Source organism: Camellia sinensis, chromosome 5 (genome assembly GCF_055761805.1).
Source record: "Camellia sinensis isolate YWXY chromosome 5, ASM5576180v1, whole genome shotgun sequence".
Taxonomy (NCBI): domain Eukaryota; kingdom Viridiplantae; phylum Streptophyta; class Magnoliopsida; order Ericales; family Theaceae; genus Camellia; species Camellia sinensis.
Window position 1 is genome coordinate 193374297 of NC_138965.1, and position 72089 is coordinate 193446385.

The 72089-nt window shown below is 38.0% G+C and overlaps 4 protein-coding genes across 4 annotated transcripts; 1 reads left to right on the forward strand and 3 right to left on the reverse strand.

Moving 5' to 3' along the window:
* The first annotated feature begins 2188 nt into the window (after positions 1-2188).
* LOC114302708 (clavaminate synthase-like protein At3g21360) lies at positions 2189-5746 on the forward strand. The gene is made up of 3 exons (XM_028247777.2): positions 2189-2583; positions 3840-4093; positions 5064-5746. Exons 1-3 carry the CDS (start codon positions 2218-2220, stop codon positions 5407-5409), a joined length of 966 nt encoding a protein of 321 aa, XP_028103578.2. The 5' UTR covers positions 2189-2217; the 3' UTR covers positions 5410-5746.
* A 5239-nt stretch (positions 5747-10985) lies between these two features.
* Positions 10986-40280, reverse strand: LOC114302709 (protein decapping 5). Its single transcript, XM_028247778.2, has 8 exons — positions 39864-40280; positions 38662-38762; positions 37383-37454; positions 36300-37271; positions 35073-35138; positions 11778-11969; positions 11528-11638; positions 10986-11440 (listed from the first exon to the last, which is right to left on the reverse strand). The coding sequence occupies exons 1-8, from the start codon at positions 40006-40008 to the stop codon at positions 11270-11272; spliced, it is 1830 nt and encodes a 609-aa protein (XP_028103579.2). The 5' UTR covers positions 40009-40280; the 3' UTR covers positions 10986-11269.
* Positions 40281-49318: 9038 nt separating this feature from the next.
* On the reverse strand, positions 49319-50026 carry LOC145791976 (uncharacterized). Its single transcript, XM_082872441.1, has 2 exons — positions 49823-50026; positions 49319-49669 (listed from the first exon to the last, which is right to left on the reverse strand). The coding sequence occupies exons 1-2, from the start codon at positions 50024-50026 to the stop codon at positions 49319-49321; spliced, it is 555 nt and encodes a 184-aa protein (XP_082728567.1).
* A 3723-nt stretch (positions 50027-53749) lies between these two features.
* Positions 53750-55504, reverse strand: LOC145791978 (uncharacterized). Its single transcript, XM_082872442.1, has 2 exons — positions 54472-55504; positions 53750-54390 (listed from the first exon to the last, which is right to left on the reverse strand). The coding sequence occupies exons 1-2, from the start codon at positions 55502-55504 to the stop codon at positions 53750-53752; spliced, it is 1674 nt and encodes a 557-aa protein (XP_082728568.1).
* Positions 55505-72089: the final 16585 nt, after the last annotated feature.

Sequence of the window (72089 nt, forward strand, 5' to 3'; positions counted from 1 at the left end):
TTTTATTAGGACTTAAAGCATCCTCAGTAGACCCCTAAATCATTCTCTTACCTACTTTAGAGGGTTAGAGCTTCCTTGTACCACCCCCATCAACTCTCTTATAAGCCATTCCAAACTGTAGCTCACTTTTTTTTTTTGCTTTGCTTTGCTTTGTTTACGGATTACAGTGCACATTTATGGTTTTTATTTTTTTAAAATTCATAATTAAAAATTATATTTTAATAAAATAAAAAAATAGAATTTGTTAATAGAATAGAGAAAAAATAGAAAATTTGTTGGGAGAAATAGATGAAAAAGTAATTCTTAAAATAGATAATAAATTTTTAATAATATTTTAAGGTAAAATATAAATAAACTGGTAAAGATGCTCTTATTTTTAATAAGATTTGATGGAAATCTAATTATTAGAACCTATTGGCTAAGTGATCATTATTTTTTATTAAGATTTAAGATTTTAAATTCAAATCCGAACCACCTAAAGAGATTATTAAAAATTTATCCAACTGTTAATTTCAAAACTTTAAGGGCATGTTTGATTGGGTGGATTAGAGTATGGGATTAGGATTATTAATCCGTGAGCCCAATTATCCTATGTTTATTTTAATATTTTAGTTTAGGATTTTTAGTTTAGGATTATTAATCTAATGGATAACTAATCCAATAAATATGTAGAATTATTAGTAATGGGATAAGGGTGAAATTATTAATCCAATTGGATAGTGAATACTACATTAATTTAATAAAATTATTAATATTTCACTATTAATCTTATTAATCAAACATGACCTAAGATTCATCGGGATATTCAGTTATAAAAAATAATAAGAAAGACGATGAGATGTAAATAGTAAAACCCGTCAAAGAGTAGGCGGCTTCAAACAAAACAATTTTAAGCCATGCAGTTGGACAAAAACCCAACAATATTTTACGACTTACCACAAAAGCTCTTCACAAAAGGACATTTTTCAGAATCTTTCACAATTTCACACTTTGCCGATTACAGCTGACCACTGTACAAGTACGATGTTCCAAATTATTATGTTTTCAACGCCTAATCTATCATTGTAAAAATTATTACGAGACAATCTTATTCCTTGTAAAACACCGATAAAAATAAGAATAAATTATAGTAAATTTTGATGTTTGTTTTTTAAAATAATCATTGTTATTCATCAATAAAATTTCTCTTTCTTTTATTAAAAAAAAAACATTTACCGTAAACATTTTCAAATTATGGCTATTTGTATTTTTTTTTTCTCCTCTAACTTCAAAACATATAATAATTAATCACCTCAAATTATTACCTTATTACACTTAATAACTTCTGTTAGGATTTGTCCCGAGATTTGGAATTAAGCTATGCATAAAGCACATGATATACTTATTGATTTTTTAATGATAATAATACATTTATCTAATGATTTCATTTGCATTTTGTCTCCCTTATCTTAATGACAAAGTGTAAACAAGATCACTAAATAAAAATATTATAGCCTTAAAATTTAATAAGTGTATCATGTGCTTTATATATAATCTGATTTTATATAAATCCTTCCGATAATCCTAACACAAGAGATTAATTGTAATCAGAAAATAATTTAAGGAGAAGGATTCCCTCCAATTCAGATTTTGGACTGGAGGGCATTGTTTGGGCCCATGAGGTTTATCACGGGTTCCATTTCGATGATCTAAATCGTTTATTTTGTCAGGCACTTCGTGTATTTCTCCCACAAAAAAAAAATTAAATCTATCCGATAACTGAAACTTGTTCAATTTATTGAGTTTGTTACTAAAAAAATGTATGATTTATTTTAAAAAACATAATTATTGTGTGTTTTTTTAGTGAAAAATTGAACAAGTTATAATTATCGAATCGATCTAATTTTTTTCATGGATGAAATACACGAAATGTCCAATAAAATAAATGATTCAGATCATCAAAATGAGACTCATAGTGAGCCTCACGAGCCTAAACATCGTCTTCCAATTCAAAATTTGGACCGAAAAGAATCCTTTTTCATAATTTAATGTGATTTATTGTTAAATTTTGAAATTTATTGAATAAAATATAAATAAGTCATAATTTTAAAAAATTTACTCTAATTTGACAATCCCCAGAACACACCCCCGATCCCCCCCCCCCCCCCGACCCTATAAATACCCTCCAATCCAAGCCAAAGTCCCAACAACCACCAACCAAACAAGAGAGAGAGAGAGATGGAATTCTCTTGCAAGGATTTCAAGGTAGGAAAGTGTGAAGGTGAGAAATTGGTGGATGGTGAGACCATGCCACTAGTGCTACTACCACCACAACCCAACAAGAGTGGCTTGGAATCGCTGGTCTCGGCTGTGAAGAATAACAAGGAGTGGTTCGAGGAGATGATCGTCAAGAATAGTGCCGTCCTGCTTCGAGGCTTTGACGTAGAGAAGGCCGAGGACTTCAATGATATCGTCGAAACCTTCGGGTGGGACGACATCCGGTACGTGGGGCCTGCGCCCCGGACTCATATTTACAAGAGAGTTTGGACTGCCAATGAGGGTCCACTGTCTGAGTTTATATACTACCACCATGAAATGGTTTTGGTAAGTTCTAACTTCTCAGGTTTCATATTCATATTCATATTCATATTAATACATGGTTCTATTCAGAAAGTGTTTGATAACACTATGGTTTTTGTGTAGAATGGTTTTGTTTTTTTGTGAACTAAGCACAGATTGTGATTCATCCAGGAAAGTGTATATTGATTCTATTAAAAGTTGTGCACTCCACTGCTTTAGATCAATTACAAATTGTGTTTTGTTTAGTATATGAACAAAATCAGACATGGCTCTTGTGCTAACAAGAATTCTCTCTTCAACCAAAATTCAACTTTATTTGGTGGGGAAAATTTCAACTTTATTTCCTTCATGGAAAACTCTGCTTATCATGGAAAGTTATCAAGAAAATCACTGTGAAAGGAGAAGTATGGTTGAGATTTAATTGGTGTATTGTAAAATTCATATATAAATAAATCTGAACTGCACGTTGATATTTTCAAATAAAATTCTGAATAAAAATTTTAAATATGTAGTACTACTATTCCTTCATTTGATCAAGATGAAAGTTGAAGGTCTGATGTGTTGGTCCATGTTCACCTTCTTTCTGGTTTGTAGTCATAGGTTATTATAGCATGGCTAAGATCCTATAAACTGTTCAACATGCATACAAATGAGGGAGTATGGGACCAAGCAATTCAACTCTCATGCCGAGACTTGAAATGGGCTCCAACAGTTCAAGCGATACTAAACCAAATGACCAAGAATATGAAATCTAAAGCTAATAATGATTCATAGGTTGGCTTGGCCCCATAAAAAGAAGATCAAATCTTTACATTAGATGTGAAATTTTGGATAACAATTTGGAAAATTTTTTGAACGAATAGACTTTTCTTTTCTTTTCTTTTCTTTTCTTTTTCCCTCTCTTTCAAACTCTTCTTAGTGACTGCCAAACCATTTTTAACAAGTATAATATATATATATATATATATTTTTAACAAGTCAAGCACAAATTTAATTGTGAGGTATTTGACAACTTTTCTTGACCTCAGCATCAACCACTTTGATTTGACATGTTTGGTTAACAAACTGGCATATATTAAACCCATGATTAATCCTTGTGGAAAAACATATATCAATAGAATGATGGTGAATGCTGTACCAATAGGAAACCAAGTGGTTGTAGTTATTACCTACTCTAAACGTCATAAAGCATGAATTGGCTTTAATTAATCACCTTTTTTTCTTTTTCTTTTTCTTTTTCTTTTTTGGTGTGATTTGTGATGAGATGGCCAATTAATCAGATCAAGGAATTTCCGAAGAAAGTAATACTTTTCTGTGAAATACCGCCACCGGAAGGTGGGGAGACACCGTTCGTGCCTAGCTTCAGGGTAACGGAGAGGATGGTGGAGGAGTTCCCAGAGGTGGTGGAGGAACTGGAGAAGAAAGGCCTCAAATACACGTTCACGGCGCTCAGCAACGACAATACATCGTCAATGAGAGGCCGAGGTTGGGAGGATGCTTTCGGTACCTCAGACCGCGCTGAAGCCGAAAGAAGGTATGTGTGTATGTACACTTATGAGTGGGTAATTCTCTCCGGTATATGTATATTAGACCCTAATGCCTTACAAACTAAGAAAGCATCATTGAGTTTACATTATGGAATCTTTCATGATTTGTTTCTAACATTGCTTAAATTTATAAGTATTAGGCTTTTCCCCTGTCAAGAAATTAGATTAGATTCCCAGTCATGTCAGATCCATTACGAGCCCTACCTTGATAATCTGATATATTCATTTTATAAATCTCTTATTAGTGTCTAGATTATTTACGGAGAAAAAATCAATTGATACAATAACTATAGCTATATATAATTTTTATCACGTTTGTTTTCAAGCAAATAGAAGGTCTATTTCTAATATCATAATTGTAATTTATTTTTTAAAGATAAATGTAATCAAATAATATAGTTATTATTATCGGATCAATCTTAATTTTTTTATTTTTTATTTATTTATGTATAATCTTCATTTTGGGATGTACAAAATGAACTTCTCTGCAACTTCTTAACTGCATACCAGCAAGTTCTTTATTCTAATACTTGATTTGGTTCATGTTTTTTTAACTTGACCAAAAAACTAGCTTACTTTCATTTATATATGAACTTTTTTTAAATTTAGCCAAGTTTTTTATTTTTTTTTATTTTTAGAGAAGTTGAATTTTTCCCAAACTACAAAACCCTGAACTGAACTGAACCAAACCCAAGTGTTTGACAATAACTTCAAAAATGGTTATGTAGAAATTCTCTTGCAAGTGAAATATGCTTTCTGAATCTTTTTTAAAAAATAAAAAATAATTTGACAAAAATATATATCAAAAAGATTTTTTTTTTATCCCCTAAATTTGGTCTCAAAAAAAGAGAAAATCACATGAAAATGATGTAGTTTTTTTCATTTGTTCATCATTTTTCTTATATAGAAATTTTTTCAAAAAACAGATTTTATTAACGAAACAATCTTGTTTTGCAGGGCGAAGGCTCTGGGAATGGACATGGAGTGGCTACCAAACGGAGGGGTGAAGACCATCTTGGTGCCGCGAAATCTAACAAGGGTGTTTGAGGGAAGAAAGGGGAGAAAGATGTGGTTCAACACCATCGTGGGGATGCATGGGAAGGAGATCAGCTCGGCCACAATGGCGGACGGAACGGAGATACCGGAAAAAGTGGTGAAGAGATGTGAAGAGATCATTGAAGAAGAGAGCATCCAATTCAAGTGGGAGAAGGGTGATGTGCTCTTCCTTGATAATTTGGCTACCCTCCATGGAAGAAGACCCTCCCTTCCTCCTAGGAAAGTCCTTGTTGCTACTTGCAAGTAGGGCTTCAATTTGTGATCCACTTAATTCAAGAAATGGTCTTGAACACAGGAACCAACTACAAAATTAGACAAAATCTTTTCACATGAAATAAGTCTCGCACCAATATAAGAGGGTTTATGTCTCATTTTGTGATTGGTTTTTGTGTAGAAATAATATGATCAAGTCTGAGTCTTTGTTCCTTTAGAAGGCATATATATGCTTTTAATATTTAACTTTTAATGAAGTAATCAGTATTCAATAAAACATGGTTTCCACACAATAAGGATAGCGAACAATAATTAATACATCATGTACTAGAAATGCAAGGAAATGCAATAAAATTTTATTCAATTCTCCATATTATGAAGATCTATATATTGTCCTTTAACTTTGTGCAAAGTTCTAGCTCAAAGGACTCCAATTTTCTCCACAGATCAATATGCCCGTGTTCCAATTTTAATTTTTTTTCTCTCTCTTTCCTTTTGGATCGGCAAAAGAATAAATTTTATTGATTTAAAATCAAGGTGAAACCTTACATCTTAAATCAATAAAGAGGACTAAAATAATAACAACAAAGGCAACTTGAAAAATGCTATAAGTGTGATAACCTTGTTCCGTATGATGCTAATTGGTCCTTAGTATGAATATGATTATGTGTTTGATATGATTTTGTGTGTCATTATGTGAAAATATGTAGTTTGAATTTCTATCTGTTCAACGTAAGAAAATCTATTTGATTATCTGCTTTGAAATTTAAATTGAAGGCTCTAACGGCCACCAAACGCGAAATTGATTACGCCATTGTGATTAGCGTAATTTTTAGAGCCTATGGTGAAATTTAATTAAAAATTAATTCGGATCAAATTAATTAGATTAAATTAATGATATAGTGCTCAATTATTCAATATTGTAAATATAATTAAGGAAACTCATATAAGTGGAGCATTATACACCCAACCCCTCTCTTTTTGTTCATTTGGCTGAAACCAACTCAAAGAAAGGAGAGAGAGGGCCGGCTAGAGAGGGAGAGAGGGAAACAATTGAAGTTTTGATTTTGAAGCTTGAGTAATTTGAAAACCAACTCAAGATTTGACTATAAATTGGGAAGATTGGGCTTTTAGGTAAGCAATTGGCTATGAATTCATGAGTTTAATATTGTAATTTGTGAATTCAAAGTTGAAGGGTGATCAAGAACAAGAATTGTGTTGTATTTGATGAATTTGAAGTCATGGAATGCATGCATGTGTATAATTGCCATGAATTTGTAGAGTTGAGCATGAAAGGTATGATCCATGTAGGATTTTGGTTAGAGTTCATGCTTGAGATCACCATTTGCACCGTTTGAGTTGGTAATGAAAGTTATATCTCACATGCATGTACAATTCCTAAGAGTATGAGCTTTGAATGCATGAAATTGTTATGTTGAAAATAAGTTTGGTGTGAATTGAGACATGCATGTGATTAATTTGTGAAATTGAGCCTCATAATGTAATGAATTTGGTGTTGGATCATGTTAGTACATGTATATGTGAAGTTTGAGCGAAAATCATGTGTTTAGAGCCTTTGAATATCAAATTCGAACTCAAGAACAAGTTCTGGAAAACCCAGAATTTATGACGTCTGCTCGAGCGACGATTCCGCTGCTCGAGCGAGAAATGCAAGTTCCCAGAACTTTTTGCAAACATGATGTCCGCTCGAGCGGGGAGCTATGTAGGATGACATTCCGCTCAAGCGTCTGAGTTCGCGCTCGAGCGTAGAAAAGATGTAACCAGTACTTTTGCAGACCTTATGGGTCCACTCGAGCGGGGACGTCCACGCTCGAGCGGGGACCCCTGTTTCTGAAATTTTGAAAATGCGTTCTGTGTTTCATTTTCCGTTCCCTTTCACTTCTAAGTACTCTTAGGCATGCATTAAGCATTGTAATGAGTTAAAGGATAAGAATGAAGCCTAAAGAAGAATATGTGAATTAAGAACAGATTGAATTGTTTGTGACCCTTTGTGTTCATGGAATGTGTAGGGTCAAGCTCTAGGGCAAATCATCCAGCCGATCACCGTGAGTAATATCTTAACAAAGATATCTGAAATATGCTATTTGTCCAGTTGCTCATCTTCCTATAAGTCTGTCAATTTGAATTGTGGACAAATATTTGCTATGTCGAAAGAATGAAAGTCTGAATAGGCCAAAGGCCAGTTTGACATGAAAGTATGAATGGGCCAGAGGCCAGTTTGACATGAAAGTCTGAATGGGCCAAAGGCCAGTTTGACAAGAAAGAATGGTTGGGCCAAAGGCCAGTTTGACATAAATAGATTGGGCCTGAGGCCGTCCGATGTGTTTGGAACCGTAGTTACTTGACCTATATATGTATGTATTAGATAGAAATATGGATTGGGCTCAAGGTCGTCTGATGTATATTGTTCCAATGTATTTCTTTATTTGATATTATTCACTGGGCTTTCGCTCACGCTCATTCATGTGTCTGTAGGTAAGCCAAGGGAGCTCCAAACCCAGCCTCAGTGAAATTTGTGTGGAACAACCAAGGTTTGAGGAGTCAGCCCATACGTCTCACGCACGAGACTCGTCTTCGCCCTTTTACTATCTTGTTTTATTTTGTCATGTTGGCGAGGACTTTGGATACGTTGTAAGTAGTTTTGATTGGCTGACCTAGACTTGAATAATCTTGTCTGTACAGAACTTTATGTTACTGTATTTACTAATGTGAATTATTAATATGAATATGTATGGTTTGTTATAATGTGCCATGTAAGCACAGCTCTATGGACAAAGTCTTAAATTTGCTTCCGTTTGACCCCTTTACTCTGATGAGTTATGTCTGGTTTGGTTTGAGGTCGTAGGTAATCCCTTGATTACTGGCCGGTTATGTCCTTAACCCATAGGGGCAGGTCTGGGTCATGACAATAAACATCAAAGCAAAGGCTAATAACCCAACTAGATTGGCATGATAACCTCACCCAAATCATTTGCAGCATAATCCAACCAACTAGTTGATGAGTAGTACAACCAATTGAACAGCAGTCACAAAAACAAAAACAAAGACAAAAGCAAAAAGGGCCACCACCACTAGAACACAGCTAAACCAAATACACCTCAGCAGCCCTTTATACAATCCAACCTGAAGACAATATCATCAACAGAAAAAGGCAAACCTTACTGTTGTACTTCACCCAAAGAGCTATATGGACTTTGATAGAATCCAATATATTCACCCAATGAATACTCTTCCCCTCAAACTTGAATGCATTCCTAGCTTTCCAAACACTCCAAATTACTGCAGCAGGAGCAGCCTCCCAAACCTGTTTCCCCTCTGAATTTAACCCCATTCCACCAGGTCAATAGATTGCTGATATAAGTTAACATCCCAATGGCAAAAATAAACTCAGTATTAATTGCCTGAAATTACATAAAGAAGGTTTTTATGACAAGGAATCCTTCCAAGAGAGGACCATCTTGCAGAGTAAATTTTGAATATCACTTGTTGCTAGTGATAATTGAAAGATCGGTTGAAAAAACTCAATACTTGTTGAATGTTGAGCTGCTTGTCTCTCCAAGTACACTTTGCACGTGAGGGGGAGTGTTAACTTGATATAATATTGTTAGAATCTCTCCTAATAGGTTAAGTTTTTGAAACAGTTGGTGATTTAACAAAACCAAAGACTTAAGCTGGTGAATGAGGACAGATGAGGTCACACATGGAGGGTAGTATTAACTTAATATATTGTTAGGATCTTTCCTAATAGCTTAAATTTTTTAAATAATTGGTGACTTAATAAAACCAAAAAGTTAGGTCGGTGGATGTGGAGAGACAGGGTCGTACGTGAGGAGAAGTGTTAATATATATTGTCACACATTGTTGGGATTATTTCTTGACAACTTACACTTTTGAAATAATTAGTGATTTAACAAAACCAAAGAGCTGAGGTGCTCATTCAACGGGTGTAATTTCTAATAAAGTCTCACTGCTATACGATACAGCTTTTCTATCAAATAAATTATCAAGCAGACAACAACACATTTTTGTGAAGCCGCCAAGCTTCGGAGGTTTTGTAGTCAAATGTGTTGCCGGCATGGCATACGTAGGACAACCCTCTGTTGTAGTTTTACAATTGGCATTTGCCGTTCTCACACTATCCTTAAAATGGTTTGCGAGAGCAGTACAGAAAGGTCATGTTTGATTCACAATACTAATAGTGAGGTATTAATAATCCTATCAAATTAGTGTGGTATTAACTGTCCCACCCCTGCCCCGTTACTAATAATCCTACAAATTTGTTAGATTAATTATTCATTGGATTAATAGTCCTAAACCAAAATGTCAAAACAAACATATGATGATTGGGCCCACGGATTAATAATCCTAATCCCATGATTTAATCCTTCCAATCAAACATGTCCAAAGAGTTTTGACTTTGTGTCTGTCTATGAGGGTCTAACTAAAGCCAATTAAAAGTATTCAACTTCATGCTATTCCAACAACTAAGGACATGCCTAGTACTAATTAATCAATCAACATAATAATAAATTTTCAATTTAACAAAATCTCTAAAAACTTAAACCAATGACATGATTGTTAGCTCAAGACATATATAGTAATTACAAAATTTTTGAAAACAAATTAGTAACTATTACCCAAATAGAATCAAAGAGTCAAGACTTAAGTGGAGGAATAATTTTAAGGATATTAAACACTGTTAGCTGGCGACAAATAGTGCCTGCAAAATTTTTAAAACAAAATATCAACTGTTACCCTTAGGCTATATTTGGTTAATGAATTTAGAGAGAAATTTGAAAAGATAGAAGATGTGTAAAATATCAATAAAATGTAATTATAATTCATTCACATTTCACCTACATTTTTTTTTCTCTTTGCAAATCTCTCTCCAAATTTATGAACCAAACACACCATTTTCTTTCCCTTTGCAAATCTCAAGTAAGACCAATAAAGATAGAATTAAAAACAAATATGTTCATTTTTTTTCAGGTTTGAGAAAGAAAACAAAAAATACAACAGTGAGCCAGCAAACTACTGCTATGCTCAGATCGTTAGAATAGCACCAAGATAAGAGAGACCAAATAAGATATAATTTGATCATGTAAAACAAAATCCGAAAGATATAATGGTAAGAATATATATATATATATATTGTAAGAAAAAGTCAAATTTATTTAAATAGACCGAACATATAGGCGTTGATAAAATGAAATAACAAAATAAGCATCTATATTAGTCAACGCCAATTGATTGGCACACAATGCTTGGAACCATCTAAACTGTACCGAAAATGCATAGGACCATCAAAATTGTTCTATTAAGCCATTCAAAATCCTCCGACTTGGGAGTGAGGGGCACTCTCCTAGGTTGTGCTTAGGTTGCCACTGATTTCCCTCCCACTTTTTCACAGTTCAAAACAAAATTTAAAAATAATAATAAAACAAACAATAAAAATATGAAACAAACAAAGCCAATCAAAATCTTGTTCCAACTATTTTGTCAACTATATTGCAAAGCCAACGCCAGGGTATATCTCAACCTGTTCACCTCTCAGTTTTTTGTTGTATAACAGTAAAATTTCAATTCAAATTTCTGCTAATCACATGAACCAACCTTACCTTGTTGGGATACTATTATTACATCAATTCTTCTCTACAACAAGCTGCATATCCAGAAAGAAGAAAAAAGGCAAACAAACAAACAAAAATTAATGTTGATTAAGAGCAAAGAGATTTTAAGACATGTAAAAAAATACCACAAATCCTAATTTTATTTTTCGGCCAATGAAGAGTAAGAGGCACAAACATTACAAGCACAGTCCTAAATCAAGCTTTAATTTCTACCCAAACATTTGGAAACTACCACATACTATCTTAGGAATCACGAGTTGACATGCCCCCCCTGCCACGACCCCTCCCAACATAGCCGTAGCCGTAGCCGTAGCCGTAGCCCCCCCTTCCATAATACGAGCCTCGAAAACGACCACCACGCCCAGGCCCACGACCACCTCGGCCACCCCGGTACCTTGAAAAATCACCAAATGTCTGTACACAAGAAACAGGTAAGCATGTGTGTGTATGAGAGAGTAAAAACTAAAACCAAAACTGCAAAATGGTAATTTCAATTTTCACCTCTGTGTCTATCTTCATTTGCTCAGAGAACCTAGTCCTTCCATTATTTGAATCATGATCAAGAGCATTGCAAGAGAGGTAATCAAAAAAGTCATCCTTATTGTAATTGGGCTACAAAACAACAAAACAAAACAAAATGTGATGTAAGAAGACATGGAAAATGGATAACAAGATATCTTCATTCACATTGGTTGAATCTAGCTTTAAAAGAGGTCAAATAAATAAATAAATAAGACGATGGCTATCTTACTTTCATCTCAAATTTCACTAATTCGGCATTGTCTTCATCTTGATAATCATCTTCGTCAGTGCCATTCCCATCCCCTTCTTTGTGAGATTTGTTACTTTTGCCAAGATGGCCCCATACTTCATCCTTCTTGAATTTCTCATTCATTGCCATAAAATCAAAATCCTCGGTAAATTTGGTCACTGGGCGAGAACTCTGCAAACCAATGTTCAAGATTCCATGTTATCGAACCACCATTTAAATTAGATTACCGTAAATCATAGTGTCAGTACATAACAGAAAAAATACAAACTGCTTTGTAATCCTATTAGATCTCACAACACCACTCCAATTTCTAGTAGTTACATAAATCAACGCATTCTTTAACGCAAGCAACATCTCAAATCAGGAAACAATTGGAGCTACACACAATGCTCTACTAGTGAAGTGCCACTGACACAAAGAAGAAAGAACCTTTAAGTAAACAAAAATTAATACTTCGAAGTTAAAATGAACTCACTGTGCAGCAAATGAACTCACACCCTAAGTATAAGCAAAGATGCAAAAGAATAAGATCACACACAAAGTATTAAGCATTCCACATTATGTCAAGTGGCCCCCCGGTACATACACACATGCGCGCGCACACACACCCAAAAAAAAAAAAAAAAAAAAAAAAATCGCTATGGAACAACTAATGAGATAGCTCATAACTACAAGCAAGGCTGGAAAATACACAGTACACCTCATCAGGATTCTTGTTACCAGAATAAACCATTGACTATCAAACGATAAAGAAAATAACAAGGCTCGACGTAAACATATTTCTGTTTACATTCTTCAATGCTTGAGAAACACCTAGCTTTTAACTAAAAACAAAAATTAACAGGCTTGTTTGGTTTGTATCTCAAGATACAATTTTTGAGAAATTTTTAAAATGTTATTTGGTTCAAATTTTTTGAAAATTTTTTTCAAAATCACTCTCCTACACATTAATCAATTACTTTTTCTCTCTTCTCTCCTCAATCACTTTTTCTCTCACACACATTTACTAAACTACAACAAAATATCAAATCATCCCAAATTCCAAAATTATTTTCAAAATATACAACCAAACAAACAAAAAATTCTAAACTCCCTCCCAAATTTTTTTTTTGAAAATTTATCTCAAAACACAAACCAAACACATCCAACATCTTTCAATAAATGGATTTAGTAAGGATGGGTTTAGATATTGGGATAAACTACCAATATGTCCTAATAATTAAACTCAATTTCCATCAAGTCCTATTGAAAATAAGTCCTAGCAAAATCGTCACTTCAAATAATTTTTTGTGACGATTTTTTGCATGTCGCTAAAAATTGACAATTAGTGACTTTTTTTATCACGATTTTTATAAATTGTCTCTAAAACTTACAATTATTGACATTTTTCTATGACGAATTTTTCAAATTGTCACTGAAAGTTGAAACTTTGCGACTTAATTTTTGTGACAATTTTCAAATTGTAACTGAAAATTAACAATTAGTGACATTTTTTAATAATATTTAATGAAAAATGCCATTAATTATCATAAGACCGATTGGACAATAAGTACATCTATTAGAACTTACATGTAAGTCTCCCTAGATGTTGCCCCATGACCCATATTCTATGGTTTGGTCGAGTTCTCCAAGCACAGATTGGTATTTCCAACAAAATCCATAGATGGTTTTGAGACTCGTAAATCTTTGGATCCAAGACAATAAGACAAAGATGTAATTTATAACCCATCAAGCAAAGCATATGAAATATCCTATGACAAATGGTTCTTCTATCCCCTTCTATCTTGCTATGTGGTTAGCTATGAAACACGGGTACTCCGAAAATGTTGTTGTACTCGTACCGGATACTGGTACGTGTACCGATAGGGCTGCACGCGTATCGAGTACTTGAAATACATACCGGGTACGTTTTTTTACTTTAATTACAAATCATTTATTTGATGTGCCGGAGATGAAAAATATATTATTCAATAATGAAGTTTATGGGAGTGAAAATTGAATTTTCAAATTTCTAAATTTTACTTAGCTTGCTTTTGAAATGAAACTTTACTTTATAATTTCTCCTATTTAATGGCATTAAAATAGTTTATGGACTTTGCTTTGGTATTGATAGAGTTGAACTACGATATCTCTTTGATTTTGTAATTTCTCCTTTTAGTTTGGTATTGAACTTTGATTTGTAAGTTGAATCTCAAACTATAAATTATAAAAAATAAAAAAATTATTGATGTACTCCAATCAAACTTGAATCCTATTTATTCTCGGTCTTTCCGTATTGGCGTATTCGTACCAATATCCATACCAGCACCCGTGCTTCATAGGTGGTTAGTCAGATAAGGAGTTAACAGGACACCACATGCTATGTGGAAGCCCAGTTAACAGTCCAGATACCTAATCTGACAGATTTAAATATCAACTTGATTTCGAATAACTAGATTCTAGCAACCATAAAATATCTGAAATAAAAACTGCTCCTCTTCAATGAGGATACCCTCTCCCAACCAAAACCCCATTTGCCACCTCAAAAAAGTGCTAAAGAGAGATAGAGGCACCATCAAATTGCCAGTTTGCAAACTCCCCACCACATCACTGGTAAGTCCATACAACTGCTGCATCTCCATTTTCTAGATCCACTCTCTTTATAAACTCTTATTGCTGACAGATGTAAGGTTTGCATCAGCTACACACCCTTCCTCAACAGCCAAAGGCAGTGGCTGCTGAGCAAATCCTTTTTAAGCTTGACAAGTATTCTTTTCCTCTCAAGAAAACCAAAAAAGTGTTTTTTTTTTTTCCCCTTACAAATATTCTTTCCCTTGCTGGTTCCTTTATTTACGTCTGTCTATATAGGTCTCGAGTGTATTCTCCTTCCCCCAACGTTCTTCCCCCCTATTCTTCTTCTACTCCTGCCTCATTCCCTCATCTCCTCCATTACCAAGGTTCATCTATTTCCCTCACTTTCTTTTCCATCTCTGCTCTTTCTTGTTTCCCTTCTCTGCAGGAGTGCAGGTCTTTCACTGTGCTACATCTCTCTCCCTCACAGAGACTGGCATTCCGGGTGGGTTTCACCTTCAGCCTTCAGCTTTGCTCAAAAAAGTTGGTTTCACTTTCACCTACTTGATTATTAGGGGAGAAAAAGACTTTTTTGTAATCTTTGGTAGTTCAGATGGCTGCTTCCATGTGACCATAACTCACAATTCAATGATGTGATCTGTGCATTATGTAGTTTATATTATTTAGTAGGAATTAATCCCTACTAAATACTTTCATAAGACAACCCAATCCCTTATAAGTGCAAGTGGTAATTCTTTATACATCCAGTATAAACTTCCAGAAGTATTAATTTGTAATCAAAGATTATGTCTTCCTACTTCTTTTGTTCTTATTAAAAACATGTCTCAGGCCATAATCCTATAAACACCTTTTCTGTGTTTGCTTATGCCAATTTCTAAAATTGATTCTATTGGCATACACACAACCTTTAATAATCAACCGATTATTTTTGAGTTCATTACAGAACCTTATACAAAAGAATTAGATCGGATTAAGGATCTAGTTAATTTCAAAGAAAAACAAATTAATTTCCTCCAAAAGGAAATTAGCTTTTTAACTACGAACGACTTCAATAGTCTTCTTTCCAGCAAAAAATCACTTGAACAAGAATTTCAACATGAAATCTGCAGTGATATTCCAAATGCCTTTTGGAATAGGAAGACACACATAGTTTCTCTTCCTTATGAAGCAGGTTATGATGAGGGGAAAATCCCTACTCGCGCTCGACCAAGTCAAATGAAAAAAGAGTATTTAGAACTCTGTAAATCAGAAATTAATACTTTTCTCCAGAAAAAGCTTATTCGATCCAGTAGATCTCCTTAGAGTTGTACAGCCTTTCATGTTAATAAAAATGCAAAAATTGAAAGAGATGTGCCAAGATTGGTAATTAACTATAAACCTCTTAATAAAGCCTTACAATGGATAAGATATCCAGTTCCAAATAAAAAAGATCTTTTAGATCGTCTCCAGGATGCAATCATATTTTCTAAATTTAACATGAAATCAGGATATTGGCAAGTCCAAATCGCTGAACAAAACAGATACAAAACTGCTTTTACAATACCTTTTGGGCATTTTGAATGGAATGCTATGCCATTTGGATTAAAAAATGCACCTTCTGAATTCCAGCAAATTATGAATGATATATTCAATCTTTATACAGAATTTTCCATTTGCTATATTGATGTTGTTTTAATATTTTCTTCATCAATTGACCAGCACATGAAACATCTTAACATTTTTAAGCATGTTATTATTAAAAATGGCTTAGTTGTTTCTGCATCAAAAATGCAACTTTCTCAGACTACAATCAAATTTTTGGGTCAAAATATTCACAATGGTACTATTATTCCCATAAATAGAAGCATGGAATTTGCATCTAAATTTCCAGATGAAATTAAAGATAAAACTCAATTGCAGAGATTTTTAGGCAGTTTAAATTATATTCATGATTACTATCCTAACCTTGTTACAGATGCAGCTATTTTATATTCCAGACTCCGGAAAAATCCTCCTCCTTGGGGACCAGAACATACAGACGTTGTTCAGAAGATTAAGACTAGAGTTAAAACTCTACCTTGTCTTTCTTTACCAAATCTAGAATGGAAAAAAATTGTAGAAACTGATACTTCGAACTTAGGTTATGGTGGCATACTTAAACAATTTAATCCTAACAGTAACAAAGAAGAACTTTTAAGATTTACTTCTGATATTTGACATCAAGCTGCTAAAAATTATCCGACAATTAAACAAGAATGTTTAGCTATTGTTAAATGTGTCTTAAAATTCCAGGATGATTTATTAAATCAACATTTTTTAATAAGAGTTGATTGTTCTGCAGCAAAACAGATTTTTAAGAAGGATGTTAACAATCTGGCTTAAAAACAAATTTTTGCCACATGACAGGGCCAACTTTCAGTATTTGATTTTGATATTGAACATATCAAAGGAGAACATAATTCTCTTCCTGACTTCCTAACCCGCGAATATTTGCAGGGTCCAAATAATGTCCAGTAGAGGCCAAGGCCCGGGCAGACGGGGCCGTGGGCGGGGATCCAATCCCTATCATAAAGAATTTCCAGGCTTACATGCCTTTTCCAGTAAAAAAGGAGAATCTAGCCAATCGGCTAAAGATGTCCTCTTTACTCCTCCACTTTCATATGTTCAGAATTTTATCATTGAGGAAACTGTCCTCTATATTGAAAATTCCGATATTCAATGGATGAAAGATCCATGGGAAATTAAAAGGAGGTATTTTACTACTCAACATTTATTACCTCACTTTGATCAGTACAAATACATCTATGAGCAGATCCTTGTTGATACTGCCTCTGTTGACTTCAAACATACTCTTGCTGAGCCCAATCGCACAGCTAGTCCCATTAATTACAGCAAAGCTACTATCCAGCAGATCTTGCCGATGCCGGCCTGGGGCATGCATCCTCATGTTACCCGTACCCTTGAGATCCGTAATAAGAATCTCGTTACAGCTATTGGGATTATATTAATGCTTTTTTTCAAGTATTTTATTATATGAATCCCCCCGGAACCATTCTTGGTTCTTTTGTGTCCTTCCCGACCTTTTACAAAACGATCTCCCAAACTGGTTTCTCGTTTGGTGGGATAAATTTGGTATTCAGATTGATGCATTTCCAGTCAATGTTCGCAATACATTCAAAGAATGGCAGATTGCATACAACCACCTTCCAGGATACAAGGACATATCTATGTCCAAATATAGAGTCCATTTTGTTATCCGCTTTGGTATCCCCTGGATTTGGAAATGGGATTTCCTATGTGATCTCCAGAATAAAATTCCCCGTTTAAAACGAGTTTTTTTTTATAAGTGGTGGAATAAAATGGATGATCCCAAACCTCCTCAAGAACTTCTCCAGAAAATCAAAGGTCATACATAGGCCTGCTAGGATGCTACTCCCAAGCTTATCCCAGCTGCACCTACAGTCCAGAATCCATTTGTCCAAATTCAAAATGAATTACGACAAAAATATCCAGCACTTTCAAAACAAGAATTAGTCATCAAAAGTATGGACTACATGAAAGAACAATTTCTTCAGTCATTTAACCGTGATGATACTAGCATGAAATCTGGTACCCGTCACGACGATCCAAATGAAGGTCATACTAATCCTTATGAGGATGAAAATGAATTTTCAGCACTGGCAGGCGAATCACAAGAGCCAGCAAATGCCGATCCAAATTTTAGAGATTTTTGGGACTCACTCACGGGATTGATTGCCGACAAAATGAGCCAAGAAAAGGACAAGAAAGGAAAAGGAAAAGAGGAGTAATGTGCCACTTTGTCCTCCATTAATCCAGCATCACTTTCTAGCTCCATGTCAAAACAAGCCTACTTTCGGCTAAAGTAGATTCTTTGATAGTTGGCCATCCAACTGTCCATCTACCGACACTAAGTGATAAGGGAATTTCGAGGAGATAAGACGATCGACTCAAAGCCAACCAGGACACGCCACTTGTCTTGCTCATCCTTATCCATTATCTTTTATTTTATTATATAAGGGATGCCTCACCCTTGTTGAAGGCACGCTTTGAATGTTTTAAGCTTTTCAGTTTATAAGTCTGTACTCTCTCCTTCTCTCTCAGGGTGTAATTTTCTTTCAACCATTTGAAGTATAATAAATAGTTGCAGTACTGATTGTAAGTATTTCTTACTCTTCTTTTGATGTATGTCTGTTTATACTCTTGTTATATTAAATGATATATTAGCTTTTCATATTGAAAGACTGGGTAACTACTGATGGAAATATTATTACATTAGTACATCCTCCTGCAAAATCTTTAGAATTACTTCCCAGTGATTCTACTACCAGTCAACCCTTAGTTATTACTGCTTTTGTAGAACCTCCTACAAAAAGCACTAATGCGGTGACAGTTAAGGAAATTATTCCTATTCTAAAACAAAATAATTATACTAATCTTTTCTGTCAAACTATGGGGAAACAGTTAACCAGAATTGAAGAAACAGTTGTTCATATTAAGGACACCTGTCATCTTCAACCTAAGACTCCAGATATACAACTTGTAGCTTTTAAGCCTACTACTACACAACCTTAAATAATCAACCGATTATTTTTGAGTTCATTACAGAACCTTATACAAAAGAATTAGATCAGATTAAGGATCTAGTTAATTTCAAATAAAAACAAATTAATTTCTTCCAAAAGAAAATTAGCTTTTTAACTACGAAACAACGACTTCAACAGTCTTCTTTCCAGCAAAAAATCAAATCACTTGAACAAGAATTTCAACATGAAATCTGCAGTGATATTCCAAATGCCTTTTGGAATAGGAAGAAACACATAGTTTCTCTTCCTTATGAACCAGGTTATGATGAGGGGAAAATCCCTACTCGTGCTCGACCAAATCAAATGAAAAAAGAGTATTTAGAACTCTGTAAATTAGAAATTAATACTCTTCTTCAGAAAAAGCTTATTCGATCCAGTAGATCTCCTTGGAGTTGTGCAGCCTTTTATGTTAATAAAAATGCGGAAATTGAAAGAGGTGTGCCAAGATTGGTAATTAACTATAAACCTCTTAATGAAGCATTACAATGGATAAGGTATCTAGTTCTAAACAAAAAAGATCTTTTAGATCGTCTCCAGGATGCAGTCATATTTTCTAAATTTGACATGAAATCAGGATATTGGCAAGTCCAAATCGCTAAACAAGACAGATACAAAACTGCTTTTACAGTACCTTTTGCGCATTTTGAATGGAATGTTATGCCATTTGGATTAAAAAATGCACCTTCTGAATTCCAGCATATTATGAATGATATATTCAATCCTTATACAGAATTTTTCATTTGCTATATTGATGTTTTAATATTTTCTTCATCAATTGACCAGCACATGAAACATCTTAACATTTTTAAGCATGTTATTATTAAAAATGGCTTAGTTTGGGAGATCGTTTTGTAAAAGGTCGGGAAGGACACGAAAGAACCAAAAATGGTTACGGGGGGATTCATATAATAAAATGCTTGAGAAAAAGCATTAGCATAATGCCAATAGCTGTAACGAGATTTTTTATTACGGATCTCAAGGGTACGGGTAACATGAGGATGCATGCCCCAGGCCGGCATCGGCAAGATCTGCTGGATAGTAGCTTTGCTGTAATTAATTGGACTAGCTGTGCGATTGGGCTCAGCAAGAGTATGTTTGAAGTCAACAGAGGCAGTATCAACAAGGATCTGCTCATAGATGTATCTGTACTGATCAAAGTGAGGTAATAAATGTTGAGTAGTAAAATACCTCCTTTTAATTTCCCATGGATCTTTCATCCATTGAATATCGGAATTTTCAATATAGAGGACAGTTTCCTCAATGATAAAATTCTGAACATATGGAAGTGGAGGAGTAAAGAGGACATCTTTAGCCGATTGGCTAGATTCTCCTTTTTTACTGGAAAAGGCATGTAAGCCTGGAAATTCTGTATGATAGGGATTGGATCCCCGCCCACGGCCCCGTCTGCCCGGGCCTTGGCCTCTATTGGACATTATTTGGACCCTGCAAATATTCGCGGGTTAGGAAGTCAGGAAGAGAATTATGTTCTCCTTTGATATGTTCAATATCAAAATCAAATACTGAAAGTTGGCCCTGTCATGTGGCAAAAATTTGTTTTTAAGCCAGATTTTTAACATCCTTCTTAAAAATCTGTTTTGCTGCAGAACAATCAACTCTTATTAAAAAATGTTGATTTCATAAATCATCCTGGAATTTTAAGGCACATTTAACAATAGCTAAACATTCTTGTTTAATTGTCGGATAATTTTTAGCAACTTGATGCCAAATACCAGAAGTAAATCTTAAAAGTTCTTTGTTACTGTTAGGATTAAATTGTTTAAGTATGCCACCATAACCTAAGTTCGAAGTATCAGTTTCTACAATTTTTTTCCATTCTAGATTTGGTAAAGAAAGACAAGGTAGAGTTTTAACTCTAGTCTTAATCTTCTGAACAGCGTCTGTATGTTCTGGTCCCCAAGGAGAAGGATTTTTCCGGAGTCTGAAATATAAAATAGCTGTATCTGTAGCAAGGTTAGGATAGTAATCATGAATATAATTTAAACTGCCTAAAGATCTCTGCAATTGAGTTTTGTCTTTAATTTCATCTGGAAATTTAGATGCAAATTCCATGCTTCTATTTATGGGAATAATAGTACCATTGTGAATATTATGACCCAAAAATCTGATTGTAGTCTGAGAAAGTTGCATTTTTTATGCAGAAACAACTAAGTCATTTTTAATAATAACATGCTTAAAAATGTTAAGATGTTTCATGTGCTGGTCAATTGATGAAGAAAATATTAAAACATCATCAATATAGCAAATGGAAAATTCTATATAAAGATTGAATATATCATTCATAATATGCTGGAATTCAGAAGGTGCATTTTTTAATCCAAATGGCATAGCATTCCATTCAAAATGCCCAAAAGGTATTGTAAAAGCAGTTTTGTATCTGTCTTGTTCAGCGATTTGGACTTGCCAATATCCTGATTTCATGTCAAATTTAGAAAATATGACTGCATCCTGGAGACGATCTAAAAGATCTTTTTTATTTGGAACTGGATACCTTATCCATTGTAACACTTCATTAAGAGGTTTATAGTTAATTACCAATCTTGGCACACCTCTTTCAATTTCTGCATTTTTATTAACATAAAAGGCTGTACAACTCCAAGGAGATCTACTAGATCGAATAAGCTTTTTCTGGAAGAGTATTAATTTCTGATTTACAGAGTTCTAAATACTCTTTTTTCATTTGACTTGGTCGAGCGCGAGTAGGGATTTTCCGCTCATCATAACCTGGTTCATAAGGAAGAGAAACTATGTGTTTCTTCCTATTCCAAAAGGCATTTGGAATATCACTGCAGATTTTATGTTGAAATTCTTGTTCAAGTGATTTGATTTTTTGCTGGAAAGAAGACTGTTGAAGTCGTCGTTCCGTAGTTAAAAAGCTAATTTCCTTTTGGAGGAAATTATTTTGTTTTTCTTTGAAATTAACTAGATCCTTAATCTGATCTAATTCTTTTGTATAAGGTTTTGTAATGAACTCAAAAATAATCGGTTGATTATTTAAGGTTGTGTGTATGCCAATAGAATCAATTTTAGAAATTGGCATAAGCAAACACAGAAAAAGTGTTCCTAGGATTATGGCTTGAGACATGTTTTTAAAACAAAAGAAGTAGGAAGACATAATCTTTGATTACAAATTAATACTTCTGGAAGTTTATACTGGATGTATAAAGAATTACCACTTGCACTTGTAAGTGATTGGGTTGTCTTATGAAAGTATTTAGTAATTAATCCTTCCTGAATACAGTTCATATCAGCTCCACTATCTAAAAGGGCAATTGCATCTTTTATAATAAAATCGGGTTTTATCATAAAAGTGATTCTGATATACCATTTCTAAAAAGTAACTGTACTCATGAGCATGAGGTAATCAGGCTCTTTTGTTTCTGAAACTGGAATAGATTCGGAAGTAGATTCATTAATTATGATCCCTTTTTCCTTATTCTGAATCTTACTATTAATCTTTTTAATTTCAGAATTAATGGTAATATTAGAAGTTTGCAAATGTTTGATTTCAACTTTTAAAGCATTGACTTCCATTTTTAAATCCTGGATAGTTAAAGGCTTTTCTTCGGTAAAAGGTTGAAGTCTTTGAAAAACTTCTTTCATATTGTAATGTTGAGGAGGAAGAATTTTTTCCTTCTTCTGATGCTGTAAACATAATTCTAAAAATTTTAATTTCATTTCTGGATTAGAAATCTGATCAGCAAAAGTAATCATATTTTGTTATTCTTCTGTAAGAACATTGATACTGGATCCCCCAATATTAAGTACGTTCATTTCAACTATGGTTTTCCAATAATTGACTTCATCAGATATCTGATTTATGTGAGTTTTACACTCACAAATTTCTGGAGAGTCATCAGACTCATTTTCAGTTCCTGAGGAATACAAAGCTATAATTTCGTCCTCTTCATTGGAAGAAGTATCCGATTCATCAGAAAGTATTCTAAGAATCTGTTGTTGAATACCATTATCTATAGATAGTTCATTAAACTTCTGTTGTAATTTTGATTTACAACGATTAGCATAATGACCTATCTGTCCACATTTATAGCATTTAATTGTGGATATAGATTTCTTCCTGGAATATTTTTGTTTACCTTTTGAAAGTATTTGTGGCTGGATTGGATTTTTAGCATAATTTCGTTTTCTGGATTTTTTGGAATAATACTTTGAAGATTTTCCAATTTTATGTCTTTTCTGTTTGTGAGGATACTGTAATTTTGTATCATAGGCAAATTATTCACAAAATTCGCCTAATTCTTTTCTTCCTGTAAGATGTTGATGTTTCATTTGTTGCTGTAATTTAAGATCATTGCATAAAGCAAGTCCTTCATCAGTGATAATACCTACGAGTTGGCTATAAGTATACCTACTGTATGGGATAGCCAATTGATTATGACGATCTCTTAACTTCTTTCTGACTCTTTCGGCAAAAAGAGTAGGAAGACCATCAATAAATTTGGCTTTCCAATGATCTGAACTAGCATCAGCTCTACGATGTACTTTCAGCAGGAAAACATCCTTATACCATCTAAAATGGGATAAAGATGGACATTTTAATTTTTGTAATAGTTCTCTACTTCGATCTTCAATGCCGGTTACGGCACCAATGAAATGGAGGACTATAGTGTTTACCAAAGTGTAAACAGCATCTTGCTCAGTAGTTTCAGCTCTGGTGTCTGGATCAGTTTTTATACGAGTAGAACCTAAAATTTCATTATTTTGTGTTGTAGTGAGAATATTATCCCACCATCCTTTGAGTAACCCGGTAAAGCCATTGACTATAAATCGGGCAACTTGATGGTCAGTATTCTCATTTTGTTTGCATACGGTGGCAAACATAAACATATGCTGAAGGACTTCGAATATTTGATATTCTATAAGACCATCAATATTCCATTCATAAATGATTCTACTGTGGTAAGATTTCTGACTATGGAGGAAATCTTCTTCATAAAGAAGATCCATAGGGCTAGGCCTGGAATAATAATATCTGCTTGGTGCAGTATGAGCAGTTCTATCTATATTTGTTCCATAATGAACTTTATTAACAGAAGAGGGCTCATTTTGAAAAATTAGCCTGGATTTCAAATATTTGGTGGGGTTCCAAATTCTGATAATTTTCATCTATCTCCTGGAAATGATTTCTGGATAACATATTAACTTGTGAGGATTCTCCTATATAAAGATTTTTAATCTTGTTTAGTAGAGTATCCATAAATTCTGTATTACTTTTTTTAGGTTTTAAATTAAAATTTGTTACTATAGGAGTAGGCTTAAAAGCTACAGGTTGTATATCTGGAGTCTTAGGTTGAAGATGACAGGTGTCATTAATATGAACAACTGTTTCTTTAATTCTGGTTAACTGTTTCCCCATAGTTTGACAGAAAAGATTAGTATAATTATTTTGTTTTAGAATAGGAATAATTTCCTTAACTGTCACCGCATTAGTACTTTTTGCAGGAGGTTCTACAAAAGCAGTAATGAATCTGACACTTGGTATCAGAGCCAAGTTTAATGTTGGTTATAGTTAGTTTTATTTCATTTTAATTATACATATATGGTCATCATACAACTCTATATCTACCACTCATGAAGAAGATGTTAATACAGTAGCCAACACAGTGGCCAATATAGTTGCTTCTACATCAGAAGCCAGATAATTAGTTGCTTATCAAGATGTCAAGGAGGCACTTGATAAGTGGACCATACCAAAAGTAAAACCAGATACCATCTATAAGATAGGTATGCTTGATTTCTCCAGTCGAAGAATCATCAAGACCTTTGAGCATGCAGCCTCAGTCCAGAATAATGATGAATTAATGTATTTAATACAACTCCAGGATCTTTATCCTTTCTTACAGAAATACAAATATGTCCACATAGGACTTGTTCAGGTTGCTTTTAAACCTCTGATTCTTTTAGGTCAAAATACCAGTATCCAGTGTACACTACGAGATGGTAGGTGTACCAATTGGAAAGCTTCGCTTATGGGAGCCATAGAAACCAGCCTAGCTCATGGACCAGTATATTTTGACATATATCCCAACCTGAGTGTAGCCCTATCAGACCAAAACCTATCTAAGGTTTTAGAACTGAGAATCTTATCTCATGGCTATGAGTATCTTCCAGGATCACCACCTTTTACAGTAATATCCAGGATTTATTTAAAGGTTTTATCAACTTTAAATCCTTATATTAGAAAGCAGAGTGATCAAGGTCACACAGTGCTTATTGACACCAATCTTTACAGTAGTCAAGTTGCTGTTCCTAAAATGATTGAATGGGAAAAAATTACTTTTCCAAAAAAATGGCAAATAACTAATGTTGTTCCTCCTAGGCCAATTGTCCGACACAATTTGGATGATGTTATACAGACAGAAGGAGGTAATGTTTACCTTCGTTTTCGAAGACCTCAAAGGCAACTATCCAGAAGTATGTCAACCACCAGTGTCAGATCTACTCCCTCTTTTAGAGAAGCATATAGGGTAGACTTTCCTGAGTCATCCAGACACTCTAGTGCTGAACCTGTAGAATCTGTTATGCAAGGCATGCCATCCAGACCACCAATCAATCCAGACCACGTTGACCCTATGGATCCAGTTGTCCAAGGATTATAGTTTTCAACCAATAAAATTCCACATGGTATTTATGAACCTAGGGAATCCAGTAGCAAAGGACCTTATAGTCCTTCTGCCAGTGACATGAATTTTGAAGTTTAATGGATTTTAGTCCAGGTAGTGAAAACAGGAAAATCCTAAATCAGGATTGCTACCAAGAAAAATATGCAAAATTCAGAGAATGGTATTTTGCAAATCACACTCCAGAACAATTAACCGGAATTAAAATCCAGTACTATACATGGAAGAAAACCAAAAATTTCAACCTTTTCCATTATGGTATATGGAAAGTGGTAATATATCAAATTCACAAATAAATGTCTTAGAAAAGTCCATCTTTATCCCATTTTAGATAGTATAAGGATGTATTCCTGATGAAAGTACATCGTAGAGCTGATGCTAATTCAGATCATTGGAAAGCCAAATTTATTGATGGTCTTCCTACTCTTTTTGCCGAAAGAGTCAGAAAGAAGTTAAGAGATCGTCATAATCAATTGGCTATCCCATACAGTAGGTATACCTATGGCCAACTCGTAGGTATTATCATTGATAAAGGACTTGCTTTATGCAATGATCTTAAATTATAGCAACAAATGAAACATCAGCCTCTTACAGGAAGAAAAGAATTAGGCGAATTTTGTGAACAATTTGCCTATGATACAAAATTACAGTATCCTCACAAACAGAAAAGACATAAAATTGGAAAATCTTCAAAGTATTATTCCAAAAAATCCAGAAAACGAAATTATGCTAAAAATCCAATCCAGCCACAAATACCTTCAAAAGGTAAACAAAAATATTCCAGGAAGAAATCTATATCCACAATTAAATGCTATAAATGTGGACAGATAGGTCATTATGCTAATCGTTGTAAATCAAAACTACAACAGAAGCTTAATGAACTATCTATAGATAATGATATTCAACAACAGATTCTTAGAATACTTTCTGATGAATCGGATACTTCTTCCAATGAAGAGGACGAAATTGCAGCTTTGTATTCCTCAGGAACTGAAAATGAGTCTGATGACTCTCCAGAACACTCACATAAATCAAATATCTGATGAAGTCAACTACTGGAAAGCCATAGTTGAAGTGAACGGACTTGATATTGGAGGACCCAGTATCAATGTTCTACTAGTGAAGTGGTACTGACACAAAGAAGAAAGAACCTTTAAGTAAACAAAAATTAATACTTCGACATTAAAATGAACTCACTGTGCAGCAAATGAACTCACACCCTAAGTATAAGCAAAGATGCAAAAGAATAAGATCACACACAAAGCATTAAGCATTCCACATTATGTCAAGTGGCCCCCTTGTACATACACACAAGCGCACGCACACACCCAAAAAAAAAAAAAAAAATCGCTATGGAACAACTAATGAGATAGCTCATAACTACAAGTAAGGCTGGAAAATACACAGTACACCTCATCAGGATTCTTGTTACCAGAATAAACCATTGACTATCAAACGATAAAGAAAATAACAAGGCTCGACATAAACATACTTCTGTTTACATTCTTCAATGCTCGAGAAAAACCTAGCTTTTAACTGAAAACAAAAATTAACAGGCTTGTTTGGTTTGTATCTGAAGATACAATTTTTGAGAAATTTTTAAAATGTTATTTGGTTCAAATTTTTTTCAAAATCACTCTCCTACACATTAATCAATTACTTTTTCTCTCTTCTCTCCTCAATCACTTTTTCTCTCACACACATTTACTAAACTACAACAAAATATCAAATCATCCCAAATTCCAAAATTATTTTCAAAATATACAACCAAACAAACAAACAAAAAATTCTAAACTCCCTCCCAAATTTTTTTTTTGAAAATTTATCTCAAAACACAAACCAAACACATCCAACATCTTTCAATAAATGGATTTAGTAAGGATGGGTTTAGATATTGGGATAAACTACCAATATGTCCTAATAATTAAACTCAATTTCCATCAAGTCCTATTGAAAATAAGTCCTAGCAAAATCGTCACTACAAATAATTTTTTGTGAAGATTTTTTGCATGTCAGTAAAAATTGACAATTAGTGACTTTTTTTATCACGATTTTTATAAATTGTCTCTAAAACTTACAATTATTGACATTTTTCTATGATGAATTTTTCAAATTGTCACTGAAAGTTGAAACTTTGCGACTTAATTTTTGTGACAATTTTCAAATTGTAACTAAAAATTAACAATTAGTGACATTTTTTAATAATATTTAATGAAAAACGCCATTAATTATCATAAGACCTATTGGACAATAAGTACATCTATTAGAACTTACATGTAAGTCTTCCTAGATGTTGCCCCATGACCCATATTCTATGGTTTGGTCGAGTTCTCCAAGCACAGATTGGTATTTCCAACAAAATCCATAGATGGTTTTGAGACTCGTAAATCTTTGGATCCAAGACAATAAGACAAAGATGTAATTTATAATCCATCAAGCAAAGCATATGAAATATCCTATGACAAATGGTTCTTCTATCCCCTTCTATCTCGCTATGTGGTTAGCTATGAAACACGGGTACTCCGAAAATGTTGTTGTACTCGTACCAAATACTGGTACGAGTACCGATAGGGCTGCACGCGTATCGAGTACTTGAAATACATACCGGGTACGTTTTTTTAATTTAATTACAAATCATTTATTTGATGTGCCAGAGATGAAAAATATATTATTCAATAATGAAGTTTATGGGAGTGAAAACTGAATTTTCAAATTTTCAAATTTTACTTAGCTTGCTTTTGAAATGAAACTTTACTTTGTAATTTCTCCTATTTAATGGCATTAAAATAGTTTATGGACTTTGCTTTGGTATTGATAGAGTTGAACTACGATATCTCGTTTGATTTTGTAATTTCTCCTTTTAGTTTGGTATTGAACTTTGATCTGTAGGTTGAATCTCAAACTATAAATTATAAAAAATAAAAAAATTATTGATGTACTCCAATCAAACTTGAATCCTATTTATTTTTGGTCTTTCCGTATTGGCGTATTCGTACCAATATCCATACCAGCACCCGTGCTTCATAGGTGGTTAGTTAGATAAGGAGTTAACAGGACACCACATGCTATGTGGAAGCCCAGTTAACAGTCCAGATACCCAATCTGACAGATTTAAATATCAACTTGATTTCGAATAACTAGATTCTAGCAACCATAAAATATCTGAAATAAAAACTGCTCCTCTTCAATGAGGATACCCTCTCCCAACCAAAACCCCATTTGCCACCTCAAAAAAGTGCTAAAGAGAGATAGAGGCACCATCAAATTGCCAGTTTGCAAACTCCCCACCACATCACTGGTAAGTCCATACAACTGCTGCATCTCCATTTTCTAGATCCACTCTCTTTATAAACTCTTATTGCTGACAGACATAAGGTTTGCATCAGCTACACACCCTTCCTCAACAGCCAAAGGCAGTGGCTGCTGAGCAAATCCTTTTTAAGCTTGACAAGTATTCTTTTCCTCTCAAGAAAACCAAAAAAGTTTTTTTTTTTTTTTTTCCCCTTACAAATATTCTTTCCCTTGCTGGTTCCTTTATTTACGTCTGTCTATATAGGTCTCGAGTGTATTCTCCTTCCCCCAATGTTCTTCCCCCCTATTCTTCTTCTACTCCTGCCTCATTCCCTCATCTCCTCCATTACCAAGGTTCATCTATTTCCCTCACTTTCTTTTCCATCTCTGCTCTTTCTTGTTTCCCTTCTCTGCAGGAGTGCAGGTCTTTCACCGTGCTACATATCTCTCTCTCACAGAGACTGGCATTCCGGGTGGGTTTCACCTTCAGCCTTTAGCTTTGTTCAAAAAAGTTGGTTTCACTTTCACCTACTTGATTAGGGGAGAAAAAGACTTTTTTGTAATCTTTGGTAGTTTAGATGGTTGCTTCCATGTGACCATAACTCACAATACAATGATGTGATCTGTGAATTATGTAGTTTATAGTATTCATTAAGGATAGTTTAGTCCTTTAGGTTGTTAGGATTTGATTAGGGTTTGAATCTATTAGATTATATATTTGTTCTTGTTTGATTGATTACACACAAGTTTGTTATCATGGTATTAGAGCCACGACTCAGATGTTAGCATACCTTTCACAGGTCATCATCAACCATCGCAGCCCTTTTCTCTCTTTGCAAGGCCTTCGCTGGGGTCTCCATGGTCTCTCTTCTCGTCGTTGCACTTCGCTCTTGCTGGTTGCTGGTTCTGAACCTTAGGTTGCGTGTTCATCTGGTTGCGTCAGAGCCCTAGGTCATCATCGACCATCGCAGCCCCTCATCTGGTTCAATCAAAGCTCTGTAATTCCTCTGTGTGGCTCGTATTGGTGACCTCTCTCCCTGCCTCTAGTTCACACGATCAAAGTAAGGTCTGAAATTAGCGCCTCTATCTCTGTAGCTGAAATTGACTTTTGATTATAGGTTCAGTCTCTCTCACTCTGTGTGCTCTGCCTTGGTTCTATTGATATTTGTGGTGATAATGTTATTATAAGGTTGACCTAATTGGTTTTGTAATTATATTATACTACTATGGCTGAAGATAAATTACAAGCTATCACCACTAAGTTAGATGGTATCAATTACTCTTATTGGTCTCATGTAATGAAAAATTTTATAATTGGTAAAGGCATGTGGAATTATGTGATTGGTGTGACTATTAGACCTACGGAATCTCAAGAAACTGAAGCCGAGGTTGCTAAATGGGATAATGAAAATGCACAAATTCTTATTTGGTTTCATAATTCAGTTAAAACTACCATTGGTATGAATTTTTTAAAGTATTCTACTTCTAAACAAGTTTAGGACTATTTGAAAACTATGTACCTTGAGTCTAACTTTGCAAAACAGTATGAACTTGAAATGCCTATTCGCAGTGCTAATTAGAAAGATAAGTCCATTCAGGAGTTCTACAATGAGATAACTACTTATTGGGATCAGCTTACTTTGATGGAACCATCAGATTTACAATTACTTGACAGTTATACCAAGTATCAGGAGAAGCAACATCTTGTTTAATTTTTTATGGCCCTTCGTGATCAATTTGAGCCACTTTGGGGAGCTATTCTTCATCAGTCTCCCTCACCTTCTGTGGATGGTGCTGTTCGTGAGCTTATTGCGGAAGAAACTCGATTTAAGGTGGCTCATGGTGCTCCTGCTTCCCAGTCAGTTTTTGCCACTCCTCCGCTCTTGCCCACCCCACCTTTTCCTTTATTTCAGGTTACTGGTAAGCCCAAGCCTCCGGTTTCCATGGATGTGTGCAACTTCTGTCATCAGAAAGGCCATTGGAAACATGTTTGTCCTAAACTTTTACAGTCTAAAGGTCGTTCATTTGGTCCACCATCCTCTAAACCGACATCTTCGGGATCTCACTCATCTGCTGCCTTTTCTACACCGGTTTCTGGGAATGGTCCGTCTTCCAATATGCAGTCTATTTTGAGCAGTTCAATTCTTTCATGGTGGCCAATCCAAATCTTTCATCCCAGGCCTCCGCTATAACTACAACTCAGTTAGGTTTGTCTGGTTCATCCTATTCAAGTAATATCCACACTTCGTAAATTTTTTATTCTAGTTGTTCACATCATATGACCCCTATTGCGTCTCTCCTCAATAATTGTGTCTCTCCTTCTATCACTATTGCTACAGCTAATGGTTATTTTATCCCTGTACACTATTGGTTCTATTTCCTCTTCCCATTTGTTTATTTCTCCTGTATTTTATGTGTCTCACCTCTCACTCAGTCTTATTTCTATTAGTCAATTATTTGATTTCGATTTTGATGTTATTTTCTCTTCTTCTCATTGTGTTGTGCAGGATCGGATATCCAAGAGGCAGATTGGGATCGGGCATAGAGTTGAAGAACTATATATCTTGGACAGCTTGCATGTTCCTCCAGAAGTGTCTTCTACTGCATTATCTTCTTTTTGTTTAAACAATAAGTCTTCTTTATTTTATATTTGGCACTCTAGGTTAGGTCATCTGTCGAGTGATCGTTTGAGGATGTTAGTTCGGTCTGGACATTTAGGCAATTTTTCCATTGATGATATTTCTGAGTGTTGTGGTTGTAAACTAGCTAAAATGTCTGCTCGTCCTTTTAATAAAAGTGGTTCTATTTCATCTTCTCCTTTTCAATTGGTTTATACTGATGTTTTAGGTCCTTCCCCTATAGTTACCAAGGGTGGTTCGCAATATTATGTGTCCTTTATGGATGATTACAGTCGGTTTACCTGGGTTTATTTGATGACTCGAAAATTTGATTTTTACAAAATATATTCTAATTTTCACTCCATGATTCGCACTCAGTTTTCCACCACCATTAAAGTTCTTCGTTCTGATTCAGGGGGTGAGTATTACTTGTCTGAGTTTGAGGAGTGTTTAGCTACTCATGGCACTATTCATCAATCTTCGTGTTCTGACACTCCTGCCCAAAATGGTCGAGCTGAGCGCAAACATCGCGTTCTCCTTAATATAGCTCGCTCTTTGTTGCTCTCGTCTTTTGTCCCGTCTATTTTCTGGGGAGAAGCTGTGCTCACTGCTGCATATCTTCTCAATCGAATGCCTACTCCTCTCAGGCTCATCTCTGTATGAGCATCTTTTTGGTGTTTGTCCCAATTATTTTCTTCTTCGTATTTTCGGTTCTGCATGTTTTGTGCTCCTTTCTAAATGAGCGCGCTCTAAACTTAGTTCTCGTTGTGTCCTATGTGTCTTTGTAGGGTATGGCATTAATCAGAAAAGTTATCAGTGCTATGATCCTGCCACCAAAAAGCTATATGTGTCTAGACATGTCACCTTTTTAGAAAAACTACCCTATTACACTATACCTTCCACCCCTATCCCTATTACAAGGATGAATTGGCTCACATTGACCTATTTCCTCATGATGTTTCTCCCGATGAGTTTGTTTCTGATCTTGAGGTCTCTACTTTGCCTCTTACTAGCACTTCTGATATCTCGCCAGCTATTTCCTCTCCAGCTCCCGTTCCCCCTGCTCCTCTTCTTGTTTATCAACGCCACAAAGCACTTCCAAGCTCGCCTGTCTCTAGCTCTACTGTACCTCCAGCTGTTTCTTTGGATCCTACTCCTCCTGCACATTGCTTTCCACAGCGAGACCGTCATCCTCCAAACTGGTATGGTTTTGGTAATACATATTTTTCCCTTTCCTATCAGTCTTTTCTTTCTTGCCTTCATACTTGTTTTGAGCCCAGGTCCTACAAGGAAGCTTGTCATGATCCCAATTGGATTGCTGCCATGAATAACGAGTTAACTGCTTCGGCTAACACTCAGACTTGGGATTTGGTTCCATTACCTGCTGGCAAGAATGTTGTAGGCTGTAAATGGGTCTATAAGGTCAAAACCCTTTCTGATGGTTCTTTGGAACGGTACAAAGCTCGTTTGGTTGCCCAGGGCTTTTCTCAAGAGTATGGGATTGGTTACGATGAGACTTTTGCCCCCGTTGCCAAGATGACTACCATTCACACTCTTATCTCTGTTGCTACTGCCCATCACTGGCCTTTATTTCAACTAGATGTCAAAAATGCTTTTCTGAATGGGCATTTTGTTGAAGAAGTGTATATGCGCCCTCCCCCGGGTCTCTCTCACCCTCCTGGTGTTATTTGTCGTCTTCGCCGTGCTCTATATGGTCTCAAACAGTCTCCTCGTGCTTGGTATGAGTGATTTCACTCTGTTTCACTTCAGCTTGGTTTTCGCCCTAGTCATCATGATTGTGCTCTCTTTGTTCGGCACACTTCTGTTGCCCTTGTTCTCCTCTTATATGTGGATGATATGATCATGAGTGGCTCTAATTATAGTACTAATACTATTGAGGAGGTTAAGCATCAATTGTTTCAAAAGTTCGAGATGAAGGATTTAGGATCTCTTTAGTATTTTCTTGGTATTGAGGTTGCTACTTCTCCTACTGGATGTCTTCTCTCTCAGACTAAGTATGCCCGTGATATTCTTTCTCGTGCCCATCTCACTGATGACAAAATTGTCAACACTCCTCTTGAGTTGCATGCTAAGTTTTCTGCTTCTGATGGCGCTCCTCTTGAGGATCCCACTTTGTACTGAGAGTAGGTTGGGTGCCTTGTTTATCTCACCGTTACTCGTCCGGACATCTCCTATGTTGTGCACATTCTCAGTCAGTTTGTTTCTGCTCCTCGTTCCACACACTGGGCTGCCTTACTCCGTACTTTGCACTACCTTCGTGGCACTTTGTTGCAATGTTTACTATTGTCTGCCTCTTCGGACTTGACTCTTCGTGCCTATGCTGACACTGATTAGGCAGGTGACATCTCTGATCACAAATCCACTTCTGGTCTTTATATTTTCCTTGGCGATTCTCTCATATCTTGGAAGAGTAAGAAATAGTTTGTTGTTGCCCCGTTCCACCGCTAAGGCTGAGTATCATGCCATGGCTCACGCTACTACCGAGATCATTTGGCTTCGGTGGCTTCTTTCTGATATGGGTGTCTCTTTCTGATCCGACTCCGCTGTATTCTGATAATCAGAGTGCTGCCCAAATTGTCCATAATTCAGTCTTCCATGACGGACTAAGCATGTTGAAATAGATTGTCACTTTGTCAAACAGCATCTTCAGGCTGGTACTATTACTCTCCTTTTTGTTCCCTCCTCTCTTCAGTTGGCCGATTTTTTTACGAAGACTCACACTCTTGCTCGTTTTCGTTTTCTTCTTGGCAAACTTTCGATATTTTCTACGCTCGCATCCTCAGTTTGAGAGGGGGTGTGAATTATGTAGTTTATATTATTCATTAAGGATAGTTTAATCCTTTAGGTTGTTAGGTTTGATTAGGGTTTGACTCCATTAGATTATATATTTGTACTTGTTTGATTGATTATTCAATAATAATACACACAAGTTTGTTATCATGATCAACCAAAGCTTTGATAACTTGACATCTAGACAGTGCAGAGTGCCATCAAATGTTTTTACAAGGACTACTATTCAATACATTTACAAAAAGTATGCCACGGGGAAAAAATAGTTTTGAAAAAAAACATCCAATAATGATGTTCACGACATAGAAGGTAATATTGTGTAAATTGACTTAACAGAATTAGTCCATCTAAAAGAGGAATTTACCAAATGAAAATTTGTTAGAACAAATAACATTGCAAGTTACAAGGAACTTAGGCCCTGTTTGGCAAGAGGCTTTTTGGCTTTTTTTTGGTTAAAATCTACAAAAAAGACAAAATCGGCTTAAATAGCCAATAAGACAAAACGTCACATCAAACTCATAATCATTTCAATTTTTTCTCTCACAAACATCACATCAAACTACAAAAAAATCCAACATCTTCTCAAACACAAAAATTTTAACCTACTAAAATAGCCAAAAACTAAAATAGTCTACTAAAATAGCCAACTTCCCAAACGAGGCGTTAAGGAATGATGTAGTCAACTTCTTTTTTAACTTAAACAACAAAAAACTCCAATTTAAAGCAGAAGCAACACATTACCCCAATTCCTCTTCCTCTTTCACGCCCTCTGTAGCCGTGATGACTATAAAAAGGAGCCCCATTCAGCTAAAGGAGAAAAAGAAAGAGAAATGACATGTAAGAGTCATCACCAGCATCAATTAAATAATGTCTCAATAAACTCTAAAAAAGATATCTTATTCTAAGCGTGCAATGACTGATCTGGAATGGAGACATGTCATAAAATAATGAAATTACCAGAAACCTGTCATAAATATGCAAGCATGCATAAACACATGGAACACACAAACCAAACCAAACTAAAGTCTTATATCGCAATCAATTTAGGTAGGCTACATGAACCATTTTTCAACATTTCGCTTTGTCAAGGGCTATATGCCGAGTTATATTGAATTCATTAATCCCATGTCAATTAAGAACTTCAACTTTCCCCTAGCATTTCCAGTTATAGTGATCATATCACTCTTCTTTACCATTGCATCTACCAGTTGTCGTTGTAAATGACCAAACAATATTAGTCCCCTCTCTCTCAACTTATCTTCAATTAGAGTACTGTCTATGCCATTTTAACAAATGCACTCATTTCTAATTATATCTATGTCATAGTCTTACCACACCACATCCATCTCAACATCCTTGGCTACATTCATTTTGTTATTGCATTCTTTCTAGCCCAACATATGTCTTGTAAAGCATCAGTGATTTTATAGTAGTTCCATAAAATTTTCACTTCCCCACTATTTCTACTTTTATTGTTACTAAAACTATATTTCATTTATTCAGTTTTAGTCCTACTTATCTATAAGCCCTTTTGGTTCAGGTGCTTCTCTCCAAATTTATAATTTAGTGTTAATTACACTTTTAGTTCCATCCATTACAACACCCCAAAAAAAAAAAAAAAAAAATGCCGAACTATTGATTGATTATAAAGGCGATAACAAGTTGTAGCAGTTTTTTGACAAGCCAAAACATACAGAGAACATGCAGTCACATAGCTTCACACCCTCATGCATCATACACAATAAGAATTACAATAGATTAATTTAACCAGTGTGAAAGATTTTGTACTTCATCTTGATCTTTAGTTAGTCAGATTATTTAGAAAGAAAAACGAGGTCATAACCCCAAATATTAAGGAATATAATTGAAAATTCTTCCACCGGGAATCAATACAGTTAGGGGAGAGTGAGAGTAAGAGAGAGAGAGACCTAAACAAAAATAATGAATATGCTTGTAGTGTAGGATCACCTTTTCGACGCCACGTGAAGGTTGCGGTAGTGGCAATATTGGTGGTTGAGCGTCTGCCATAACTGGCGCTGATGGTTCTGATGGTGATGATGATTGTGATGATGATACTTGAACAACCTCCACATCCTTGTGAGCTATTTGTGAAGACTGAGATGAAGAAACTGCAGTTGATCCAGACTGCATCAACTGACCTGGGGTTACAAGAGAAGTTGTAGGTGCTTCTGTCTGACTTGAACTGGATGTCCCAACAATACTGGATATGGGATAAGACATGCTTTGATATGGCAAAGTTGGACCAGAAATTGCAGTAGGCTTGTTAGAGATTGGTGGTACAACAGCATTTGTATCTGGACTCGATGTAATCAAAGGAGAAAGTGTGGGCAAGTCAGTATTTAGCATTGCTGCAGGCAGGATAGGATTAGGAGCCTTGTTTAGGATTAAACCAGGTAGTGTTTCAGGAGCTAGTGCAATAGATGGTGCTGGAGGCAGGGTTGACGGCAAAGTTGAAGGTGGCAAAGACACAGATGCCAAATTAAGGGAACTGGTAGTAGTAGCAGGAACCAGAGGAGAAGGATATTCCAACAAGTTTGAACCCGGTAAATTAGATGCTCCAGTTGGCAGAGAGGCATTGAATCCAGGATACTGCATTGGCTGCTGCATGGAAGGAGACATTGATAGCCCAGGTGGTGGTCGAAGCAAGGATTGCTGGTGCAACTGGGGGAGCCCATTGGGGGGCCCATAAAATCCTTGCCAATACATTGGCATAGGTAATCCACTGCCATTAGCACTTGGAGGAGGGGGAGAAGGCCCCCATGACCCTAAATTCCCTCCAGGTTGATACAACGGCAAGCCACCTTGGAAACTTGACGCTGGATGTCCCAACTGTGCAGTATGGGACCTAAGATCTGTCAGAGGCCCAGTAACAGCAGAAGGCAAGTTTGAAGATGTAGCAGGAGGCCTAGGGTAGTGAGACTGCAAAAGAAATAGAGAGAAATTCAGAGCTAAATTTACTATTCAAGACATCACCCTTTTCTAATAAGGAATTTAACACATCACGTATACAACTGTCTTCCTTCTGATCACCTGAATAATAGCGGGATCACTGTTTATGGGTGGTGAAGTCTGAACAGGCGGAGAAGATTTAACCTGTAAATCCTGCAAAGATACAAAAAAAAACGTTTCAAGGTATGGCTAATACCACCAACAGAGAGGGGGAAAAAAACATATGTGGAAAGAAAAAACCACATACTGAAGTCCAAGTCTACAAAGTTTTAATTCACAACACATTCATGCATTACAGTTGACACAGCAATTGAAAACAGTCGTAAAAAAAAATTAAAAAAACCCAAACTAATCTTTTGACAAACCGTCAAAAAAGTTACGACTTATTATAATTCATTAAAAATTACAAACATGCCTTAAGAGCATCTTTGAACCAAAAAACAATGAAGGAGAAGAAGAAAGAAAGCTCTACATTGCAGGTATTATCTACCAAAAAAAAATGGACTTGTGGTTCAGGATACAGAGCTTGTATTAAATTGTGATATTATGAATACCCTCATTGTAAATAAAACTAAAAAATAGCCATTAACTTAAAATAGATAGTTATGAAACCAAATCAATTTGTATTCAACAAAATCCACCCAAGCCCCAAGTCCTTCGTTTATTACGGAAATCAATGAGAAACTGCACTGGTTATTTAATTCATTAAGATATAGATATATATATATATATATATACATGCCTTACTCCAAATGCAACGTTCAAATGATAAGAGCCATTATGTGCACTTGGAGCATGAAGAAACTTGGGCAAACATCATGTATGATTACAGAAAGTACTGCTACATGACATGGAATAAGGACAGCTGAAAAAAATGAAGAAAAAATTTTAATTGGAAGGATATCATGAGATGCTGGGTGCTGCCACATGTATGGCCAGTATTGCTTCGATAATTGGGCTTCAAAACTAAGATTAGGGAGGTGGTCAGAGAATAACCATAGGAATCATGCATATTCACACCAGGATCATACACAGTTGATAGTTATTATATAGTTGACATGATGGTTAAAGTTTCCAAGGTTAGTAAAGTGGGATATTTCATTCTATACATACAATACTAGAAATTGTATCAGAGGACACGATAGGATTATTCATGTATATTCTATTAGCATATTTGTGTGGTCCTTTCACCTATTCATTAATTGAGAACAAATTTATTATCATTAAATGAGATGGATAAGGTTTTCCACTGTAACAAAACAAGGTGCAACAAGAAGGCCTTCTCAATAAAGGAAAATACGGAAAGTATAACACTGAATCACAAGATAATCTAGTAAGGCATAAGATTCCATCAAACTACCTTGATATCACTTCCACGGAACAGAATGTACTCGTAAACTTTGTCACTAGGGGGAACTTGTGGACCATCTTTTTTCCGTCCTTCCGTCCCAAATGATCTCACTGCCATGAGATACATCAAGATCAACACCAATAATTGATATGACAACCATAGTATCGTAACAGGATTTAATGACCATATATAGAATAAATAAATTGTAAACAGAATTAGAGCAATCAACAAAGAGAATTCGTTTAACTACATAAAGTAACTAATTAAAAGTTGTTGCAATGTGACTGGAAAATCTTCTTGTTTCATAAAACCCATTCCGAAAGTGCAATCTCATACTTCAAAATTTCTGCAGTTTTATGCTGCACTGTAATCTCACTTAATAAAAGTTAATATTAATCTGCAAATATGATTGTCTGGGATATTTTCTGGCTCCTAGGTTCTCTCAGCTAATAAACCCAAACTCCGCTTGCGCTGAAATGGGAATGTCCAAATGTGAACACAACAGAAGGCAAGTCACACTGAATATAGTATCAACCTCTATTTTGTCTTTAATAACGAACAGCACGACTTACAACACAAAAAGGAAACGAAAACAACATCAATTACATAAATTGCTTCAAAACATAACGCAATTGGATGGTACGGTAGAAATCAAAGACACGAAAGAAAGAATTAAAAGCCACCAAACATCAAATTCAGTTCAAAGCTCGAGCCTATTCATCTTTCTATTATATAAGCACACAACTCACTCATTGTGAACGTCACGCATTTTCTCATGCCCAAATTGCCCCTATATAACTATCCAAAAGTTTCTGATTTAAAAGAAAAAAATTGATTTTTTTTTCTCCTCCATCTACTTTCAAATTTTTTTTGTCAGATGACGGTTGCAACTGTCTTCTATTTTTGCACACGCATTGCGTGTTTGCTCAGCTTCTAGTTAAGTCATATATGTATACAGTTACACAAACGCACACAGGTTTAGATATATACCGCACAAAAAAAAACACACACACACATATATATGACGTGTTTCCAACATATAACTAAACATTCATCTCATCCTCATGCCCAATACATAAATTACTATATACAAATTCATGAGAAAAACAGTAAAAATTCAATCTTTCTCAATCTATATCACCACAAGACCTAATTCAACAAAACAGAGAACTAATTTTTCAAAAAAAAAAAAAAGCATAAAACTGCAGTACCGTTTCGTAATCCGATACTGGACTCTTCAGTGTTGATGTTGTACAAAACGCCCTCATATCTCATTTCGCTCTTGGATGTCAAGCTAATCAAGCTGCCGATGTAGGAATCGGCAGATGAACTAGATCTAGAACTCTCTGCCGCCATAGTTGTAGCAGCAGCAACGAAGATCGATTGACAAATCTAACTCTGCAACTATAAAAAGTGTGTAGAGAGAGAGAGTATGAGAGGGGATTTGGATTTGCTGACCCCTTTTGAAGAAGTAACGAGAAAGAGAGAGTATTGGGCTGTAGGGTTTTCAGTTTCCTCTCTCGCTATAAAGCGTTTGGGATTGTAATTATCCAAGTTCTGTTTGGGCAAAAAGGGCAAACGAATCTTCTTTAGCTCCAACTTTTAAACTTGCTTTTTTGCTTCCCTTTACTACAACAATTTTTAATTTTAAAAAATATATATATTTCTTAAATTTGTTTAGATTAAATGAATTTTTTAATTGTTTTTTATATAATAAAAAGGGGCCAAAATAGTATATTCTCAAAGGTAAGGTAGTGTAATTACCCTTTTCTGAGAAAAAAATTGAAAATTTTGTAAATTGGTTTCATTCAAACTAATCGCACAATTTTATTGGTTTTTCTTAATGTACGATTTGACCCTCGTTTTTAAAATTGGTTAAATATATTCCACCGTTCAATCTAAAATTTTATAATTATTAAAACATATGTCTATGTAATCGTATAATTTTTTTATTTTTTTGTCATTTGACCTTTCTTTGTATCCTTTTATTTTGTGCTTTTTAACAATCAAACAATTGGATCCCTTGTAATGATACCTATTTAATTTTTATTTTTTTTCTTGTTTTGCCACTTTTTTTATTATAATATCTTATAAAAAAATTCATCAATTGTTGTGGGTACTTCAGCCAATGAAATAAAAGAGTGTTGTTCACTTATGTAATCACCTCACAAACTTTTGAAAATAATTTTTCAACTGACTTTATTTTTTGATATAGTATTTTCAACATACGATTTATTGGCTTTATTTAGTTTCAATTTCAGTATTAATTTTTTAAATTTTAAAAAATATATTAATTAGTTTGATAAATATAAGCATCAAAATAATATTTTAAAATTTTCAAAAATTAGGTTTATTCTCGAAAATGTAAAACTATGTGAAAATAACAAGTGCATTTTATTAATTATTTTCTCACCACATTACTTTTTTTAAATTCTAAAAACAAACCAATAGTGTCTGCAAAATAAGTTCAAAACAACTTATATTTGATGAATAAATCTTTAATAAAGAATTGGTAAATTACTCAATGAGATACTTCATATCACAATGTTAACCAAATAGTGGGTTGCAACATGTTTTTGATTAATAGATCTTATTACATGTGGATGAGAAAAAACAATTTTTTCACTTAATCGGTCAAATTGTTTCAATAATTCTCATTTTAAATTATTCAATAACCAATTAAATTAATCACTCAACCTTATTTAATAATTAATACTATGTAACAATACTTGTACACTCCACAATATTGCTACTTTAGTAAACAAAAACAGTTGAAAATTGCAACGAGGAAAGTGCTAAGAATTTGATGAGATTTGTCATCTATCCTACACTAGGAGGTTTTATGTGGATGACAATAAAAAGTTCTATATGGTGTTACGTAAATGTCCATAAATCTTGCACAAAATAACTGGTCAATGACTACTTTTATTGCCCATTAATTTGCTTCCTATCTCTTTCATGGATTTTTTTTTTCTTTTTGTCTTCAAAAGATTTGGCTATATATTTATTGTGGTTTGACTCTAAATATTGTAGCAAATGATATTAACCATAATTTTGTTGAGGTAGGGAGTGGTGTACAATAGTCTTTGGTGGTGCACGTTGTGGGTTATAGAGATTAGAGGCTATCGGTCGTTGACCTTTGAAAAGATGGTAAGCACTTCAATGACTTAAGATCACCGGAGGTGAAGGAGTAGAAGACCAAGGCAAGTTTAGAGAGGGAAGAGATGGCAGTGAGAGACCTTGAACACTTAATATATGTTATGTGATTCTTGTTGCTCTTACTGTGTGTTTGTGGCTGCACTTATGATGTCGTTATATAAACTCCAAGAGTATTGGAGCCTAAGCAACCTCAAGACAGGTGGCAAGTTCTCCTCAACTCGATAGGAGGGTGATATCAGCCCTACTAGCTGCGTCCTATGATTCAGGTCCTCGGGGAGGTTGCATCATAGGAACTGCAGAGGTAGGCGTGATATCTTGAGAGGCGTATCATATGTGCATCAGATGTAAGTGTAAGGTCAACGTCTATTTCTCTGAGCCAGGTCAAAGGGGGAGCTATCACTGCAGGGAGATAGCTACACGACCTTGACGATCCCGAGGTCTTAGCCTCCAATCCACAATTCTCCAATGATCCCAAGCGAGAGTGCCTAGGTCCTACTCCTGACCTAGGCAGCCAAGAGGGTGAATGCATGGGTAAGCCAAAGACTCACCTCAATAGCTAAGTAAACATAGATAAGGCGAGCGTAGGTAAGCCAAGAGTCTAGCTGTGTTGCCATGGAGTTGGGTGAGTGGGTAGAGAATACATTTCTTGAGTTATGAAGGGCCATGAAGAACTCTAAGTGAGCCAGCTCCATGTGGCCTTGTTTCATTCTTGGTGATGTGCATGCCCCCGTTTAGGCTAGGCATAAAATCTCAACTCATCGTGGTGCCTCAGGGGTCTGCCACGTGGATGCATGATGGTGATGACATACTCATCATGGTGCCTTAGGGATCTGCCATATGGATGTGTAGTGGTTCTGATGTGACACCCGTTGGGCTCGCCACGTGCCAAGTATAGTATAGATACCCACATTAATGCCCCCCTTGTACAGATATTCTCATGAGAGTGTCTGTACATATATGACAAAGATGTCGAAATATAACTCATGCAGTTAAAAAAAAAAGTTTGATTTTTTTTTTGAATTAAAGGGAGAGATACATTTTAATTTCATCTGGCACGAACTGGCCGGACGAAAATATGGGCTTGTTGGGCAATAGCCTCATTCCACGGGATCTCTATTACATCACATGAGATTTCAGCTTCATTCCATAGGCACCAAATTCCGCTCGTCACTCTTTCCATGCCACTGGGAGGTGGGTTCATGGTCTTGGTATTGGAGTAACACATGATTTTACTCATAAACTAGGCTTCACTTTCTTTATTTTTTGTGTTCGTAATGATGGCAAGATCGAAATGTCCAAAAGAGTGTAGGTGCATGTAGTGCTGGAGGAAGTTAGGGCGACCGACGCCCTCAGTGTTGAAAAAGAGAATGTTGAGCAGAGTGTTATGGGGAATGTTTGGCTGAACTGTGCGGGAAGCATTCTCTTCTCCAATGTTGAGATCTGCAAAGTTCTCTATGTCAAGTCCCAGATCTTCATTTAGGTTTTCCGATGGTGCTGACATGATAGAGATATGGTGATCAAGATCTCTCTCTGTCAGTCTTTGAGAGAGGATGTTGATTTGGATCCTCTCAAAATGTGGGATTAATACCTGATTTGCCTGACAGATGGATCCCTGGAGAGTGAGGTTGCCTGCTTGGTTTAACAAAAACCAAGTATGGGACGGTGGTATTGTGTAGAGCTCTGGAATAGTTAGTGCCTTGTACCATCCTCTTATTTTACCCCGGAAATCTTCCGGCACCTCTACAACTGTAGAAGCAGATATTGGGTGGTGGATCCAAGGAGATTCAAATAGCAAATCTTAGAATTGTCATGGAGGCATAGAGAGCATCTTTCGAAAGAACTCACACACTGGGCGGTGGTGGTGAGTGGTTGTGGAGCTTGAAGCTCTAGAGTTGGAGCTTAAAGCTCTATGTTTTGAACTTCTCTGGTTTGGAGCCTTGTTAACTGGTCGCCAAACGGTGTTATCACGGTGTCCCTCTCCTCTGGAAGCCATTTAGAGAGAATGGATTGTTGAAGTTGAGAGGAGAATGTTAGCAATTGGTTATGAATTTGCTTGTGTTTCTCTGTTGTTGTCCCATATTTGCTCTTTTATAAAGATGAGGTTGCATTGGGAAAGAGGAGGTGAATTTACTAACTTTTGCAGTTTTACATTGGGAATGGGCGATCCATGAAGAAGACAACTCATCAATTGAAGTTATAGGTTTAGAGCAGACCTACTGATTTGGGGTTGTTATAGTAGCTTGTGATAGCTTGTGCAGCTATTAGTAAAGAGACTTTTTGGAGACTTTAAGGTTTTTGCAGTCTGTAACAAAGAGTTTGATTGGTTTAAGGATTCATCCTTGGGAAGGTACAACCTGAGTATGTGTGTATATATACACATTATTATTTAATTAATTTATTTACATATATATATATATATATTTTAGCGCCTCTTTCTACTTGAACATTGCCTTATTGCGTCCAAAATTTTATATTCGTATGAATTAAAAGAAGTTTGTGCACATTCTAGTATAGTTTCAATCTGTTCGAAATTGTTCGAATCGGGAGCTTGCGTTTTTACAGAAATATGTATTCCGTGTATTTTGAATTTGACCAGAGTTGTGCAATTTCTGGTTACTTCGTCCACTTTCTCCTTTTATCCATTGTGCAGACCTTCTTCTTCTTCATTTTTTATTTTTTTATTTTTTTTTGAAACTGGATCAGAGAGGGACTCTGTATTATCCGGTTGCTGCCCACGTTATCTTTCTTTACCCAAGGTGTGCAAGGATGTTTTATTGACATGGTTATCTGTAACTAGGTTTCCTATACCATTAGAAAAACTGTTCGGGAAGTTTTGTGTCTAGGTATACCTTTCGTTCTCTCTCTAAACAAAATCTAGAATCCCACTTAGAGCGAAAGACTAGAAAATCCAGAGTTCAACTGGGAGAGAAAGGTTGCAGCCGCGAAAGAGGGGAAAAAGTTTGCCGCCGACAAGCTCCGAGGTGAGATCCAACAACGTTTGTGTGGTGTGAAGGCGCCACGGCTGATAAAACGGACTGTGAGGGGCGAGATTTTTGTATTTTGATCGAACTCTGAAGGCACGAAGAGAGAAGAGAAGCGAACTATTAGAGAGGAAGGAAGAGAGGTACCTGCGAAGCGCAGAGGTCGCCGTTGGCGATTCATAGGGGTCGTTCTGGGTTTGCTGCTGGGGTTGGTCTCTTGTATTGGTATCGAGATTTGAATCCATCTCCGGCAAAAGGAATCGAGATAGGGAAAAATGGGGTAAATGGGCTAAGATATGAAAAGTATAAGCATAGTCCCACCTACCTTGCTTCTTTCCTTGCATATTGGTTGAGTCGGTATATCTTCGATGGAGCACCCAAGGATGGAATAGACCCGTCTATGTCTGATATTGCTGCTTATCTTGCGACTGGTCTTTCGATTGCATTTGGGCCACTGTTTTTGGGGACTCTATACAGACGGCTTGATATATATCAAGTTGGAACAGAGAAGTCGAAAGGTCGGTATGATGTTATTAGTTATGTATGGACTTCCTTCCTGCAGATGTTCTTGTATGAACGGCTTCCTAGGCTTGCTCCTAGACCGACGGATTTTGAGTCTGGAGAGGGGCAAGAGCGCCAAGCTACTAGGTGGTACGGGGTACGCATTCGAGGGCCATTGATGGATATTTTTGATGATGAGAGTGAGTTTATAGCTCTTCCGTATGTTCCACCTGTGGTCGGGGTGGTTCCATTTCGGATGTATGACTCGAGAGATTCCGAGGTTGTTTTTGATGGTCGATTGAGTAGTGCCAAGACAATGACGGCTTGTAGCTTCTTGTCGCGTTCCTTGCCTTATTTTGTAGGAGGAGCTTATGGCTCTATATCCTATAATCCAGCGAGAGTGGCTCGCCAATTTGGATCTGATCAGGGGGTCCCTAGTCCTGGCGTAGTCCTCCCTATAGCTGATACTTTTGAGCAATTCTTCTATCATACTCATCTTTCGAGGCTCCAGAAGTGTGGCAAGTTTATTCGAAGGAGGGCTGATCGTGTAGGTGGGTGATAGTTGGTTGGCGACATTATTGGAGGGAGACTTTTGCCTCCTTTCAAGAGTTTCTCGGGGGTGATATTGGGGATTTAGAGTTTATATGCATTCCATCGGATAACGAACTGTGTCAACCGCGTGTGAAGGGCCGGACCAAATTGGCTAGGGGTGAGTTGTCTCGATTTGCACGGTTAGAGTTACTCTCTGATGTGTTGAGTCAGGCGAAGGTGGTTGGTACAGACGGTTTTCGAGGGGAAGTTAGTACAACTAAACGACGCTTGAGCCAGCCTAGGAAGGAGCCTTCCCAGAGAATGAAGGTTAGCTTTTATTCTGTTTTTCATGATTTTCTTTCTTGTTATGTTTCGTTTATGTGTTTGTAAGTTAGGCGCTTTGTCTCTTCAAGTACAAAGGTCAGCTATCCATCATGATGTTTCTGCGACACCTAGGGCCGCGAGCGTGCCTTCTGAGGAAGAGAACTCTGCTGATGATTTGCTTTCGCGTTGGCGGTCGCAGAGACAAAGTAATGCTAATGGTTTTAGTGATTCCGAAGGTGAGGGTGAAGATGGGGATAGCTCAGAGGCCAATCTGAATGCGAGGGATGATGATGTTGTTAGGGTTACATTCGAGCAGGTAGATGTTCCTCTTGATAGGGTGAGATTTGAGGTTGTTGCGTCATGTGGTGAGAGTAGAGTGACTTTTACGCCTCCTCTATTACAGTTAGGGCATCTGGTGGCACAACTAACCAGGCTTGGGGAGTCCGATGTTGATGACCTGATTGGTCGGTTGCCTTTGTCTGATGTTCAATCTCGCCTGGCTTCTGGTGGAGTCCCTACCATATCTTTATTTGGTGAGAGTAGCGGTTTTTCATCAGTTGATGGTCGTTTTGGTGTGCCTTCAGTTGTGTCTTCAGTTGGTGCTCAGGCTAGCCTTCCTTTAGTGGATGTTCAGCCTAGTACTTTGCCTACTTCGTTGGGAGTTGCTACTAGTTTGCCATTTGGTGAGAGTGGTAGTTATGTCCATGATGATACTATTGCTCCTGGCATTGGCTATGACGGTCGAGCCAGTTTACCTTTCTTGGATGGCGAGTTTACCGTGGCCTGTCTTGATGATGGTTGCGTATCCTTGGCAGGGCCTGATGGCAAGGAGCAGGTCCTTGATTCCAAGGTACTATTTGCTGGCGTGAGAGACGAGTATTTGCCTAGACTGAGCTTTATTTTTTATCGTAGGCCGAGCACTTTCATGCGTTTGGAAGCTATGTTCTTACGACGCTATTTGTTAGAGGCATTCTGCGATATGCTCAGCGGGTTGCATGGTCTTACTTCGGAGACTTTTATTAATATGTTTCAGTCCTTTCTGGCTGTTGTGGCTGAGTTTCAACGGCATGAGTTTGAGGTGAGCTGGCTGAGAGAGAGTTTGTCTCGCATGGAGGTGCAAGTAAAGAATCTTCATCTCAAGGTTGAGCTAGCGGAAATGGACATGGCTTTGATGGAATCGGCATCTTCTAGGGAAAAGGCTGGGGTGGAGTTAGAACGGGCGACCAAGGTGCTAGCGGATGTAGACTTGGCGATATCGAGTTTGAGAGAGAGGAGAGCCGTGGCAGAGGCTCAACTTGTTAGTGTGGAAGATGAGGCTTTTGACTTAGATAGCCAGATAGGTCCAAGTTAGGCAAGCTGAAGAATTTCTTGTACTGGTTGAACTAAAACCCCAAGTACTGTATATATTTTTATTATTATTATTTTCTCTCTTCCTTCTTCTCTTTTTTTTTTTTTTTTTTTTGATTGATGATTTATTGATAGTTACACAAAGCGTAATGAGAATGGAGATAGCAAATGATTGTTTATTTGTCATAAGCATAAGCTGATGTCTTATATTGCCATTACATCAGTAAGAGTAAATTTCTCATGGGTGATTCCTTTTTTTCATCCTAAGAAAAATAGGCCTTTAGCCATTTGGCATTGATAGGGCTCAAGAGAGTTTGCGAGTTTGGTTCAGAAATTCTATAATAACCATTCTCGTTGGCCTCTCTTACTATGTAAGGTCCTTGCCACTTGGGAGTGAACTTGTGAGTAAAGGTTCCCCTCATGACATGAGGTGCAGCACGAAATACCAAGTCACCTTCTTGGAATTGTCTGGGGCACACCAAGGTATCATAGGCTCGAGCTATGCAACTTTGGTAAACTTTGAGGTTAGCCAGGGCCTTATCCCTTCTTTCATCAAGGATCTCCAATTCAAAGGATCTGGAGTCTGGAGTAAGTTCACCTCGGAGAGCCATGCGAGCTGAGGGTTTGGCAATTTCCACTGGAAGAACCGCTTCCGTGCCGTATACCAATGAGAATGGGGTCATTTGAGTTAGCCATCTTTTGGATGTTCTGTAGGCCCAGAGCGCCATTAGGAGTACGTGCGCCCAATTCCTTTGATAATCCTTGAGAGTCAGTGAAAGGATTCTAATGAGTGTTTTGTTGGTTGCCTCTGCTTGCCCATTCCTTTGGGGATAGTGAGGCGTTGATTTATGGTATGTGATGTCGTAGGAGACAAGGAGTTGTCTAACTTGGCGGTTGACAAAAGGGGTCCCATTGTTTGAAAGAATTACTCTAGGTATGCCAAAACGACATATGATGAATTCTCGGATGAAGTTGGAGATAGGAGCTCCTGTTGCCTTTTTTAGAGGGATGACTTCTACCCATTTAGTATAGGTCTCTGTAGCCGTTACAATCCATATGTATCCTCTTGATGGCAGAGAAATGGAGCCAATAAGATCCATAGCCCACGTGTGGAAAGGCCATGGTGGGCTCGAACTATGTAGATCAGTGGTGGCTGCATGAATGAGATTTCCATGGAGTTGGCAAGGTTTGCAGCGTTTGGCGTACATTTTTGCGTCTGCTTCCATGGTAGGCCAATAATACCCCATATGTAAAAGATGTTGAAATAGCTTTGCTCCACTTTGGTGCTTCGATTCGTAGGTAAGTTCTAAAACTTTATGGATTTCAGCTCTTGATATGCAACGTAATGGCTTTCCATCGAAGCCATGCCTAAAAATTTGCTCTTCTTGTAAAAAGAATTTCGGAGCTCGTTTCCTGATTATTGCGGCTACAGAGCGATTCGGTGGTAATGATTTTTCTTTGAGGTAATCTATGTATACCTGATGCCAATCGGAGGTGATTTCTGTAAAGTCGCATTCAGCATTTGGAGGGAATTCCTGACATTTAGTGCACTTCCCTTGAAGGTCATTCGCTTCATTGGCCATGGTAGGCCAATAATATCCTTGTCGTTGTAGCCTCCTGTAGAGGCTTACATCTCTTGTCCCACAGGAGCGGTTGTGCACCCCTTCTAACTTGGACTTGGCTTCGATAAGGTCGATGCATCGTGCCAATAAACCACCGAGCCCTTTATAGTAGAGGACTACTTGGTAAATTGTGAAGTATTTGGTCTCACTCAAAGGTAGTTTACCTGAGGGTGTTCGGAGCTCATCCATGATTGGGGCTCTTTAATCGGCGGGTTCTTTTTCAGGGAAGATAGTTGTTACTGAGCATGGCACAGAGCCTTTCAGGACTTCTATCTTGGTTGATTCTTCTAAGAATTCCATCCTAAAGGCCAAGGTGGCGAGGGCGTCCGGGTGTCGATTGTTGGAGCGAGGAGCGTGTTCTATCCTTATCGTGTCGAATTTGTCTGTTAACCTTTGGACGATGGTTCTGTTTGAAGCCAAAGGGGGCTCTTTGATAGCATAGTCTCCATTGGTCTGCTTGACCACCAGATTCGAGTCGCCTTTGATACATAAGAGACTTACTCCTAGATAGAGTGCTGCCAAAAGTCTCAGTATCAGGGCTTCATACTCTGCCTCATTGTTAGAGCATCGAAAATCCAGTTTATATGACAAATTGACTTCGGTTAGGTTTGGGGAAGTAAGGATTATTCCAGCTCCTCCCCCTTTGGAGGTAGACGATCCATCAAAACTCAAACTTCATTCTCCTTCTGCATTTATTTCAGCAACTTGGAACTCATCTCCTGGCAGCTCATCCGAGGGCGACTCATGTTTTCCGCTGGGGAAATGCGCTAGGAGGTCAGCTAGCGCTTGGCTCTTAATAGCCTTGGGAGCTTTACATGTGATATCATATTCTGCTAGCGAGAGGAGCCAGCGGGCTAGCCTGCCGGAGAGAACAGGTCTGGTGAGGAAGAATCGGATGGGATCACTCATGGTCATGAGATGAATGGGGTAAGGGAGAAGGTAATGTCGGAGCTTTTTAACAGCAAAGACTAGGGCAAGGCAATGCCGCTCGATGGGGGAGTATCGGACTACAGCCTCTTGGATAACCCTGCTTATGTAGTATACGGGTCATTCAAGTCCATCGATTTCTTGGGCGAGCAAAGCTCTGACTGACCTCGGTGTGGAAGTGATATAGAGAAATAAAGGCCTCGCTGGTTGAGGAGGAGTCATGGAGAGAGGGGAGGTTAAAGCTAACTTCATCCCTTCGAACGCTTGTTGGTGCTCCTCATTCCATGTGAACCTGGCATCTTTCTTTAGCAATGAGTTGAAGGGTTGTGTTATTTCAGCTATAACAGGGATGAATCATCTCAGATAAGATGCCCGACCAAGGAAAGTTCTCAGTTCGTCTATACTCGTTGGTCGTGGCATATTTCTAATGGCGACGACCTTTGCTGGGTCGGGGTCTATCCCGTGGCGGTGAACAATGCAGCCAAGGAACTTGCCGGCAGTGACTCCGAATGTACATTTGAGTGGGTTCATTCGAAGCCTGTATTTCTTGCAACGTTCAAAGACTTTTTGGAGGTCTTTGAGATGATTAGCTTCTTCTTTGGATTTCACCACCAAATCATCAATGTAACACTCCAGGGTTTTGTGCAACATATCGTGGAAGATGGCTGTCATAGCTCTTTGGTATGTTGCTCCCTCATTTTTTAATCCAAAAGGCATTACAGTATAGAAAAAGTTACCTATAGGAGTGCGAAATGCCGTCTTGGGGGCATCCTCTAGAGCCATCTTAATCTGGTTGTAGCATTGAAACCGTCCATGAATGAAAACATATGGTGTCCAGCTGCCGAATCAATCAAGGTATCTATGTTTGGGAGTGGGAACTCATCTTTGTGGCAGGATTTGTTCAGGTCTCTAAAGTCAACGCATACTCGAATCTGTCCATTATTTTTTATGACTGGGACGATGTTAAAAAGCCATGTGGGGTGCTGGATAGGTTTGATGAATCCTGCTCCAAGCAGCTTTACTACTTCATCCTTGATGTTGAGCTCTACCTCAGGCTTATAAAATTTGACACCTTACTTGACTGAGTGAGCCAAGGGGATGACGTTCAAGCGATGCATGGTAACTTCTTTGTCTAGGCCTGGCATTTCTTCATATGTCCATGCAAAGACGTCCGAATACTTCTAGATTAGCTCGATGAGGGGCCCTCTCTGTTCTTCTGGCAAATCTTTGCAAATGAAGATAGGACGTCTGGGTTTTCCTTCAAGGGCTATGTTGATTTCTTCCAGTTCTTGATTTTGGGGCCGAGGGCCGTCTTGTAAGCATTTTGGAGCAGGCCTAACTTCTTGTAGTCAATCTGTCACGCCCCAAACTCGCCCCTAGAAGTTTGGCAACGAGACCGGCCAGTAATTCTAGATTACCACAGGCCTTGCTATACAAAACATAAATAAAAGGGGCTCGCGGAAGCGAAAACAATAACCACTAATAGTCCAAAGAGCTGTGCATTTATATGAACATACATTACATGCCAAAAATGTTAATTTACCCACTACATTACATCACATATAATCAAAATTCATGTACAAAACATAGGCTCACGCCATATGCACAACCAAAACTAAGCTTCCTAACGGCCTTCCTAGGCCTAGCCCCAACTCGGAGGCACCAAAACACCGGATAGGCTTCAAAACGGCGGCTCGGCTCGAGAACCCGCCTAGGCTTGACTTCCAGAATGCTCACCTATAATACATAATTACAAACAATGAGCTAGAGCTCAGCAAGTAACATAACAGTAAAGAGGTTAGTGAACGAAGTCCGACATTTTCATAAATCCACAATAAATCAATCATAAACATATATCAGTCATCAGTCATCATAAGAACATACGTAATGGCATACTCCACAGAACCTTTCATAACAGTCTATCAGTCAACAGTCTACGAGATCTCGTAACTAGTCATGGGCTTGTCCTTCCATGCCGTTCCCCATGACTCATGACGCATGGGCCTGCATGTTCCCGCCCCCATGACCCAACTATCTATGGATGCCATACTAGATTCGCAAATCAGGACATTCATTCACGGAAAACATTCTCATTTCAAAGCATAGCATAACGTAATACATTTAAAACATAGTTCATAATAACATATCTTTACAGAAATGTTACTCACAGAGGGTTTCCGAAACCGAATGCACGGTCTTCAAATCTTGACCTGCAAATATCAACATATCACACATTTCTCAATACACGTTATCATTAAATCCTGTAATTCATGCACTTCATTCTTTCCTTTACTTCATTTCATGTTCATTCTAATCTTTCTTTACTTTGATTCATACTCATTTCATGTTCATAAGATGATAAATGATGCAATTAACATGTTAAAATCAAGTCTGCAACTTCCCCAAAATTTTCTTGAAAAAGGCCTTCCCGCTCGAGCGCCACTTTGGCCGCTCGAGCGTACTGTAAAAAGTCCCAAAACTGCTGGGAGGCTGTTTTCACCGCTCGAGCGGGCTTCCCTCCGCTCGAGCGTACAGAGCAAAAATCTGAATTTCTGGTTCTTCTTCCAAGCTTCATTCTCCTCTTTACAAAATCACTTTCCACATTTATGAAATCCAAGACCCAAAACACTTAAAACCCATCTTAAATCAACATCAAAACTTCAAATCAAAACCCATATGGAACAATAGAAGTTCAAATCTTGGAATAAAATAGAGAATCGTAAACTTGAGCATAAAAGCTTCATTCTTAAATCCATGGAGGTTCTTCCTCAAAATATGACAAATATAACCATAAATCATCTATTCCTGCCATGCATGCTCAAATTAAACATATTTCCCCTTTCAATCCTCTTATTTAACACGAGATCATTGATGTAACAACCTTATTTCAGGAAATTAGAGGGGAATACTTACCTTAATCACTTAATTGTAGAAGATTTGAGCTTAACCCCCTTTTCTCTTCTTCTTTCCCTTTCCTTTCTCTCTTCCCCGAGCTCTCTCTCTTTCTCTCCCCAAATATTCTCTTTTTCTTTAGTTTGAGTCAAATGAGTCAAAACATCCATCCTTATCTATTATATAACAAAATAAACCATTATGCTCAAAACACTTAAGCCAAACATGACTTACGAATCAGACGAAATTTAGTTCTTAATTTATTTCCTCAAATGGTTCTAAAAATTCCCGGTATCACATAGGCGTGTTCAATTTTGTTTTCTGAACCCATTACGGTCATCAATTTCAGTCCCGAAGTCGTAATCTCAACAGGTATTTTCTAAGTTCAACAGATAATCTTCAATTAAATCATACTAACACATAATTAATTACTGGTAATCATCGTATACGGTTCTGGGTCGTTACACAATCTTTCTTTGGGGTTGTAACCGAGTTAGTAGGGGCTTGGTTAGGGGATGAAGTGGCTGCCTTAGTAATGGATTCGACTTTTGAACCCCCAGCTCTATCCAAGTGACTTGTTGAGGGATCATTGAATTTATCGAAATGCTTTTCTTTTATTGGGAGAGCCATAACTTTCTTTTCCTTTCTGTTTCTCTTGTCCTTGCTTTTTTTATTCTTTGCCCTTGGAGGACGTTAGGCCAGTGCAGATAGGGTGCAGCAAGGATAGTCTTTTTTATTTGGTTCATGACAAGCGATTGTCACTTCGTCTAGCTAGGGGTTGGCATTGGTGACACTTGCCAACCCCAGAGATCGTCATAAACGGTATACCACTCTGCCATCTTCTGTTTGCAGCCTTGTCACTTTAGGGAGCTTTCTTGAGGGTTTTGATCTGGCAAACATCTTTCTTCGAGTTGGTGATGCATCTTCTTCCGAGAGGTCATCCCAATTTGGTATGGGAGTTCCATAGAGCGACAAGGGGGGCTCATCCTCATCAACGTGATTGTAAAACACTGCATCCGCCATATGAGCTTTATCTACACGAAAGGGTTTTTGAGAGCCAGTTATGGCTACTACCTCATTGTTGTAAATCGCTTTGACACATTGATGGTAGGTAGAGGGGATTGCGGGGTATCTATGGAACCAAGTTTTCCCTAAAAGAGCCTGATAGGTCGTCTCAGCTTCTATGACATGGAACTTAGTGGTTGAACGGATCGGTCCAACTGCTAAGTCCAGTTGAACATGCCCTATGGTTTTGATCTTTTGATTTCCAAAACCGGTGATGGAAATGGGTTGTCTGACTAGGTGTTTTTGTGAGATCCCGGCTGTCTGGAAAGTAGAATAGGGCATTACATTAAGTGAAGCCCCTCCATTTATGAATCCTCTTTGAAACTCTATCACATTGATGAACACTGGGACGTAGAGGGGACGATTGTGTTGGAACGATACTTGCTTGTCTACTTCAGTAAAGGTTATTGCCAAGGAGTTATCTCAGAACACTTTCCTAACCGATCCGCTTACACTCATGCATGTCTCACCATTTTGCTCCGCAAGCCTTATAAAGGCCTTGGTGGCTTCAAAACGTGTTACTTCAGACAAACCGAACTGGTCAAAGAACCATTTGAACTTTGTCGATTTCTTAAGTGCTATGGCACGCCGAGTCTCAAAGTCTGGGCAAGTAGGAGCTGCGAGCTCAGAGAGCTCACATACCATTAGTTTTTCCGTCTCGTCATAATACGAAAGCATCATGACCGTCTTGCCATTATCTTTGTGACAGGGGAGAGGATCTTTTAAGACGTCATATGTCTGGCGACGAGGTAGCTCTAAAGCGTCGTTAGCCATTATCTTTCGAAATCTGAGCGCCCAACATTTAGCGGTAGGATGTTTAACGGAGCGATGGTATATGCAGTAGTCAGCCCGAGCTTGATCTTTTTTGGTGATAGGTCGCTTTAGTTCAGGGAGATGAACTTTTCCGTCTTCTATCCAAGCGTTGAGGAGTGCTTGAGCCTCGTCCACCGAGACAGGCAACGGTAGGGGAACTTGATCAAATTTTCTCTTTTTTGTTTGAAGATTTGTTCTTCCTCCATTGGAACCTTCCACTTCATATACGGCGTGATTGCGTCTGTTAGGCCTCCATGAGGAAGGGGGAGGTGCCGTTTCCCGCCATGAATGAGGCTGTGGAACTTCCCTTTGTGCCCCTGATCTTACTGTTTCACTTATGTTTCGAGCCGCAGCGCATAAGGTAGAAAAGTCAGGGAAGTGGTGATTGACCAACTGGAGCTTGTAAGTTGTGAGCATCCCTTCGACGCACATTGACACCAATTGTTGCTCTTTCATCGGGTCTTGAATGTCTACTACTTTTTTCCTGAAGCGGCGAACGTAAACAAGAATGTCCTCCCCAAGTCGTTGTGTTTCCCTCATAAGATAAAGATTGGTTAACCTCTCTTCAACGTTGAAGAACTTGATATATAACTTTTTCACCAAGTCCTCCCACGAAGAGATAGAGCCAACGGCGAGGTTGGCGTACCATGAGAACGCCTGATCTATGAGGGACTTGGAGAATTCTCTCATGCGGAGGTTTCGGTCTACTTGGTGGGCACCAAGGGCATCGAGGAAGCGCGAAACGTATTCCCTAACGTTCCCTTTCCGTCCGTCAAAACGGGAAAACTTTGGTACAGTGTATCCTGTTAGATATGGGAGACTTGTAATATTAATAGGTATGGAGGACGGAGATCTAGTTCTGGAGAGGTAGGGATGCGACCTTTGTTTGTCTGAAGTAGGTTGTGTATGTGTTCCTTCACTTCGTCCAATATCAGGGGTTAGATTGAAGGAACCTGGTCTGACGGGAGAGTTGGAGAGCAAGTTGAAACCACTGGGATGAGAGTTCTGCCTACCAAACCGACTGGTGGCAAGGTTGTTTGGCTTGGAGCTGGTGGGGGGTGCAGGACAGCTGTCTGCCCTCCTACTTGGTTTTGCAAGTTGTTTCGAAAGGCGGGGTTAGCGTCTGAGCCATTCTGAACTGATGGCAGAACTCCATTTTGTGATGATGAGATGGGGTTAGATGTCAATGGAAGTGTGGGCGCCCTTTGTAAGGCTAATGAGGCATCCATCAAAAGTTGTTGGTTTTGTTGAAGAGAGGTGACATTCTCAACCAAAGCACGGAGTTGTTCCGCTATGGCCGGTTGAGAGGATTGTTCCTCCGGAAAGCCGTCAAGGTTGTGTTCTGATGTCTCCACCTTGGGATGTTGTTGTATCGGTTCCGGTATTCTTTTTGGGCACCATGTGAAGTGGGCACCACTCTTCCCCAGTGGAGTATAATGTGGGTTATAGAGATTAGAGGCGATCGGTCGTTGACCTCTAGGAAGATGGTAGGCATTTCAATGACTTAAGATCACCGGAGGTGGAGGAGTAGAAGACCAAGGCAAGCTTAGAGAGGGAAGAGGTGGCAGTGAGAGACCTTGAATACTTAATATATGTTATGTGATTCTTGTTGCTCTTGTTGTGTGTTTGTGGCTGCACTTATGATGCTGTTATATAGACTCTAGGAGTATTGGAGCCCAAGCAACCTCAAGACAGGTAGCAAGTTCTCCTCAACTCGACATGAGGGTGATATCAGCCCTACTAGTTGTGTCCTATGATTCAGGTCCTCGGGGGGGTTGTATCATAGGAACTGCAAGGATAGGTGTGATATCTTGAGAGGCGTATCATACGTGCATCAGATGTAAGTGTAAGGTCAACGTCTCTTTCTCTAAGCTAGGTCAAAGGGGAAGCTATCACTGCAAGGAGATAGCTATATGACCTTGACGATCCCGAGGTCTTAGCCTCCAATCCACAATCCTCCAATGATCCCAAGCGGGAGTGCCTAGGTCCTGCTCCCAACCTAGGCTGCCAAGAGGGTGAATGCATGGGTGAGCCAAGGGCTCACCTCAGTAGCTAAGTAAACATAGGTGAGCCGAGGATAAGTGAGCCAAGAGTCTGGCTGTGTTGCCATGGAGTTGGGTGAGTGGGTAGAGAATACATTTCTTGAGTTATGACGGGCCATAAAGAACTCTAAGTGAGCCAGCTCCATGTGGCCTTGTTTCATTCTTGGTGATGTGCATGCCCCCGTTTAGGCTAGGCATACAATCTCGACTCATCGTGGTGCCTCAGGGGTTTGCCACGTGGATGTGTAGTGGTGCTGACGTAACGCCTGTTGGGCTTGCCACGTGCCAAGTATAGTATAGATACCTACACACGTTAATAGGTGAAGTGATGGAATGTTGCATGCTAGATACCAAAAGTCGAGTGAAAGTGATAAACTGGTCGCACCATTAAGTTGTGATGGAGAGGAGAGGGAATAGAAAAGATATGATAATTTTTGATGGAATGTTTGGCTATGTGATAAAGGATGAAGCACAAATATAAGATTAGTTTTGAAACCAAATTTTTTTGTCCAATCTGTAACTTCTGAATAACACAAGAAATATGTGTGTTTATTGTAAATAAAAGGAAGAGAGGGAGAGGGGGGAAAGTATACAAGAGATTATTATTTTTAGAAACTATATAAATATCTATGTAATTGTTAAAAATCTCATGAAAATTTCGTGTAATTTACCTTATCAAAATAAAGAAAACTTGTTTTATATTTTGTCTTTTAATCGATCACTAGCAACATTGTCACAAAATTGCAAGTAATTTTCAATCCAAACTTTTAGTTGTTTCAAATTTTCAATCCAAACTTTTAGCAACATTGTCACTAATTTTCAATCCAAGTAATTTTCAATCCAAACTTGTTTCAAATTTCTTCTTACACCTTTTATATGAGTTAAAGTAAATTTTTTTTTAAAAGATAGATAAACAAAGCCCCCTCATCATAAGTTTCACTTAGTATAGTACATAAAAAGAAAAAGCAGAAATTGGGCTCCAATCCTTTAATTTTCTGGAGACTAAAACTAGAGCAACACTATATTTATCGAATTTGGTGCCACTTGAATTGTCTAAATTTGCTCATGTCAGTCGTCAAATCGATTATTCGAATGATAGGGTTACGTCAGCGATAGTCGAGGGTGAAACTGGTCATCTGGGTGATCATCCGAACAGTCATCCGATTGACACAAATTCAAACGATTCAAACAAAAGCAAATTCAGTGAATAAATCATTTCATGTAAAATTATAATCAAAATGCCCTTGCCTAATAATAACTTCTTCCGTCACTATATATTATGTTCAACAAGCATCTCTAGAATCATCTAATAACTTTAAATTTAATAATCTTTTATTAAGTTTTTTTTTAGCAAAATTTATACTTGTCAAATTCTCTTATCATATCTATCAAATAACATCAATGATGAATATAAAATTTTAAAGTAAAATAAAAAGACACGATTCACTATGGCCTATTTTGAGAAGAGGGTTAAAAATCATTTCTCAGCTTTTAATCCACTTTCTTTCTCACAAAAAAAGAGTTATTTTAGGAATCCCAAATAAATTGTCAAATTTTCTATCAAATCTCTCACATAAGTGTGGGTCCCACACCTATATGAGAAGTTTGATAGAAAAATTAGCAATTTATTTGGGATTCATAACATTTTCCTAAAAAAAAAGCTAAAAAGTAAAAAAAAATAAAAAATTCATTTTTTAACCATCTTTCCAAAACACCAGTATGTTTGGTGTCTTTATGTAGTGAGTAAAACAATGAAAATTTCATTGGCTTTCTGCCTTCAGACAATCACTATTTTTAAATAGTAAATTTTCAAAATAAGGGCTAAATTTATAAAATTGAGGGCTAATTCAAAAAATATATATATATCTAATTTCAAATTCATGAGATTATAAGATATACAATAAAAAAATAAATAAGTAAATTAAGTATAATATTTTAGTGTTTTAATTTTATTATAGTAAAAAAAATTTGTATCTAATATATGTGTGTCTCGATTTCTGACCACACTGCCAAACTACTACTTAGCTGGAGAGCACCGGCATAATAGATTAAACCCGAACGACCTGTCACAGAAAGAAGAGATTCCGGCGGTGGTTCGTCCACCCGAGGGCACTCCAACGATCAAGTCAGTTATCTCTTAAAGATAGCAAAAGTGTTTAGCTCACTATTCAGAATATTAAAAGCGTATCTTAGACCCACGAGGGTGCCTCTCTTTTATAGCCAACACTGACCTAATCCCAATAGAAGCCTAGCTTCAATGGACTCTGCCTCAATGCTAATCTTGGACTCCCAGTTAGATTGGGATAAACTCTCTAAGAGTCTTATCTTTATCCAAACTGAAGTCCTCTCTCATTCTAGGACTTTTGTCCCTTATTTGCTTATCTTGGATTCCGGTATCTTCGTAGATAACCTCGGCCTAGTCGACATTATCTCGGCATCGTGACTAGGACACGGGGCACCTCAACTGGTATTTTGGTACCACTTCGGCCACGCGCTGTCATTCAAAAATTATGTCCCCACAACTGCCCTTAGGTTCTATTACCTCGGTATCCTGAGGTGATGGAACCTATATCGTTTCTTCCATTTAGCATGTCAGCTAAGCTCGCTTTGTCCTTCATTACCGAGGTCATCATTCGTCGGCTCAATACGACCAAGACTTAGTCTGTTTTCATCAATGCTTCAAAACCAATAACCAAGTTTGTTTAAGTTTCTCAGCCGAGATCGTCCCCCTAGCCTAGGTCCTGCTCCATTAAATCAAGAACCCCAAGAGTTTCAACACGCGTATGAGCTGTCACACACAGTATTTCAACTGTTTCTGCCATTCGTCTTTTCCCTAATGAGCCATGCATGACACGCGCCGTCAAGTCCCATCGTACTTGAGCGCGCCATCTGACAAGCACGTCATCTTAGGCACCATAATTGCCATTTTGCCGCCATTCCGCGTTTCAACAAAATTACTTCCCTCTCTCCGTCTTTTCACTTTACATCATTGTTTTCTCTTTGTGCTTCAAGCCTTCTCTCTCTAAAAAAATGCCATTTCCGTTCTCCTAAAGCTTTCCAAGCTCTACACCTTGCTCCGTTCATCTCTTCCGGCGAGACCTTCACCGTTCTGTTGATTTTACTGTCGTTGTCTGACGTCGGCGAACCGCACACCGGCCTCACATTATCTGGTAAGCCATCGTTCCTCATTGTTTCAGTTCTTGGTTCACATCGAACTCTGTTACTGTGACTTTGCCCATGCTTTGATTATAAATCTATGCGTATGATTTCAATAATGTATTAGGGCATGTTTATCTTATGATTCTGCTTTTGCCCAATACGTTTCCTAAATATTCACACACTGTTCACCCATTTGTTCATACTGCCACTATTCTTGGCCTCATAATCTTGCACACACTTTGTCACTGTGTTCTTGATAGAGTATCACCATTCTTGACTCTGAATCTTTGTTTTTGTTTCTTTTTTCTGTGTTTTCTCCAGATTCTTGCCTTCAATCTTTTGCTTACATAGACTTAGGTTTGAGATTTGTCGTAGAACGCACTAACTTTAGGAAAAACTGAAACAAACTTCACTTTAGATCCCAAAAAATCTTTGTCCCAACATTCGTTTAGGTTTTGCCGAGGTCATCTAAACCTTCACAGAACACCCCTTTTTCCAAATCATACACCCTCACCTTAAGCCGACATCATAGGTATGTAGAGGCATAGAGCAGACACCCCGACTAAGTTAGAGTACTTTAGGCAGGAGCTTGACATCCCAGCCGACATTCATTTGAGGTTGGCCGGGGAGGACGACTCCATCATGCCTAATGAAAACCTCATGTATTTCCCTGTCGTTGCCTTTACAGAATGTGGACTTAGGTTCCACTAGACATCTTTTTCCGAGAAGTCCTCTATTACTACAAATTGAACCCGATGCTACTTGCCATTAACTCTTACCGAGTTATCAATGGTATAATTGCCTTAGCCAAAAAAGAGAAAGCTAGAGTTACCCTTGCCGACATCCAGTATTGCTACACCATGTGTGGCCTTAAATTAGAAAAAGGCTACATCTACTATCTTAAACCGAGTTCCATAGAATATAAACTTGTTGCCGACCTCCTAGACTCTAATAAGGGAGCCAGTGACGATTACTTTATTGTCTCTGGCAACTGGGAGTTCGCTCCAGATGAGGACCTTCACCTCTACCCTCTTAGCCGAACAGTATTCATAGAGGGTAATGGTAAGAACCAAGTGTTACATTTTCTTGCTTTCAAGTCTTTAATACTTTGCTCATTCTATATATTTTGATGTCTGTTTTTCTTGCAACTCTTCCACAACCGCCAAAAGACTTTTGTAAGTCCTTCTTCCCTAGCAAGGACCTCAAGAAGCTGTTGGATCTGCCAGTTCAGAGGCGGAAAGCTCCCTCACTGCTTAACTTCATCCCAACCTACAAATCCATTTTGCCCGACGTCCTGAAGAAGAAAAAGAGCAAGTCTCCTCCGTCCGCCACCACACCTCCAACAACTTCATCATCTCGGCCAGATCAGGGGTCAACCTCTGATCTAGCAGAGCAGCCATTTACCTCGGCTCCACAGCTGATCCCATCATCTCAACGCCGATGCTGACGCTGACGCCAACCACAATTGTCGCCGAGATGGGTCGCAAGAAAGCAGTTGCAGATGATCTTTTAGCCAACATCCCCGACACAATCAATGCTCAACCTTCTCCTTCGCAATCTCAGCCGAAGCCGAAGCCTAAAAGGCTGAAGAAAGCACAGTCCATGGCAACGGTGACTCAGATTGACACTGAGGACACCTTACCAATTTCAAAATTGGCTGAGAACGAGAAGACCCCTTCTGCTGTCGAGAAGGGGCCCGCCGAGGCCGAACCATCCCAATCAACTCGGTTGAAGAGGCCGAGGTCCGAGTCAACCACAGCCTCGGGGTCTATGAAATCAGATGCCCCCTAGGCTCTCCCAATTACGATCGAGGACAAGCCGGTCAGAGCTGGAGACAACACCGATGACATCGAAGTCGGCATTGCACTCTCTGCCACCTTGCTCCTTCCCGAAGATCTTAATCGTAACGCTAAGATGAGCGAATACGAAAACTTTGCTTTGATGTTGCAGCGCTTCGTACAAGTAAGTTCCTTTGCTTGGTATTTTTCTTTTTCTATTTTTTCCACACTTAGAAATTTTTTTTACTAACTTTTGTTTTTGTTTTCTTATAGGCGATCTAGTACTACCACTCCTTTGTAATGCAAGCCTTCAACATTAAGAAGGAGTTGGCTTGCAAAGGGCCATTAACAGGGCTGAGGCCAATATGAAGACTTTAACAGACCAGGCCGAGGAAGCCAAAAAAGCTAGAGATGAGGCCGAGGAAAAAACAAATGCTGCTGAGGCCATTGCCAAGGTCTCTGAGGCTGAGAATAAAGAAGCAGAGGTAAAGATGGTCGAGGCCCAAAAAGAACTCCAGGATGCCTTGGCTACAAAAGAGGCCGAGATCAAGGCCGCCGATGAAAAGACATACGCCGAGGGGGCGGCCGACATCAAGGAGGACTACAAAAAACAAGTGAAGTAGGCATACAACAAGGGTTTCACCCTTGGTTGGATAGATGCCCTCAAAAAGCTAGATGTCCCTGAGGACTCCCCCCTCAAGAATGCTGGCGACCTCCCCCTGTCATTCCCCCCTACTCTAAGCCAATCCGAAGACGATTCTAAGTCCGAGGAGGAAGCTTTGGTCAGGAAGAAGAAGGAAGTTGTTGGGGCCAAGTCCCCTACTCTGAATGAGCAAGACGTGGACTTGTCTCAAGATGAGGAGGGTGAGGTCTCCAAAGATGCAAGTCCTGAGAGGACAACATCGGACGTGCCTGTTGCCGGCAAGAGCCTCGACCAGACTCTCAAAGAGATCGACGCCGAGCTCGCGGCTGAGAAGGCCGCCGAGAAGAGTTCTCAAATGTCTTTCGAGCCCTAAACCAATGCTGATGCCGAATAGTCTAGTCTTTGATGTTTTTCTTTAGTAATTTGTGCTTTTTTGCTCTTGAAACAATCTTTAATTTGGCCGATGTGCCTTCTTTTTGTAATCCGTACAAGTAATCCTTTCGTAGGCCGAAGTGCCCTTTCTTTGAATGTAAATACAACTTCTTCTTCTGAATGCTTGCATGTTTGTCTTGTTTCTATGACTCTATACTTAGACTAATTTGCATGTCTTCTTCATACACCTTAACTGTGTAATCTTCTCAGGGTGATATACCTCAGTTATACAAACCAACGGTTTATCTCGACAAGTTCGTAAGTACTTCTTTCAATACAACCTTGGCTTGACTTGTAAACTTTTCTAAAAATTTCAACAAGTGTTTAAACCAATCTTCCTTGAACATAACCTCGGATTAACTTCAACTTGTAAATTTTTTTTAAAATTTCAACAAGTGTTAAACCAGTCTTAGTTTGTAAATTCCGACTTCCAAGTACCATTCTCTAACTCTCTGCCTCCTAATGTGAACCTAAGTTCCACTTGGGTTCTCATTAAGCATATGACTTTTGAACTTGTCGTCGAGGTCAAATTCGAACAAAGATTGGCCTTTTTGTTAATCTGACTGACATGCACTTAGCTTCAATCTGTGTCTAATTCTGTCGATATGACAAGTTCAGGTTAATTCAATTTAGTTCAACTCTATTATATGCAAGTAGGAACTTTGCCATATAATAAGTCTAAGTTGTTCATCATGTTTCAATCAGAAACATCACCAACTTAATTCAACTATATTATATGCAAGTAGAAACTCTGCCATATAATAAGTCTAAGTTATTCGTCATGTTTCAATCAGAAACATCGCCAACTTAATTCAACTCTATTATATGCAAGTAGAAACTCTGCCATATAATAAGTCTAAGTTATTCGTCATGTTTCAATCAGAAACATCGCCAACTTCGTTCAACTCTATTATATGCAAGCAGAAACTCTATCATATAATAAATCTAAGTTATTCGTCATGTTTCAACAAGAAACATTGCCAACTTAGTTTAACTCTATTATATGCAAGTAGAAACTCTACCATATAATAAGTCTAAGTTATTCGTCATGTTTCAATCAGAAATGTCGCTAACTTAGTTCAACTCTATAATATGCAAGTAGGAACTCTGCTATATAATAAGCCTAAGTTATTCGTCATGTTTCGCTTAGAGATATCGTCAAATATCTTATCAGTCATACTGCATAAGTTTTAAAAAAATCAAGCTAAAACTTTATTATTACTTCGGCTAATAACAAAACAAAAGAAAGCTTAAAAAACAAGAAAATCTAATGATAAAAGAACTTCAGATTGCAAGTATTCCAGGGTTTTGGCAACTCTTTGCCTTCACTGTCCTCAAGCCGATATGCCCCGTTGCTTAAGACCGAGATTATTCTATAGGGTCCCTTCCAATTCGGGCCAAGCTTGCCCTCTCTGGGATCCTTCTTGTTGCCATGACCTTTCTCAGAACGAGGTCACCAACTTGGAACTCTCTTGGGTTGACCTTCTTATTATAAGCCATGGCAAGCTACTGCTGGTATGCCCCAAGTTGAATTGCTACTTTCTCCCTTCTTTCTTCTAGCAAGTCCAGATCTTGGGCCAAAAATGCCTCATTGGTCCCATTTTCTACTCCTTGGGTTCTGATCCCTGGGATGCCAACCTCCAGTGGAATGACTGCTTCTGTGCTATAAGCCATGGCAAATGAGGACTCCCCAATTGATCTTCTCGGCGTAATCCGATATGCCCAGAGTACACTGGGCAGCTCATCCACCCACTTTCCCTTTGCTGCTTGCAGCCTCTTCTTGATCTCATCCAATATAACCTTATTGGAGGCTTCTGCCTGACCATTACTCTGGGTAAAGCTTAGGGTAGAAAAATAGTTCTTGATTTTGTACTTTGCATAGAAGCTCTTGATTAGCTTATTGTCAAACTGTATACCATTGTCAGCTATTATTGCTCTTGGGATCCCAAACCTGGTGATGATGTTCTTCCAGATGAAGTTCATTACATCAACGTCCCGAATCTTTGCAAGGGGTTCAGCTTCTACCCATTTGGTGAAGTAATCTATTGCTACCAGCAGGTACTTCTTTTGTCCAGTTGCTTGGGGCAGTTTTCTAACAAAATCCATGCCCTATTGGGCAAATGGCCAAGGACTGGACACTGGGTTCAAGTCTGCTGCTAGTTGATGTTTCAAATGTGCAAACCTCTGGCACTGCTCACACTTCTTGACATAGACTTCAGCATATTTCTGCATGTAGGGCCACAAGTACCCCTGAGTAATGGCCCTATGAGCAAGTGACCTGTCCCCAGCGTTGTAACAACCCCAACCTCTGATTAACGTTAATCCGTACTTAATTATGTCTGATGGTAATTTAGGAAGGATTTGGGATTAAGTTGCATGTGTATTGCATTATTTTTGTGTTTCTATCTGTTTGCGATAAAATGACCTGTTCATGCCTTTGACTTAAAACTGCGAATTAAAAGCCTTATCGGCGACCGATTCAGAAATTGAGTAGTGTTTTATACTAGTAAGAATATATGTGATTTTATGGTAGGTTTAATTAAAATTTGGTTGGTATGATTAAATTAGATTAAATAATGCTAGATTAAACATCGATTAAGTGAATGCAAGTTAATTACATCATTGCCCTTGAGTGGGCCACTTTCTCATACATTGTTTAGAATTGATTCATACACCATTTTCAGCCTTTTTCCTTGCCAACCGTGAGAGAGAGGGAGCGAGGGGGAAGATTGAATTCATCTAGAGATTTTGCTTGGAAATTGGAGGAATTGTAGAAAAATTGCATAATTGAGCCTTCATACTTGGAATTGAAGACCTAAGGTAGGAGAATCATCTTCTTGATTGTGCATTTAAGTTATACCTTGCATGGTCCATGGTAAAATTGAATATTAAAGTCAAGAATTAGTTGAAAATGTTGATTTGAGGCTTAAATCATGCATGCATGTTCATATCTTAGCATTTTGAAGTGTCTTCATGGAAGTTCTTGCATGCAAGCCCATATTCTAGCCTTAGTCCATGAATTCATCATGATTTTGAGCTCAATCTTACATTTGGTCATGTTGTAGAGCATTGGATTTAAAATGAACACTTGCATGTTAAGCACTTGTTTTGTTCTTGAAGTTCTACTTGTAATTGTGTTCAATTGACTCACCTTTGGGCTTTGATTTTACAAATTGATCTTTGAAACATCTTATACTATGAGTTTACAAGTGTTTTCTAGAAAATGGGCCCAAGAGGTCGAGTTTTGAGGTGTTGAATGTTTGGTTTGAGCTTGGGAGGCAAATCTGGAAATTCCAGAATTTGGCTTCCTCGCTCGAGCGAAGGATTCCACGCTCGAGCGACCATCGTTTGTTCAGAGCTTTGCTCGAGCGAATGAATGGTGGCTCGAGCGTAAATTGCAAGCTCTCATATTTTTGGTACACGCAGACGCACGCTCGAGCGACGAGACCTACGCTCAAGCGAAGAGCTATGTCTCACGCTCGAGCGGGCATTGAGCGAGCATCGAGCGTAAAATTTCAACAACCAGTACTTTTGCATTTTTACAGACCACTCGAGCGAAGGAGTCTACGCTCGAGCGACCCCTCTGTTTTGACAAGCTCGCTCGAGCGAAGGAAGCCACGCTCGAGCGATACCCCTGTTTTCAGCAAGTTTTGAAAATTGTTTTCCAAGGCATCTTTGCATCCTCATTCCATCCTAGGCATTCCTAGGCCATGTTTAAGACTCTTTAGTGAGGATTTAAGGTTAGAAACACACTAAGAACCAACGACGTAAGTTTTGTGCAATTAGAATATGTGTTTCAAGTGTGTGTCCGTTATGTGTTATGTAGGTCACGTGCCGCGTATCGTGTGATCAATCTGCTTCGTCTGTCTGTTTCAAGGCCAACTGTGAGTAATAACTTAGTAAAGTTATGTTCAAACTGTATCTACTTTCTATGTGATAAAACAAGATCTGTTTTCCGAAATGATATGTTCTGTACAATGCATGATTGTTCAATTTCTGATATGTATTCATGACATCCTTAGCATCATGTGATATCTGTTAGCTATTACCCGGTATCGGAGGTTCATCTATGGAACTTATTTCTGTCTGCACTCTGTTACCCGTACCGGAGGCCCTGTCACAGGGGCTCAGCTTCTGTTCTGTTGCCCGGATCCAGAGGTTCCTTTATGGAACAAGTTATTCATAACCTCACGTTCTGTTCTGTTAATGCTAATGGATGTATCACGTAAACTTAATCATGACTTATGATTTTTGTCTGTATATGATCTGGACAAATGATGAATTTGATACAAATCTGAATTATGATTTCTGAATCTGTACGAACTCATTCATTGAAACCCTTTACTCTATTATTATTCACTGGGCTTTCGCTCACAGTTTATATTATGTATGTAGGTGAGCCGGCACATGACCAGGGCCAAAGTTGATGGTCTTCTGTTTTGTTTTTGTCAGCCAACTGTTGTGCCTCCCGAGGAGGTTCCGAACGAAGCCTAAAGCCATGGCTGTTTTTGTATTCATGCTAGTCTTTGTGTATACTTTGTAAAGTCAGGTCTTGGGAAGTACATTCTGTAAATACCTTGTAAATATTGTATATCTGGACTGGCATGTTTATGTATATATAAATAAGTTTTGAAATGTTCTGTCCCATGTACGTTATCACAGCTCATTGGACCTTATCTATTTTGTATTATTGCTTCCGCAGTCCCTTATTATTTGCTAATCTGTTCAGAGGCCTTTGGTAATCCACGGATTACTGGCTGGTTACGGTGCTAAACCTACAGGGGCGGGTTTGGGTCGTGACAGAGTGGTATCAAAGCACGTGTTCAACCACACACACAGGTTCGTATGAGCTTAGGATGTCCTAGCAAGAGTTAGGGGCATTCCATCTGCATGTGTGAGTGTGTGGTAATGCAACTGAACATGAAAACTGAATGTACATTTGAATCAAATGAATTGAAGGAAACGAATAAGATTATGCCTGTGTTTATTATCATTTGATGTCTGTATAGTAAGATGGAGAATGCAAGGGGAAATGGTGAAAGTGAATCTTCAGAGGCTCGCATGGGCCGTATGGAACAGATGTTAGCAGCATTGACTAAGGCCTCGTTTGGGAACGGGCTATTTTAGTAACTTTTTGGCTTTTTACGAAAAGATGTGCAGAAAAGTAGAGAGGTGATGTGACTAGTTTTAGTTGGCTTTTTGGCTAAAATAGTCAGTCCCCAAACGAGGCCTAAAACCTTGACACAACAACAGAGACAACAGCCTTTGCCCCCTCCGCCTCCACCGGCACAAGCCGAGGCAGATAACAATGACATTATCAATTTGACATAGAAATTCATGAAAATGAAACCGCCAATGTTTTATGGTGGAATTGAACCTTTGAAAGCTGACACATGGTTGCTTGAGATGGAAAAATTGTATGAAGTATTTCCTTGTTCTGAAACTCAGAAAGTCCTCCTAGCCACCTACACTCTGAAAGAAGAAGCCCGCAGGTGGTGGTTACTGATCTGAAGTGGCAATGGAAATATGACATGGGCACAGTTTAATGCTATCTTCTACGACAAGTATTTTCCCCAATGTTTTAGGGATCGGAAAGTGTCTGAATTTCAGGAACTCAAACAGGGAAGAATGTCTGTGGTAGAATATGAAGCTAAATTCACCGAATTGGCACGGTTTGCTCTACATATGGTGGATACCGACTACAAGAAAACACGAAAGTTTGAAGGTGGATTTGATCTAGACGTGTTTGATCGAGTAGGCGTCCTGAAATTGCCTACTTATATGGAAGTTCTAGACAAAGCCTTAATGGCAAAGGCCACCCTAGCCGCCATGAAACAAAGTAAAGCCCCAGCAACTACAATAACTGAGTGGAGAGGAAAAAGATCCGGGTTTGGTTTTAAAAGAGGCCGGTCCTTTGTCAGTAAGAAGCAAAACACAGGGACTTCGAACAGCTCGAGTCAGAGTAGTGGGTCTATTCTGGTCTGTTCTGATTGTGGTAAAAGGCACAGGGGTGTGTGATACCGAGTGTTTGGTACTTGTTTCCGATGTGGCCAGCTAGGTCATGTAATGAAAGATTGCCCGCTCAGGTCTGAGACTACTAGCCGTCCTGCAGCAAGTTCAGCGGGATCCGCTTCTGTGGCCAAAACCAATGCCAAAGCCAATACTGGGAAAGAACCTCTGAGATAAGGCCGAGTGTTTGCCTTAGTGCCCGGTGACGTACCGAACACCTATATTGTGGTGTCAGGTACACTCCCTATATGTTCTCAAAAAGCATGTGTACTGATAGATTCGGGTTCTACACATTCCTTTGTATCGCATGCTTTTTCTCGAAAATTGACTAGACCGTTAGAACTTATGACCTATGTGTTATCTGTGTCTACGCCGTCTGGAGATTCTATGATGTGTGCTTATGTTTATCCAGCATGTGATGTTATGATTGGCGATATGATGTTATATGTGGACTTATTACCCTTGGACATTAATCATTTTGATTATATTTTGGGGATGGACTGGTTGACTAAATACTGTGCTACCATTGACTGTGCAAATAAAGCCGTTGTGTTTAGACCACCGGGTATGCCTGAATTTACTCTTATTGGGAATGGAGTAGTTCCTCCCCCATATTTGATTTCGGCTATGAAAGCTGTAAAACTCCTTAGGAAAGGATGTAGGGGTTATATGTGTTGTATACTGACTACACCATCTAACAGTACTACTGTAGAAACAATCCTTGTTGCTTGTGAATTTCCCGATGTGTTTTCGACTAACTTACCTGGGGACTTAGTTGATAGAGAAATTGAATTCACTGTTGAGGTGTTTCTGGGGACACAACCTATTTCCAAGACTCCTTATAGAATGTCTACCTCTGAATTGAAAGAATTGAAAACCCAACTTCAGGAACTGTTAGATAAGAAATTTATCCGTCCGAGTACTTCACATTGGGGTGCTCCAGTTTTGTTTGTCAAAAAGAAGGATGGATCTTTAAGATTGTGTATAGACTACCAAGAACTGAACAAAGTGACTATCAAGAATAAATACCCTCTGCCCAGAATAGATGACTTGTTTGATCAACTTCAGGGTGCCCAAGTGTTTTCCAAAATTGACGTCAGGTCCGGGTATCATCAATTAAAGGTTAGAGCTGAGGACATAGAGAAAACTGCATTTCGAACTAGATATGGACATTATGAATTTTTAGTAATGCCGTTTGGGATGACCAATGCACCTGCAACTTTCATGGATCTTATGAATAGGGTGTTTAAATCATATCTAGATGACTTCATTGTTGTATTTATTGATGACATTTTGATTTTTTCTAAAGACAGGGAAGAACATGAGAACCATCTGAGAACCACCTTGCAGATTTTGAGAGAAAAGAAATTGTATGCTAAATTGTCCAAGTGTGAATTCTGGCTTGACAGTGTGGCATTTTTGGGGCATGTAATCAACAAGGATGGAGTTTCTGTTAACCCTCAGAAAATTGAAGCTGTCGTGGATTGGCCTAGACCGACAAATGTGATAGAAGTCCGAAGTTTTCTAGGACTTGCAGGTTACTACCGGAGATTTGTGAAAGACTTTTCCAAGCTTGCCATGCCATTGACTCAGTTAACTCAGAAAATGTGCCGTTTAACTAGAATGAACAAAGAGAGGCAGCTTTCTAAGAGTTGAAGACCAGGTTAGTGACTGCACCAATCTTGACCTTGCCTAATGGTACTGATGGGTTTCAAGTGTACAGTGATGCTTCTTATAAAGGCTTGAGGTGTGTACTAATGCAAAACGGAAGGGTGATTGCCTATGCTTCTAGACAACTTCAACCTTATGAAAAGAATTACCCAACACATGATCTTGAATTAGCGGTTGTGGTGTTTGCTTTGAAAACATGGCGTCACTATTTGTAAAGGGTAACTTGCGAGGTGTATACAGACCATAAAAGTTTGAAATATTTCTTCACCCAAAAGGAATTGAACATGAGACAGAGACGATGGTTAGAACTAATCAAGGATTATGATTTGTAAATCTTGTATCATCCAGCAAAGGCTAATACCGTAGCAGATGCCTTGAGCCGAAAATCCAGTGCGAATTTGTCATCTTTGCTATCCAACCGAAAAGAATTGTTGACTGACCCAGAACAAGATGGGCTATTAACTGCTATCGCCACTCAACCTACAATTCTTGACGAGATCAAACAGAAACAGTGCGAGGATAAATACTTGAAAAAGATCACGGAGGAATTTAATTCAAAGCCGAGGCCAGGATTTGTGTTTGAGAATAATGTGCTGAAATTTCAGAACCGTCTTTGTGTGCCCGATTGTTATGATTTAATGAAACGTGTTATGACCGAAGCTCACAGTAGTAAATTTGCTATGCATCCGGGGAACATGAAGATGTATCATAATTTGAAACAGAATTTTTGGTGGCCTAGAATAAAAAAGAGTATTGCCGATTTCGTGGCTAGATGTCTACATTGCCAACAGGTTAAAGCTGAACACCAACGACCCGCTGATTTGCTACAACCACTCCTAATATCGGAATGGAAATGGGAGCACATTACATTGGACTTCATTGTGGGATTGCCTCGTTCTTCTCGAGGTATGGACTCTATCTGGGTTGTAGTTGACCGTTTAACTAAGTATGCCCATTTTCTGCCTGTCAAAACTATTTATAACGCTGATAAATTGGCCAATATCTATATGACTAAAATTGTGAGATTGCATGGAGTGCCAGTATCTATTGTGTCGATAGGGACTCAAAGTTTGTTTCGAGATTTTGGCAGAGTTTGCAATAGGTTTTGGGGACTGAATTGAGACTGAGCAGTGCCTATCACCCACAAACAGATGGCCAAACTGAACGAATGAACCAAACTCTGGAGGATATGCTCAGAATGTGTGTGTTAGACTTCCAAGGGAATTGGGAGACTTACTTGCCTTTAGCTGAATTTGTGTACAACAACAGTTACCATTCAAGCATTGGAATGGCTCCTTACAAAGCTTTGTATGAAAGAAAATGTCGTTCTCCGATATGTTGGGCTGAAGTAGGTGATAGACCTTTGTTGGGACCGGAACTTGTGCAAGAAACAACCGAGAAAGTGAAACTGATACAGCAGCGTCTGAAAACTGCACAGAGTCGGCAGAAGAGCTATGCCGATATTCGAAGAAAAGAGAGGGAATATAAAGTTGGGGACCACGTGTTCATAAAGGTGACCCCGACGAAGGGTCAAACTCGGT

Excerpts from the sequence above, each read along its gene's own strand:
- LOC114302708 (XM_028247777.2), top strand. The coding sequence starts at position 2,218 with ATGGAATTCTCTTGCAAGGATTTCAAGGTAGGAAAGTGTGAAGGTGAG. Across the intron at positions 2,584-3,839 it reads ACCACCATGAAATGGTTTTG|ATCAAGGAATTTCCGAAGAA; the intron begins GTAAGTTCTAAC and ends CCAATTAATCAG. Across the intron at positions 4,094-5,063 it reads CGCGCTGAAGCCGAAAGAAG|GGCGAAGGCTCTGGGAATGG; the intron begins GTATGTGTGTAT and ends CTTGTTTTGCAG.
- LOC114302709 (XM_028247778.2), bottom strand. The coding sequence starts at position 40,008 with ATGGCGGCAGAGAGTTCTAGATCTAGTTCATCTGCCGATTCCTACATC. Across the intron at positions 37,455-38,661 it reads TCCGTGGAAGTGATATCAAG|GATTTACAGGTTAAATCTTC; the intron begins GTAGTTTGATGG and ends GTATCTTTGCAG. Across the intron at positions 35,139-36,299 it reads CTTCACGTGGCGTCGAAAAG|CTGAATGGGGCTCCTTTTTA; the intron begins GTGATCCTACAC and ends TTTCTCCTTTAG.
- LOC145791976 (XM_082872441.1), bottom strand. The coding sequence starts at position 50,026 with ATGAGTGATCCCATCCGATTCTTCCTCACCAGACCTGTTCTCTCCGGC. Across the intron at positions 49,670-49,822 it reads TGCCAGGAGATGAGTTCCAA|GCAGAGTATGAAGCCCTGAT; the intron begins GTTGCTGAAATA and ends TCTAACAATGAG.
- LOC145791978 (XM_082872442.1), bottom strand. The coding sequence starts at position 55,504 with ATGAGAGAATTCTCCAAGTCCCTCATAGATCAGGCGTTCTCATGGTAC. Across the intron at positions 54,391-54,471 it reads AAGGCTTGCGGAGCAAAATG|ACAAGCAAGTATCGTTCCAA; the intron begins GTGAGACATGCA and ends TTACTGAAGTAG.